This window comes from Lissotriton vulgaris, chromosome 6 (assembly GCF_964263255.1).
Source record: "Lissotriton vulgaris chromosome 6, aLisVul1.2, whole genome shotgun sequence".
In the NCBI taxonomy this organism is placed as follows: domain Eukaryota; kingdom Metazoa; phylum Chordata; class Amphibia; order Caudata; family Salamandridae; genus Lissotriton; species Lissotriton vulgaris.
The window spans coordinates 1,610,253,265-1,610,325,353 of record NC_141694.1 but is presented as its reverse complement, the minus strand read 5'-3'; positions in this window follow the sequence as shown (position 1 = coordinate 1,610,325,353).

Sequence of the window (72,089 nt, the reverse complement as noted above, 5' to 3'; positions counted from 1 at the left end):
TCTGTTTCCCTGGGAGGAGAAGATCTTGGACATCTTATATTTTGAGGGCTTAACAGGAATATCTGGGGGAGTGGAGTCTGGTAAGTTACGCCTCACTAACTGTCACAATACCTCAAATGTCCTGTCGGCTCTCAACTCAGCATTTACCATTGTGTTGTGTACCTAGTTTCCCAACATGCAATCCTCAAAGTATCAGAGATGTGGGTTTGTCTGTGTCAATGTGTATTGTTGCTGATAAGATCTCATGTATCAATATCCATTACTTGCCACATGTCAGGATGGTGTCTGTAAGTATATTTCTATAAAAATATCATCCCATGATATGTCTCAATATGTAAATGTATGGTCCAGCCCACCTGCATTTTCACAACAGAGATGTAAGACTATCCAATTTGCAAGTGTTTTGAGGTAGAGGTTGAAATGACTACCATGAGGCCCTGAAACCAAGATGCAGGTGTGATTTTTCTTATTCTCACTTGTCTGACATGTTACAACTGATGGCCATTCCTCATGGAGTTAACCATTTCTCAAGTGTTCTGAAGTAGAGATTGAAATGACTACAACTACCATGAGGCCCTGTTTTGGTAACAGAAAACAAGATGTAATTGTGATTTTGCCCATTCTCACTTGTCTGACATGTTACAGCTGATGTTCATTTCTCTTGACTGAGCAATCTACATACAGTGTTCAACTCAGAGACATTTCCACTTACTTAACTTTATGTTGTTCTGCTCACCTCAACCGAAACTATGGCTGGCATGAGTAGCAACATACCAAGTGTGTGGCTCAAATATTTGTTATGCATGAAGGTAACTCAGCTGTTTAGAAGTGGCAGGTGACCCATTGAATTTGAACGGCTCACAAGATGACTAATGCTAAATATACAACCAAGTTATGTGATCACCTGTTTTGTACACAACTATGCCTTGGAATGGTCAAGTACATGTGTTACCTCTGCACTGTGTTTGCCTTTAAAGTTTGTCTGATGCCATGTTCATACCTTATTCCAAAATGTAACATCTCAGGACATCTAATGAGCTGCTTAATTCAATTACATGTATTGAATGTCTCCAAATGTCTTGTTGGAAAAGTTCAATACCACGAAAATATATCACAATACTAATCTCTATCTATTGTGTTTTTTCTAAGTCTCTACTTTGTGTCACAAAACATTTGGATGTAGATACCACGCTTCCACCAATAACAATGTTCTCTATTTTACAACTGGTTGATCTGGCACAGCACCTTGGCAGAGCTTGGCCAGTGAGGAGACTTCCCCTCCACCCTCGGATGAAGCCCTCAGGATGACAACACTCCTGGAGATGTGGACGTGGAATACTTTGCTGGTCCATCTGGCTAGCCTTGGCAGACAGCAACAGCGAGTCTCCATGTGTATTCACCAACACCTCCCACCCCAGCTCCAACACCTCAGTCAACCCCTGTCCCCACAACCTGTGTACCTAGCACAGTTACTAACATCATGTGTCCCATAGTACTCTATCCTGAGATTACAATCACCAGCTCAGCCAGAGAGGATTCAGGACCCAGTGGGAGAGAGCACTCTGTGTTAAGGCACATGCTCATGGGGTTAGGAGTCCTAGGAGGGGTTTTATGGGCCCCTGAGCGAGGCCACTGGGGCCACTCAACCCAAGGCTACCATCGACCAAGTCTTGGGAGTCTTTCATGAGTCCCATGATATGATGGGCCAGGTATTGATGGAAATCTGGGAGATGAAGCAGCTGCAGAGGGACATACACCAGGAGTTGGTCAACCACAACACCAACAAAGGCTTGATAATTGGGGTGCTGAAGGACATTAACACAACCCTGTGCAGGGCTTTTCCATCACCATCTACCTCTTCCTGTGGTCTAACTGCATCTGGCACATCTACATCTGTGGCAGCTACAGTAAGGGAATCCCTGCCATAGGAAGACACACCTGAACACACCTCTGTCCCTGCAGCAGTGGATCACCCTGTGTTTGCAAGCAGGAATGTCCATGCAAAAAAGACACCTACCACCACCATCAATAAACATCATCCCTAATTTGCTCCGGTGTGTGTAACACATTCACTCTGTGGACTTAATCTGGATTTATTTGCTTTTCTGATGCGAATAATTTTTTGGACTTAAACTTAAAACTATTTGGCATCTACAACTATGGTTTCATTCATCATGACTTACTACTTCACTTTTGATTCTGTTTGGTTTTGGACAATGTATCTCTTCATCTTTACCACTTCCATAAATGCACAGGTCAGGAATTCATTGTCTGCTGTAGTATATCTTACATCTAGCAATGTATACATGTACTTCAATCTGAACTTTACAATAGCAAAGAAATCAACTTGTGTATGCATGGATATGTTGCATGATCACAATGTTTAGCTTCGGATCACTACCATGTCACACAAACACATACATCTTATCTTATAACATTTTTATTCCATTGATCCAAGTGTAGGCTGGCATTATGCCAGAATCTTACTTAATCATACATGACTCAAACATTCTATGTCAGTGATCACATTTTCAGGTGCAGAACATAACAACATGAAAGGAAGTGGGTGCATCAGACAATTTCCTATTTAATAGGTAAAATAAAATTGGTCTATGTCATCAGCTGGAGACATATCGCTTGGCTCACAAATGGAATCCCACATCGCAAACACCAATATACAGACATATGACAGTACAGCATATTCTAATAACAGAATCATTCCAATCCAGTGTTGCCGCATCTGGTGGAAGGTCACAAACTAATGTCAGTGGTGTGGCACAAGCACTTTGGCCGACAATGAGGAAACACATTGTGAGAAAGTGGCTCTATATATACTGGACCAGAATAAGGTACAGTGTGTATAGAGTCCACAAACTCCAGAGGTATAACAGAGGTTAAAGCCAGGTGTGACCTTACTCTCTAAAGTGGTAGCTTGGTCGAGCAGTAAGGCAGTACCAGAGGACAGTATAAAGCATTTGTTGTACACACTCAGTCAGCAAAAGGTTTCACAAACTCAAGGACTGAACTCTAGGCCAATTGTTTTTATATCAAAAGATATAGTTGGTTTTTTTTAGAACCAACAGGTATAAAAATTTACTTTTCTCGATATGAGTACTCTCATATAATTACTTTGCAAAGAAGCAATAAACTTTGTAAACACAATAGGTACAATGGTTGCAGTAGGGAACACAATTCTAAACACAAATTGACATTGAGCTCAATGGGTTTTCTACATAAATGAAGCTAGTTACTTTATCGATTACTTTTGTAGTCCCAGGACTGGATCATAGAGTCAGTTTTGGGGTCGAAACTGGAAACAGTTTAGCAAAAACGATTTGGCTACTGCTATGATTTTTAAAAAGTATAACGCTATTTCAAACGTACACAGAAACTTTTCAATGAAAATCTGGCATTGTTATCCAATGGGAGGAAAATCAATTTGCAGTTAAAGTACGTTCTCGTTATTTTAGTAATCCAGGACTGGGCTCCTAAGTCTAGCACTGGGGTCTCTACTTAAAACAGGTAAAGAGTTACGTTTCAGTAGTAGGTACGATTTTTAAGGATTATTTGTAATTTTCAAAAGTAGACACAGAAGAAATTTCACAGAAAAACAGTCAATGGTTTCCTATGGACGAAATTTAGATTACTAGTAACCACGGTTGTCATTACTTTTGCAGTTCAGTACCGGGCTTAAAGGTACAGCACTGGCTTCTCTCCTGATTACAGGTGAGTACTTCGGATTTCGATATTCGGCTGATTTTAGATGAATATTCTAACATTTCAAAACTTCACACTTAAAAGAATTTTCACAGAAAAACAGTCAATGGTTTTCTATGGCAGAAATTTTGATTACTAGCAAACACGGTTGTGATTACTTTTGTGGTTCAGTACTGGGCTACAAGGTATAGTACTGGCTTCTCTCCTGATCACAGGTGAGTAATTCGAAATTCGTTATTCGGCTGATTTTAGATGAATATTTTAAAGTTTCAAAACTTCACAGAAGATTTTTCGATTCTAACCAGTCAATGTTATCCTATGGCAGGAAAGTGAGTCATTGGTTTTCAGGTGAGTACTCGACTGGTGAAGTTAAGGTTCTGGGCATAGACTCAGGGGTCCCCCAGGGTCAGGTGAGTACAGTTGGTTCAGCCCCAGCAGCACAGGGGCGGCCGGGTGCAGAGGTGGTTAGGCCCAATGATATCCACTGAGGGGAAGGGGGCCTCCGGTTGGTGGCTGCTGGCTAGCAGGCCACGCAGCTGTGGGAGCTGGGCTCCTGGTCACTTGCTCTGGGCAAATGGGGAAGTAGGATAGGGTACAGGTTGCACGGCCAGGGGCACTCGGGCGGCTGGGTGCAGGGTGCTTTTGAGCCGTCGGGCGCTCAATGTTATCCAATGAGGATCTTGAAAAGGGAACAAAGGCTGCAGGCTCGGGATAGTGGATCTTCTGGAGCAACCAACACTTCGAGGGGTAAGTTGGGATCTTGGAGGATAGGTAGGCACCCAGGAGTTGTGCACAGGGGGCCGTGGGGCGCCGGGTGCAGGGGTGTCGTTTGAGGTCGGGAAATCTTACCCCCTGCTGGTGGCGGTCAGAGGGGTCCTTTGTCCTGAGGCTGCAGGCGTAGTTGGGGTCGTTAAGGAAGGTCCTTAGGCACTGGATTCCAGGTCAGAAACGCCGGGGGGACGTCCTTGTGGTCTTGATTCACCCCAGCACAGGTCAGGCTTGAATTTGAATTTAAAAGGACTTATAAAGCGCACGTACACTGAATTAGTTTCATGGCGCTGGAGAAGTCACTGAGTGAGAGCAAGAAGAGAGCTAGGAGCCGAAAGCCTGCTGGAATAGGAAAGTTGTTAGTGACCTCCGGAACTCCATATAGGAAGAGGAGAGTCTTAAAGATAGAGGGAGGTCATTCCAGAGGGAGGGTGCAAGTACAGCAAACTTCTGCCCCCCTGACCGTTTCTTTTTAAAGCGAGGCGTAGTTAGCAAGGCCAGGCTGGAGGAACGAAGGTCCCTAGAGGGAACATAGGAAGAGATTGCCGAGTTGATAAAAGCAGGGGCCGTGCCTGCTCTTGCTTGAAAAGTCAAACACCCCAGCTTGAACCTGGCCCGTTGTTTTATAGGCAGCCAGTGTAGGTTGGCGGGTGCAGTGGCTGATCCCAGGGCTTGTTACTTGCTTTGAGCAGTACCACTGCTCGTGGGAGACCCAGGTAGTCAGAGTCACTGACTTGAGGTTGCTGGCCTCTGTAGACATAGCAGGAGCAGGTTCGAGGGTCGACGGGCCGGTAGGGCTGGGGCCAAATCAGTTGGTGTCTTCCTCTGTTTAGCAGCTGCACGGCAGGCCTTCATGCTTCTTGTTCTTCTTGTTTCGGTATCTGGATCTAAGGAAGGAAGGTTCAGGGAGCCCCTAAATATGGATTTAGGGGCGTTACAGGTAGAGCAAGAACAGGGACCAATATGTCCCTGTTCTGGGGTGGGTGCACCCCCTAGCCTGCTCCTCTCCTGTAGGAGGGGGGACAGGAGCCTGGCTGTGATTGGGCAGGGCTCCTCATCTTCAAGATGGCCGGAGTCCGGGGTCTTGCTTCACCTTGTCTCCCCACCTGGCACAGGCTGGCACCCCCCTTCCTGACATAGTTTTTCCCGCCAGTCTTCCCGCCAGAGTGGGGGTCAGGACTTGTGGTGGTCTGGAGAAGCTCACAGAGGTGGTATGCCTTTGAAGCTTCCCCCTGCCCATCCTGGGGGAGGAGACCTAGCACCTCGCCCAGGATGTGCATTGTTGCAAGCCCAGGAGAGTGGGAGGCTCTCCACCCAGGGGTCCAGCAACATGTCTGCTGTGTGGCAGCCTCTGCAGCCGCTCAGACAAGACGTGGATTGTAGGTTAGGTTTCAGAGGGCATCTCTAAGATGCCCTCTGTAGTGCATTTTACATTAAATCCCACGCTGGCATCAGTGTGGGTTTAATGTGCTGAGAAGTGTGATATCAAACTTGTCCGTGTTCAGTGTAGTCATTATGGTGCTGTGGAGTTCGTAATGACAACCTCACAGCACCATATACTCTTGTATTTGTATTTGTATTTAATTTATTTATAAAGCGCTAACAATCATCCTAGGTAGGATATCACGGCGCTGAGGTTTGGTGCTGAGGGGTACGGTGACCGCATTGATTACTGATTATTCTGGTTTAGGGAAGAGTAGTGTCTTTAATTGTTTCCTAAATGATAAGAGACATTCTGTCAGTCTGAGATTGGGAGGTAGATCATTCCACTTGGTTGCAGCTAGATGAGAGAAAGCCCGCTCTCCCATCCTGACAGTCTTCACGTGGGTGGTGTTTGCTCTTCCTGAAGTTCTGGATCGAAGGTTCCTCGATGGTCTATGGAATTTGACTTTATTGTGTAGAATGGTAGGGCCTGTATTGTAAAGTACCTTGTGTGTGATACACAGTAATTTGAAGTTGGCTCTTTGTCGCATTGGGAGCCAATGTAGTTCTCGCATGCAACTTTTGGCCGAATCATATCTCTTCTTATTGCATACAGCCTTTGCCGCGGCATTTTGCACTATCTGCAGTTTAGAGAAAAGATAGTCTTAATGGCATCACTGTACTTACAGTGCCCAGGAATGGCCCTGGGTACTGTAGGGGAACAGGGTTCATGCACCTGTGCCCACACCACTGGCATAGGGCACCCAGCTAGAGGGGTGGATGATGTATGCCAGGGCAGTGGGGTTGTGGGCATGGCACACAGGGATGTGTGCCATGTCGACTCTGTTTAGTTCTGCACCTAGACACTTAGCCTGCTAAGGCAGTGTGTGGGTGTCAAGGTACAGGGCCCCTAAGGGTGGCACAAAAAGTGCTGCAACCCTTAGGGGTCTTCTCTGGTCACAATGCCCTGGGTATCAAGGGTACCGTTTACTAGGGGCTGATATGTGGCCAGAGATGCCAATTGGGTGTAGGCTTTAGTATAGTTTGTAGGGAAGGAATACAGGCCCTGGGTACCTGATTGGCAGGAACCCAGGCAACACCTAGGAAAGTGCATCAGGTATCAGGCAAAAGTGGGGGGGTACTGCAACAGGAATTCACTTTCTCACACACATCAACAGCAACATACAGTTAATACACAATGAGAAATTAGCCAATGTGAAGAGAGACTAGCATGATTTGGCCCCACAACAACATTTCGTTGAAGCACATGACGGCACACCTATTGCATTAGGACCACCACACGACAAGGAACAAGTCCAATAGATTCCTCATTACCCCAATCCAATTGCTGTGCAAGCTGTCTTAGAACAGGTGTGTGACAGACATTCTCAGGAACATCCCATGTCCCCTCCGTACTTCCAAACAGCATAATTTTCCTGCTAATGTCACAACTCTGAAATGTCCAAATGAAGATGTCATGGTGAAGGTACCTAAAACAGACCAAAACAAAGAGATTAGCTATTAAACCATACATTATGCACAATTCACATTGTCAACCTCTGGAGAACATAGTCCATTAAAAAATCAAAGCTAAACAAACCAACACTAACAAAATGACCATGTGTCAAAGCCTTCCTCCACAAACACCTTTCACCAGGATTTCCCAGAGCTTTACCTTCCTAATATTTTCCATAAATATACTCCGCACATCATCACAACAAGAGTTACTGTAACAGTCAAAGTCATGACATTTCACACCATACTTACACTCATGATAAGAAGTTGTCGCTAAGGTCTTGATGCAAGTCAGCTCCTTCCTCTTCACAACTATCATCATCATTTGGCATTTCAGGATCCTCACCCGGTGGCACTTTGCGGGCTTCATCCTCTGGGAGATAATAGATGCTCCAACACCGGGCGATGCTGAGGAGCATGCAGCAGGCCCCAGTGATTTGACACGGGTGAGTAGAGAAGGGTTCCCGCACTCTTGTCCAGACTTTTGAATCTGGCCTTCAGGAGCGCAAAAGCCTGCACAACTAGATGCCATGTTCTTACATGGGAGTCATTGTAGTGGAATTCCCCTGGTGTCGTTGAATTTCTCAGTGGTGCCAACAGCCATGGATGGTTGGGATACACTGAGTCTCCTAGATGGAAGACAGGCATAAGTGCAAAAATAAGTTACACACTTTCTGATTCTACTACCTGATATTACCCACACAATGTTATGACAGATTATACTTGCCAATAAGCCAGGCCCTCTCCATTAGTAGCTGTGACATCAGTTGGGGTATGGTGCTGTTCCGCAGTATGAAGTAATCATGGGCTGATCCTGGGAACCAGGCACAGACTTTTGAGATATACAATCCGCTAAGCAGACAACTTGCACATTGACAGAATGGAAGCGCTTCCTGTTACTGTAAACTAGTTAACTGGTTTGCAGTGGATCTAAGGCAGTATGGGTGCCATCAATGGCTACAACCACATGTGAAAGGTGAGCAAATCCATAGAAGTTAGACCGTTGGCTAAATTCTCACATCTGAGGAACTGGATGTAACTGTCAATGTGTCTCATCATTGCTGAATGCACATCTTTTGTACCACCACTGAACGTTGGTTGTGACATACCAACAGATATAGCCCCAGTGTGTTGAAAGGAACCTGTGGCCAGAAAATGCAATACTGACATAAGTTTGGTTGGTGAGATCAATGTGGGATTAGTGTTTTGAGGAAGGAGGTCAGGCTCCAACTGATGACATGATTCCTGTATTGTTTGCCTATCAAAATGTAACTTCTTGATGACATCCCTTTCTTCTACAGTCTGAAGGTCTGGAAATGGGTGGTGCACTGGGGGCTGTCATCCCTTCCCTCGCCCATGGTACCTATGTGTTGAGTGATAACTATTTTAAACATCGGTTACTGTGTCCAAAGTAACATATATGAAGAGTAAGCCAAAAGTCAAGTGAAAAAATTTAACTGGTTCACAAAGCATTACACATTAGTCACATAAAAATTGTCTACTGTACAACAACCACCTATAATCCCCATTGTAGTCTTCACATATGTCCATAACATAAACATCCTAAAATGTATGATGATCACTTTAATATTCTATTTTGTAATCAAAATGCCGTTACCAGGGGTGTACAGTGCACCGCTGTAATACAGCATTTATGCACAGCAAAGAACTTCACAAATGTTAGGAAATTACAGGGCAGTGGAGTAGTACCTATGTTAACATGTTGCATCTCATTTGTAGTGGTGGTGACGCACTTAACAGTTACCAATACTGTACTTTCAACTGCTAAAATGGTGAATGCTTGACCTCACAAATTGGACATTCAGAACCTGCCGGCGGCGGTGGAAGCTGACCACGCAATAGGCAGTATAATTAACGGTGGACACAGCCATAGCCTAATATTGGTGATTGGGACGGTAGTGGCCCAATGGTTCTGTCCGTCTTCGATGTTGAGCACGTACGTGGCGTACATGTACAACGTGGTCTGAAAAATAACTCACTTGTCTCCTGGCACTGCTGCTATCAACACCTCCTCCACTTTAGCTGCTGTTTGCCACCTCTGGGAGGAATCATGTCAGGCAGGTGAGCTAGAGCAACTGGTTGAAGAGGTCTTTCCCCTGTATGACCAGCTCTATGGCTAACCAGAGGAACAGGTATCTATCTTACATACATATTTTACTTACTTTAACTCCATCCTTTCCATTTCCACAGGCTACAATGGGCCTTTGATTCCCAGAGTAAATTCATATTACTGTTGTAACATTTTGTGGTCCCGACATAGGACAATCATGTAATGTATTGTCAAGCACTGTACTTTGTGTACTTAACATCACTATTGTGATGTGTCATGTATGGTAAGCTCTAGATTCTACTTTGAGTACATGTACATATCCATGCATGTATAAATTAAATGGTATATATGATTTGTTTACAAATCAGATCATGGTAAATGGGCAAACAAATGTATAGCCTTTGCAGCATGAGCTGTATATGTATACTGTAAAAAGCAGTTGAGGATGATGTTAGCTATGTGTACCGTAGGTCACTTATTGGATGACCACAAGATGTACTTTTATGTACCTAAGTGGTAGATATGTGATGTTCATGTGGGATCAGTATGCTCAGCCTGCAGAGAGCAAGCCCAGAGACTGAGTTATGCCTAGGCTGGGGCATAGTTACTGTGGCAATACAACTGATGCAGAGAGTAATCTTCCTGTAGACCTGCAGATCCGTTGATGTTCCTAAAATAAGTTTTCAGAACAAATAGTAGCCCAGATTGCTTTTGCATCGGCTACATTTAAAATGGTGACTGAAGCAACCCCCTGTCCTGATACTTCTTTCCATTAACCCACATTGTCAATGTGTGTCATTTACTTATGCCAGGCCCCATACTCCCACAAGTCTGTTGTTACTTTTCCATAAGTAATGCTTGCACTGTACAGACCTATTGCACGTGTGAAATGTTGACAGTGCATATAGTTGGTTACTTGAGAAGAAATGTTGAAATGTGAATCACCTGCTTTGTTACATTCAACCAATCAAACGAGAAAAACAATGGTATGTTGATGTCATCCCTGTAACAGTGCCACATATGGCAAAAGGTTTGTGCAGCAGTACATACCACACACACTCAATCAGACGTAGTATGATATCCCATTAAGTAGTCCACATCACACTATATGTAGAATGGCCCTGGGCTACATGTTGTTAGTGGGCTGGCTTAGTCAATGTAGGACATGACCAGGGATAAGGATAGTCAGCAGATGACTACAAAAGTGTGTGTTCATGTCTTTGAATTGATCAGCATGTGAGAACTACACATGCTGTGTGTTAACTATTGGTTTATGCTCGTGCTAAATGTATACAACCTGTGTCTCAACAAAAGAGATATCCAAAAACTGGATGCGATAATCTGTTTATTCATCACTTGTATCGATACAGGTATATGCCCATCAGAAGTGGGCCATTTGGAAAGCCAACGCCCGGATGGTCTATGGCTGGCAAAATGTCCACTTCAGGAAAAGGCTGGGGCTCTGGACCCAGAAGTTTGCAGAGGTCCAGCTGGGGAAGTCCTCTGAACGTGGACGGAGCATGCGCCACATCCTGACCCCCCTAATGGCCCACATACTGGTGGTTGCCTACCCAGAGCTAGATGAGCTGTTGAGGGCCCAACAGCCCCTACAAGTGGGTAAGTCCTGACCACAACTCTACATTTTACATTACCATTTTCCCATCAACATTGAGGGTTTCTCATGTTGAATACACTAGAAGAGTTGTTCAATGTGTAGGTCCGGTAGTAGGTGCACTACCAGTTTACTGTCTTGAGCAGACACATGGCTGAGCAAAGTAATTAATCACCTAGTGTTCTTGGATGCTCTGGGTGGCATTTGTACCAAACAGGCCACCTTTCTTCATTGTTGCGCAAACAAATGATGAACAAATACTGAACAAATCAAACATTTACCCTGAGTCATAGATTTGGGTTAAATCCATTGTTTTGTTGCTCGTCACGCCATTCCAACTTTGACCCAGCAATATTCAAATCAGTCTTGACCCTGCTCACCATGGGAGCAGTCCATCCCAAACTGCCAAGCTAGGTCCTCCATGTACAGGAGAACAACCATCCTGGGACTGGTTTCCCGGTATCACCCCTCATCAGCCAGGCAAGCTTGAATCCAGTGGTCCAGCGAGTATGGATCAACGTCTGGGCATTACCATCCCACTTAGGGCGAAAATTATTGCACAAACAAATGATCATTTGTTTGCATAGCACTTGTCTTTATTGTGTCAGCAGTGATGCTCCCTCACTACTGTGTCTCATGTGATGGTAGCCGTAATACATGTGAAAGGGCATACAGTGCACGTTATATGCAGTGATTGGATAACACTTCCCTTTGGTTAGTTGGGATACAACAGAAACATGAGTGTGTGAACATCACTGGTTTTTCAGCACTAGTGCCTACATGGCATGTGTACCGTTCACTGTTGTAATATCATCTTCACTTCTGCTTCATACCTGATCTAAGTGTCTTCATAGGTTGATGTCTGATTCCATCACAAATGTGTGTATGGGCCAATCTGTATTTGGAAATAGTCATTTGTGATAATTATATTGTTCACGTGTTATAACAGTCAGGACTGTGTACACATTGGTGGTGGGTGACACATACCCTAAGCCATTATTCTATGTCATTGGTTAGATTCAAATGATGACGCTATGAAGGACATGACAGGTAGACTTACAGTAATTTGTCACTATTGGAATTTCCATGGCATAGATGTGGGAGTACTCAGCTATTTGAACTGCACATGTTGATTTGGCAAGGTTCATTTACTGACTGGTGACATGCAGAAATGTAGGTATCAAATGTAAGTGTCTATAATGGAATGTGTTTTTGTGGGACAAAAAGATGCTGTGATGTGCTTTCCCATTAGGACAAAAGTGAAACCAGCTCTTCATTTAATGGAAATTCCCTGAGCCTCAACAACCTTCAATGGTCTATTGCCTTTTAGGTATGCAATGTGAGAATGATGTTGTTGCCAGTACCATGCTGGATTAGGATGTCCCTAGGCCTATGTGAATCATTATGCTGTGGATAATTGTAGACAAATCTCCCAGATATTTGGGCCAGATTGTCTCCAGTTTACTTTTCTGTGCTACATGAGATACATAGAAAGGCTAGTTAAGTACAACTTTCAGGAGAATACTCTGGCAGTGGACTAATGATCATGTTTCTATTAGGAAGTGTCAACAGTGTGAAATGAGCATTTCCGTGTCACATTCTTCCTGCAACTGCACATATTGCTATAACATAGCTGTATTACTTGACCATCAATTCATCATGATGCAGTGTTAGGTATCTAACATTTGCTGATTGCAAGGCCTTGTGTTGAATCTGTAGGTATGTGTTTGTCAATGCCATCCTACTTGATGACATCAGGTCACTATGGTATACTAGAAGGGACAAAGTATACAAGGTGATCAAGTATCTTACTAGATACATGAAAATGAAGTTGAGACGTCACTCATTCAGTTGGAGCTGTATGTGGTTATGACTTCACTGTGATCAACTGTTTACAGGTCATGTAGCATGCATGCATGTGCTCATGCTAATGTTGAATCCACTATGGTGGACTTTCTAGCTGGAGTCTTCTGTGCACTTTATTGATGTTCTGTGGTCAAAGCTCTTGGTCCAGGGTGTTCTGGCACATGCAGAGTCTAGCACATGCAATAAACCTATTTTAAATCTCATTTCAGCATCATCCCAGGCAAGGGAAGGAGACATGGCCAACATCGTTGGCAGGGCCAGTTTGGAATGCTGCCGAGCTGGGGGCTGATTCATTTCACGGAGACCTGCGTGTGCTGAACGAAATTCATTTTGCTTTAATCATTTCACAGCACATGCAGGCCTCCATGAACAAAATCAGCCCCCACCACAGTGAAATCAGCCTGCAGCTCGGCCGGATTCCAAAATGCCCGGTAGTCAGTCGGGTCCTGATCGTTGGGGAAGCAGGTGGCTACAGTGGCTCCGCTCGTGACACAACAGACACCAAGAAAGCCAGTAGCCCAGAGAGTGAGGGGAGTGCCTCAGAGGATGCACATTGCACACTCAACGTCATCATCTTCAGAGTCAACCTCCAGTGGACACTCCCTAGTGGTGGTGGTATACTCAGGACCGGTACCCACACTATACTTGTCCGCCAACCCCTTTCCATCTCCACCCTCCCTGTTGCTCCCCACCAAGTCGGGCTGGCCCGCTCCCCTAAGAGGGGAGCTGTCGCCTTCACTCCATGCACCTCTACCCCTACCCCTGTACCCTGCAACCCTGATTGGGGAGGCTATTGACTTCCAGAGACTCATCTCTGTAGGGCAGACAGCACTACTGAATGCCATCCAGGGGCAAGGCAGCCATCTGCAACAGTCGGTGACCTACCTGGAACACATCCACAGTGCTTGGTCTGCCCTACAGAGATCTTTTCAGGCTCTGGCCTCCTCCCTCATGGCAGCCTTCCACCCATTCCAAACTTCCACCCCATGTCATGCTTCTCCCCCATCCGAATTCCATATGCCTATGTCTGTCCCAAGCACAGTCACACATTTGTGTGCACACACTTAACAGCCCCAAGCAGCACACACAAATAGAAACAACACAGAAGCATCTAACCACTCACCTGACCCTCACCCCCTCACCACCACAGCATACCCCAGACACCACACCCGCAACCACAGAGCCATCCACCACCCTCAGCATCCCCACAGAGATCACATTCACACCCACATATTCATCCACTACACCAGCTTTACCCCAGACACCACACCCATACCCCCAGACGTATTCATAACACCCAGCATAGCCAGCACGTCCACATTGAACACCACCGAAAAATGCAGGCCCACACTCAACCACACAACAGACACCTAAAAAACACAAACAAGGTACATCAGACACACAGACACCTGCATCAACAACATACACATCCACATCTGACACTTTTACTCCATCTACCCTAACCCCTACTGCCTCAGGACATACTGTCCATTTCTCCCTGAAAGTGTGTTATTTACCCTTGCGTTAACCCATGTCAACCCTGACCCCCTCCACATCTCAATCCACCCTAACAAAACTGATACCCGTCCCTAAATCCAAGTGTACCCCAGAGAAGGAGACCAAATCCCCTCCCAAAACCAAGGACACAGCTACCAAAGTCAGGACCACCCCTCACAAAACCCAATCCACCCCTCCCAATAGCAACCCCACCCCTCTCAAGTAACATAATTGAGGTGCCTGGAGGGCCCACTAGATGCCCCTTTCCAGGGAGGTCCCCCTGGCAGAGTCATGAATAGCACGTTTAGTGGCACAAGAGTGTGCTGAACCATACAATGTGTCCATGGACTGGGCATTGGCCTTTGGTTTCCTCCATGTGTTTATTTTGGAGAAATAACAAACTTTGTTGGATTTAGAACATATTAGTCCTGCCATTACTTTTCTAACTGTTTGATGTTATTGGATACTTTGGGATATGTGACTACAGTTGTGTTTCTTTCACCCTGATTCCTGATCTATCTGAAGTGGTTAATATGATCTGACCTTGGAACCAGTGCTGGAGTCACACAGGAAAGGGGAAATGTTCAATGGATGGATATGTGGGATGAATTCCAATTGGGGCTGACATTGCCTTGGATGGTATTTCATATGGTAAGTATTTCAGCCTGGCTTGGTCAATGTCAACATCATTTTGCTTGCACTTCTCCCTGTGTTGTAGGTTGGATATGTTAAGAGTGCAAGCTGGTTATTTATTTATCTTCACATGGAGGGTGTTAAATTGTCATACCTTTTTAGACTTTTTTTATGGATTTGCACAGTTTCATGTGTGTACATTACACCTACTTAATCTAATTGTGAGACAAATACTGTTACTGCTGTGTTTGCTTTTATGACTTGCACTTAAACATTTCCCACGTCTTCCTGGCACTTGGTTATACTATTGGTTGTCCTGATATATTTCAAGCCACAGGTCCTGTGTACATAGAGGTTTGGAAACATTTGCAAAGTGGGCTGTGGCCCGGGTTCTAGGCCTTTCAGGGGTCCCCCTGGTAGAGGCAAACCTATTCTGCAGAAAGTCTTTACATTGTGCCATTTGAATGCATCTCACACTGATTATTTTGAATCCCATTTACCTGAGATTTCCTTTGAATGTGTGTGAATCCATTACAGAGATTTAGCAGAGAAGATGTGTTTCAGTTTCATGACACATCCATACAGATGTAGCTTTGATATCATAACAGGACCTAGCATGTGAGCAATGTGAGAGTGTCACAGAGATACAGAGATTATTAGCTGTGATATTGATGAGTAAATTCTGTTGTGTGGCACAATTTAATGCGCACATCACTATTCGTGATTAATAGATGTAAACATATGTCAACTTTTTAAAAGTGTTTCTGTACACTGTCAGTGACCTGGCCAAAGAGGGCATCATAGAGCTGTAATTGGATCATACATTCAGAACTATTCCGAACAGGGGCACGCAAAATATGTTTGGTCCAGGGACCCTAAACTCCTTGACATGTCCATGGTGGGGCATCTATTTGCTGAGAAGTCAATAGAAACAGGTAAGAGTGGTGCTTACCATTGGTTGTGTCCACGACGGTTTCGGATTCTGATGTCATCGAGCTGAAACAGCAGCAGCAGGACATGTAGGATAGGCTCCATGGTGGCACAGGACATGTGAAGCTGAGCACAGGTGAGTTTCAGACTTCTATCCCTCCCTTTCCGCCAGCTCAGATGTGTACGTTTGACCGCCACAGTCATGTTGGCGGGAAGGCACATCGCGATTGAGCCGGCGGCAACACTGGTGGTCTACCCTCCAACAGACACATGTCCCTATCCCGACGCAGTTGAGATTTCCTGGCGGCAGCCGGGCAGCGATTTTTCGTCTATGAAACCGCATGCATGATAATAGGGTGGTCGGACCACCAACTGGGCGGTGATTCTTACGCCATTTCGACCGTGGTACCATGCCTAACTCGTAATCAGGTCCTTAATTGGCACTCCCCTTCATTTCAGCTTTATGCCTAGAGCTTGGACACTATAGTAGCTGTGCGCTCTACAAATCCCTTCATTCATTCAATTCAATCATTCAATAATCCCCTTAATAATAATCCCACAAGAATTTCTCAGGAGAAACCTGGAAAATAAATAAAGATTTTTTAACTCTGACCAAGAACTTAAAAATGGATGGGATTTTTTTAAATATAGAAATTGTCAATTAATTCATGGACAGAACAAGTATTAGGGGTTCTGTTGAATATTTGAGCATGCTGTGGTGCATTGTGGATTAAAGCTAAATGTCCTTTGTTGGTAAATGTATTTATTCATGTTGTCCGTTCTGGCAAATAAATATTCTACTTTCTCAGATCAGTGGAAAATAAGAATCCTTGAAATGATGTTAGGGTTTAAAATGTTATGCTAATTAGCTATTAGCTGTCGTTTTCTCGATACTGCTCGCCGCGTGATTAACCTTTTAATTTCTGGCACTTCTGAACCACAGTTTGCCTATTATTTGACAATTAATTTTCTGTTATGACATGTAATTTCTGCTTCTTTTTTGCTTTGTAAATTACAAATGTTTTAATTTACTGCAAAGTTTTACATTTAACTTGCACGTATACTTTTGAACATCTTTTTAAAAGAGCACTTCTATCAATGCCTCTGACACTATATAAGGCCAATTTGCAATGATGCAAAAAACAGGCAAAATTATTTACATCATTTGCTGCTACTACAATATGAAATGCGAGAGTTTTGCACTCAGGGAAAAAAAGAACATGGATTGTAGAACCTCATGCAACAAATGTATTGCGTATATATATTATTGGGAGCGAGTAGTGGAGATTTTTACAATCAAACACCAATGCATGCGTGCATTTTATTCAAATGAATAAGCAGAGTGATTTTATAGATTTTTCTGTGTGTGTAAGTTAAAACAAAACAGCTTAAGTTTGCTTAAACATGAGAGAGCGCAATTTGAATAAAACGTATATCCGAGTCATATTTACAAGCATATCGTATAAACGTAGGAATGAAATGTATATCGAACGTGAAGTTGACGCTTATAGCATAAGGTTAACAGATGTGACCAAAGTAATATAGGAAATGTAACTGTATTTACTCTTGAAAATGCATTAGATTTAGAAGGCCCGTATACGTAGTGGGCTAATGTAGAAATGTGTAGAAATGCTCACGAACAGAAGAACGTGCAAAGTAGAATTCATGTACGTGTGTAACTTTAAATGCAGAATCGGCGAGAAATGCAACATGGAGAAATGTGCAGAGAGCATATATATATAACGATGTAACAAATGAGAATATAACGTTATATTCTACGTAATTTGTATTCTATGTAAAATGTATTCACTTTTAAGCAAGGGATTTGCTAAATGCGATCATATATAAATGTATGTTAAAGGTTATACTGTGTAGAAGAAGTTTGTAGGAATGTTAGAAGAGTTTTAGGTCATTTGTGATTATAACCTGACTGACCAAGGGTTCGCAGGAGTGTAGTCCGCTGTATGTAATTTAGTGGGCTCACAGGAGTCGTGAATAGCCTTCACTTGTATGTGCGAGCCAAAGAGTCTAGTTCTTGTTAGATTTAAGGTGACAAATGTCGGACGAAGTTTATTGCCTAAACATGAGAGGAGACGCTTGGAATTTGAGTCTTGTTTTGAAATGACCATTCACAGGACCAAGAAAGGTTACATATATAGTCATAAAGAGTAAAGTTCTGATAAGGTGATAGATTTTGCTCCGAAAGTGTCAAAGGTAAAGTCGAATGAAGTCACCAGCAAGAAGACGAAGATGGCGTCTAAGGAGAAAGGTCAACTTAACGGACGACGCGAAGAGACGAAGCCATGGAAAGAGCTAGAAAATGACATCATGGGGAAAGTCCGTGGTGGGCGTCGAAGGGGCGTTCCACCCACACTGTGATTGTGTATTTTAGGGACAGCACCCCGGGGAGAAGAGAGCGAAGGCGAAGGCGAGAGCTCAGCGAATTGCTCAGAGCGAAGTTAGGAAGAGCAGATGACTTGAGAAGATGCGCTGAGAGAGATCAGAGGACAAGAGAGCAGTAGGCCGAGGACCCTTAGAGATCGGATGGGTAGGCAGAGAGGGTACTGCTTCTTAAACTTAAGTTACCTTTAGAGGCTAAGAGAGTTTGAACTTCTTAGGGAGTCAAACTGCTGACACCTTTTTAGGGTACTAGAAACTTGCGAAGTAGGGATGTCACCTAGTATAGAGTAGGGACAGATTTAACTTGTATTTCTTTCTTTTGTAGATGACGCAACGGAACCACATCATATCTATGCTTTTAATTTGTTGATTCTGGAGCTGACTTTAATTGTATTCGTTTATAGATTAAGGTTCTTTAGGGAATACATGTTCCTTCTAGTTCCTGTATATTTGCTGAATTTTATCCTGAGAAGATTGTATTTGCAACTTTTCTTAATTTTATATTAAACCTTTTAAACTTTATCAGTCGTAAGTGGTTCTTTAGAGTTGCGTCAGTCTATGGGGTTTATCTAACCTATGCAGGGGTTGTCTTTTACTCAATGACAGATAACAACCGATCCAAAATTGACGAATGAGATAAGTTATCAAATTGATCATAAAAGATATTAAAATCTCATTCCCCGCAGTTGGTAGCAGAGGATGGTTTTCTTCTTGAGGAAGACAACCTAGGTCAGGTTTAGATTACCCCAAGGTCCCTAGTCATCGACGACCAGAAGAAGAATCCCTACCGAAGACGGTGCTGACGGTGCGTCGAGAGAAAAGCAGCAGAGTCGGTCGAGAGTGAGTATAAGGGTCATGCGTTGCCAGATTGCGGTGTTTTATGTTGTACCTGTGTTGTAATGTCAAGCGGAGTTGAATGCCTGTAGTGTGATTGAGGGAAGGTTGTGAGCGCGCGCAACCGGATAAAATCTTATGTCCAGAGAGGGCTTAAGTGGTTCGGGTGTATCGAACACCCAGAGTAATTTGTCTACCATTTAAAGGGGGTCATGAGGTACCATTGATCGCCCGCAGACCGATGATAGGGGGAGCGTTTGAGTGAGTGTATGAGTAACGGACGCTGGTCGTACGTTTACTGTGTGTAAGTAACCTATCAGTTAAGGTGAGCATCTGACCGTAAGAGGAAGACGTTTCGCCAGTTGAGGTAGCAATTACAGTTAGACTGTGGCCGTACAGTCAGAGAAAAGTGATCGCTTGGACGGAAGTAGTCATTTTTCGGTGTATGAATGAAACGCATGTAAGACCGCGAGACGAGTTGAGAAACGAAGGAAACTGCTGCAGAGGGGACAAGTGACGTCAGCGTAGAGTCGCGCTGAGATTGGTCGGTTAGCGTAGAACAGCGTTGGGATAGGCTGATTAGTGAGAGTCGCACAGGGATTGGTAGTTGTCATCGGGACATAAACATAAGGAAGAGAATTAATAAGGAAAAATTGTAGATTATCAAAAATGAAGTGCTTTAAGAGTTTAAGGGCAATCTTTAAGAGAAATAGAAGAAACTTATATGCTGGAGAAGAAGCTCCACCAGAAGGCACACCAGCTTATCATATGGCAGTGAATGTAGGCTTACACTCGATAATGTGGATCTCCGAGTGGAATAGGCTAACAGAAGGGAATAAGGAACTGACGTTTCCGAGATTCGGAACGTTTAAGCTAGAAGTGTTGAACCAACTAAAAGCAGTAATGCTTGCAGCGAGACCTCTACCGAGGCCAACACAGTTCGAAGCACTTAGTGCATGGTTTAGAGCAGCACACGAAAGAAATTTAAAGAGGCGCCAAGAAAGAGTGAGACGATCAGTAAAGGCAGTGCAGGATGCGAAATGGGATGAGGAAGCTAAGAAGTGGAGAGTGCAAAAGATAGAAGCAGACAAACTGTTCACCATGATAGAAGCTACGGGAGAAAAGAAACCTCTAGAGGAAGATGAGGATAGCGAGACAGAGGAGGATCTGATAGAGAGGCTATTAACAGATAGACCGCCTCCGTACAACAGCGAAGTCGCAAGTCCCGTACTACAGCAAGAGGGCGGAGCTAGATGGGGAGAATATAAATCGATCCCAGTAACAGAGTGGGATACCAAGAAAGGTGAGGAAGTACTTCAATCTAGTTCCGAACAGAGAGTAGTAGGAAGATTCGTGGTCCAGAAGGTGCCAGAAACACAGCATGCAAGGTCGTACCAAATGCCAGACGCTTTGCAAGTACCTGTTACCATAGGCCCTATAGTGTCAATCTATAACCCAGAGGGGGTCCAGCAGGAGGAGCAGGCAAGATGGGACAGGGAAAGGGCAGAGATGGAGAATAGGAATAATATGATAAATCCTCAGAGGCAGATACTAGCACCAGTGAGTCGGAGTACCCCATTAGATTCCGCAACGGGTCCCTGGATAGAACAAGGGGGTCAAAGAGGATCAATGGATTTGAGGGGACCGAAACCAAAATCCTATAAGGAATTAAGGGAATATCTGAAAGAATGGGATACTGCCGAAGAGGCTCGGAATAAAAGTTTAGAAACAGGAGCAGAGTGGAGAGACCAGGATAACAAGATCCTCTCTCATTGTGGAGCTGGCGAAAGCAGCCCGGAGTGGGAGAGAGAGAGTCAAGGAAGCAGGAGAGATACTTGCCCTACTACTAGTAGCAATAGGCAAACGTGCAACGACAGGAGTGCAGGGTGTGGGGAAGTGCCTCGCGTCACCTTTAGTGAGGGAGAACGAAGGACGCAGGAGTACCGAAACACTTTCAGATGCACACACCATACTCCGGATGAAAATGTGCAACATTGGAATCACGGGAACATGGAGAGTCGTGAAACGTCTCGACATGCCTCCAGTGATTACGGACGGAATCACGGGAACATGGAGAGTCGCGAAGGGTCTCGCCATGCGTCCGGTGATCAAGAACGAAGTCATGAGAATATAGGGAGTCGCGAAACGTCTCGCCATACATCCGGTGATCACGAACGAGATCGTGGGAGCATGGAGGGCCATGAAGGTCCTTATCGTTTGTTGAGTGACACTAGACAGCAAGCGAGTTACAGTGGATTAGAACAGCACGGAGGATCCTATCTCGTATCTGGAGAAACCGAGCCAAAAAGACGGAATGTAGTGATGGGGAAGGGAGCAATGTTCCACCACACCCCAAGGGAAGATGGGAAAGCTTGGGATCTAGAGAGATGGGAACAAAAAGATGGAAGAAAAATTCCTCATAACTCACCTGTGCTTAGGCGTAGGGCGCATAGTGGAGGTGAGAGGGATGTAAGAGAACAACCTAGGACTGACGTACTGAGAGCTGAAATAAAAGCAAGACGCATAGATGTAATGAGTTTAAAATCAGACTTGGATGAAATAATTGACGGCACAGTGGCAATAGAAAGGTTAGAGCTGTACGATCCAGACGAAATACTGTTTTTATCTAAGGATGTTACTCGAAAAGCAAGGGCAGCTCATGAAAAGTTATCCGAATTAGCAGAAAAGTATATGATAGACATGTCACGAACAAAAGCCTTACAGGCCAACCATAGGCTGAATTGCACGGATCGGGATCTAGATGAACGTAGAACGATTGGGCTAAGAGTACACATAAGGGAACTAATCATGTGTATTAGAATATGGAGAGATCTGGATAGATGGGAGGAAAAATGGTCCAAGAAGGGATCTGTCAGACGGAGTACACTTGTGAAGTCCCAGGATACAGACCTAATGCGAATGGAAGCTTTCCCTTTGCGAGAAATCGCGAACGGAAACTACGTTCATGTACCCTGGAGTAGGGGGGATTTAGCGGCATTCACTAATTCTTTCCCGAAGCTTAGAGAGAACCCCGTGGAGTGGTACAAGCAGGTAGAGAGATTCGTGAAAATCTCTAAGGTACTGTGGATCGATTTGAACACTTTGTTCGATATCGTGGTACCCGGAGATTTGTGGACGGCATGCAAACTTAGTATTGAATGGCCCACTTGTGAGCCTCCGAGAGATACCCAGACAAACGGTCCATCAGATAGAGTTATGGAAAAATACGAGAGAGTAATAACATGGCTAAAAGAGAAAGTGCTGGTGCAGGACATAGACTGGGTTAAGATAGATCGAACAACTCAGGAGCCTAAAGAGACCGTTCACGAGTACTATGAGAGGTGACTAAAAGCATTTAAACAGTACAGTGGGTTGGACGTAATGGATCCTAAAGACATAGGACAGTTTGTGTCGAAGTTTGTTCTCGGATTGAGACCAGACATAAGCCTGATGATTCAACAACATTTAATCTGCTGGCAGAACAAACCTTTGGATGAGATTCTGAGGTATGCAAGGTACTGTAGCGATGAGATAGATTCGAAGGCAAAGAAGCTCAAGGAAAAGCTGATGTTAGTACAGATGCAATCAGCTGGAAAGGGTGGACAGCGGCAACAGGGAACAGGAACGCCAGCAAAGAAACAGAATAATCAGAACAGAGATGAGGAAGAAAGACCGAGACCGAAAATAGATATCGCAACACTGAAAAGGACAACCAGGTGTCATCAGTGTAATGAGGTGGGACATTGGAGACGCGAGTGTCCGTATAATATTGAGACAGGGGAATTAGAACAGGAGGAGGAAGAGGTACAGAACAACGTGGTTAAGGGAGCGACAGTCCCGAAGGGAAAGTTTATCAAAGGGGGGACTCAGACTCCTCGAGCCCCGTTTCCTCAACCGCCTCGCATTGCAAATGGAGGGAAAACCTATAGACAAATGCCATTGTTCGTAGGAGGAGAAGAATGCTACTACGTTGATCCTCTTACAGGGCAACGAGTGAATAGGGAAGAAGACTGTACTTTAGGAGCAGCCCTGGAAGTAGATCAGAGAGGACCATACATAGAGGCTGAAGTAGCTGGATGTCCTACGACCTTTTTGGTGGATACGGGGGCCACTAGATCCACGTTGAGATCAGCGGTAGTCCCAGGTCTGCCGATATCAGGAGAGATGATTCAGGTGGTAGGAGTCGCAAACAAGAGGATGACGAATCCTCTGACAGAACCAGTGTCAGTGAAGATAGGGAATTACAGTGACGAACATCAGTTTGTGATCTGTGATTCTAGCCCGGTGTGTTTGCTAGGAAGAGATCTGTTGTGTAAACTGAATTGCACAATACATTGCACACCTGACGGAGTAGAAGTGCAGACCAACGATGAAGATGCCGATTTTAAGGTTGTAATCTCGCAGGAATGCGTGGAACTATATCCTACCTTAACAGTGGAGGAACTTCCACAGGATTTGAGGGAGAAAGTGTCAGCTGAGGTGTGGGATTTTACTGGAGAAGAAATAGGATTGATCAAAGGGGTAGAACAAGTAAAGATCATGGTAAGACCCAATGCCGAGTATCAAAGAACACCACAATACAAGTTGACACCGGAGACGATTGCAGGAATAAAGCCTGTGATCGAATCCATGATTAAACAGGGAATACTGAAGGAGATCGTGGGTAGTCCATGTAACTCCCCGATTATGGGTTTGCAGAAGCCTAGTGGAAAATACAGAATAGTGCAGGATCTTCGAAAGATTAATAATATTGTTGTCTCATGTTGTCCAGTGGTACCGAATCCATCAGTGATATTGTTTCAGATACCGTTCCAAGCTGAATGGTTTACAGTGATAGATTTGTGCCAGGCTTTCTTTTCGATTCCTTTAGATGAAGATAGCCAGTATCTTTTCGCTTTTAAGCTGGAAGATCGCGTTTTAACATGGTGTCGTATCCCTCAGGGGTATACAGAAAGCCCATCGATTTTTAACCAGCTACTGAAGAAAAATCTTGAAAGTCTAGTACTGCCCAAGAATTCGGTTCTGGTCCAGTACATAGACGACCTCCTAGTTGCGTCAGAAACTGAGGAAGCTTGCAGAGTAGACACCATCACCTTACTAAATCATTTGGCCGAGAATGGGCATAAGGTGTCTCCAAGTAAATTGCAATATTGTCTTACCGAAGTGCAATACTTGGGCCACAGGATTGAAAAGGGAAAACGGAAGGTGTCTCCAGACAGAATAGAGGCGATTATGAAAATGAACGCGCCTAAAACACAGAGAGAAGTCAGGATGTTTCTAGGCATGGTCGGTTATTGTCGACAGTGGATAGCCAACTTCTCACTGAAGGCAAAGCCGCTATTACAACTGACGCACAAAGGAGTGAGTGATCCGGTACCATGGGACAAAGATTGTTTGATGGCGTTTTTACAGCTGAGGGAGGACTTATGTCGCGCCCCGGCTTTAGGAATGCCTGATTACACAAAACCATTTTTGCTTTACTGCTGCGAAAGAGAAGGATGCGCTTTAGCAGTATTGGCCCAGATACATGGAGATGCGCGTAGGCCAGTTGCGTATTTTTCGGCTACATTAGATCCAGTAGCCGCAGCGTTGCCCGGATGTCTCAAATCCGTTGCTGCAACGGGTGTCAGCATTGAACGTTCTGAAAGCGTGGTAATGGGACATCAGTTAGTGGTGTATGTACCGCATTCTGTGGAATTGTTAATGACCAGGACTAAGACTCAGCATCTGACGAATAGCAGGCTCACACGCTACGAGCAAGTCATATTGGCTGCCGAGAATGTGACCCTGAAAAGATGCTCCGTCTTGAATCCTGCAACTTTGATGCCACTTCCAAATGATGTGGATGATGAAATTTGTACAGATCACGACTGCCTTGATGTGACTGAACTATGCACCAAACCGAGACCAGATATCGTAGATGAGCCATTGACTGACCCCGATGAAATTTTCTTTGTCGATGGTTCATGCGGAAGAGACGATATTGGTCAGCTGAGAGCAGCTTATGCAGTTTGTACAATCACCAGAGTTGTAGAAGCCGCTTGCCTGGAAGGAGTACACTCCGCTCAGGTAGCTGAAATTATTGCTTTGACGCGTGCCTGTTTAGCAGGTAACAAAATTCGAGTCACCATATACACCGATAACCAGTATGGTTTCGGGGTAGTTCACGATTACGGGCAGTTATGGTCTCAAAGAGGTTACATGACCTCCTCGGGTTCTCCCATTAGGAATGGAGAATTCGTGAGACTCTTGTTAGAGGCATTGCAAGGCCCGACAGCTATTGCAGTTGTCAAATGTGCAGCGCATACGAAAAATGTAGACTTTGTGTCACAAGGTAACCGCTATGCGGATGAGGTAGCGCGTTACTGCGCGGAACAAGGATATTCTCACACTGATGTGAAAGTGGGGGGAATCCAAGAAAGAACTGAATTGACAATGTTGTTAGACACTGTAGATACGTGGGATGAGCTAAAGAGTGTTCAGGAGAATGCACCAGATGAGGAGAAAAAGGGCTGGGAAACAGCTGGGTGTATAAAGAGCGAAATGAATTTCTGGATTTCTGCAGATGGGAGAGCAGTTTTACCAAATGAACTTGTTAGTCCAATGGCAAGGAAATTGCATGGATCAGCACACATAGGTAGAGATGCCATGGTGAGAGTATTCAGACAAACGTGGTTTAACCCTAAGTTTAGAGTAGCGGCAGAAGCAGTATGTCAGCGATGTGCGATCTGTCAGCAACTAAACGTAGGAAAGAGAACACCAGTCACATTGAGTCACATTGGGAGGTCTGGGGGGCCTTTCAATAGGATGCAGCTTGATTTCATAGAAATGCCTAAATGCAACAGACTCAGATACGTTTTAGTGATTGTCTGTATATTTTCTAGATGGGTTGAGGCTTACCCTACACGTAGGTGCGATACACTTACAGTAGCAAAACTATTACTTAGAGAGTTAATACCGAGGTTTGGGGTGCCATCCTCTTTGGAATCGGACAGAGGAACTCATTTCAACAGCGAAATAGTGAAGATGCTATGCTCAGCTTTGAGTATCGATCAGAAGTTACATTGCAGTTATCGACCAGAAGCTTCAGGGATTGTAGAGCAAATCAACGGCACAATCAAGTCCAGACTTGCCAAAGTTTGTTCATCAACATCCCTGAGTTGGCCAGACGCACTACCAGTGGTTCTTATGAGCATACGTAGCACACCAGATAGAAAAACAGGTCTCTCTCCACATGAAGTGCTAATGGGGAGAGCTATGAGATTGCCATCGGTTCCGACTGCAGCGTTATTGAACATCACAGACGACTTGATCTTGGACTACTGCAAGGGACTATCTGATGCCATTAATTCTGTGTCCCTCCAGGTCCAGGCTGCAGAGGTTCCATCAGCACAAGACTTGTGCCATGATCTGAGTCCGGGGGACTGGGTCTTGGTGAAAAAGCATGTCAGGAAGAACTGCTTAGACGTGCGCTGGCGAGGACCATTTCAAGTCATACTTGTCACGAACACTGCAGTGAAGTGTGGAGGCCTGCCAAATTGGATACATGCTTCACACACTCGAAGAGTGCCAACACCTCTAGAAGAAACAGCTCCTCTCTCGGATGAGAATCCAGCGGAAAACGGAGAAGCCATAGAGGGGGAAAGCCAAGCTATAGAGGTGATTGAAGAGGCTGAGACTGTGGCGGAACAGGTCGACGAAGGTCAGGATACCAGTGAGACCGAAGTTGCCTCAGGAGAAGAAAGTAACTGGGAGATCGAATCAGATACTGAACAAGCTGAGAGTGATCAAGAGACAAGTCCAAGAACAAGGAGCAGGAGGACAAGGAGTGACGAAGCTAGTTGGCCAGAGAGAAGGAGAAGGCCAAGCTTAAAGGCACAACAGGAGAAAATTCTTGTCCCAATCTCTGAAGAGTCAGATCAAGAGGAAGAAACTACAGACTCAGGAACTGAGAGTCCAAGAAGATCGAGAAGGGTACGTGTGCCCTGCAGAAGGTACGCCACCCCAGAGTGGACTTATCTAGCAGATGTCTTGGGGACAGAAATCTGGGAGAGTGAAGGAAGTGAAAGTAATCGATCACGATCCATTTGTGGCAGTGGAGATATGGATGTTGACTCCTGGACTCGAGACTGAGGGATTACTGACTTTCACACTTCCCATACCCCCATACTTGAGTCGGATCAAAGATCTAGTGCTAAATCGATTACAGTTTCCGACTTTTGGTCATCAAATTCCGGAAGAAGAAGAAAAAGTCATTCGTTTTGAACTATTGGAACTTGTTGTGAAAGCTGCAGGTACGAGAATAATTGTTGATGTATAAAGACTTTGTATATAAGTTATAAAGAAGAAGATAACCTAGCGCCGAGTGGAAAGAAGAATAAAATTAGGGATTACATTTAGAGGACGGAGAAGGGTTAGGGTTGTCTGTTGTTAAAAATAAAGAGACATTGTTGCGAAAAAGAGACTTTGTTGATAAAGAGCACTTTACAAACTGAGAAAAAATAAAGCAAATAAAGCAAAGATTGGAAAAGAAAAGAAAAAACTTTTTCGCAAAAGAAGGAGTTAAGCTGTTTGGTAACATGGAGAACGGCAACCCAAACCGAAAAGCTAAATGCATAATAGGTACACTTATGGCAGTAGTAATTTTTCTCATAATTACAGTAGTGACCATATCATACATAATAGGACATGAAAGTGATAAAGCAACAGCGGATGTAAAGCCTGTAACGACTTTGAAACCTGCTCTTGATGGGAAGAAGGAGGAGAGCAATGTTATCCGTGAAAAAGCGTTACTGGCAGATGAAGCTCGTAGATTACATGTAGACGAGTCACAGGGAAACTTTAGGTCAAATGCATATGCCAAATTATTATATGAATATATCGATGCCATGGAGGCCAAAGATTGCTACGTTTGTATGCAATTGCCGGCTTCTGTAGATGAGGGCATCCGATATCATCATCTCCCACTGACTTATGGGATAACATGTAGTTTACTGCTTAGTATATTTTATGGTAGAGAAGGGTTTGAGTACTACTTTTCGAATTATGATTCGGTACTGCCTGAAGTTCCGAATTATAAACAAATGAATAAGTGGGACTATTACAAAAAGGAGGATAGACTAGCCAAATTCTTCCTTCCTTGGGATACATTAGATACATCATACGCACGCAGAAATAATCTGACTTGCAAAGTGTCAGAGATTGAGAAAAAGTTCATAGGACAAGTAGATGACCGATACAGAAGGCAGAAGATTCTAAAAATGTCAGGACAGTGGAAAACTGATTGGACCGAAGAAGAGAAGGCACATAAAAAGAAAGGGAGCAATGGTCCAATAGCTTTGGATAGAATGCAGAAAGGGAAGTTATGTTTAACTCGAAGCAAGACATATTATGAGAATGTATTTGTAGGTGAAGTTAATTGCGAACATGCTTTTAGATTAGAGTACTACACGAAAGATTTCATGAAGGAGATGCAAGTGATTCCTAATGTATATTTTGTATGCGGAAGAAATGCCTATGTAAGACTGCCTGACAATTGGTACGGTTCGTGTTACTTGGCAATTGTCTTCCCCAAAATATATCATGCAAAGGATTTAGCGATCATAGAAGGAAAGCCTTCGATAAGGATGAAAAGAGAAGTAGGAGATGCAGAAGTAGTAGGAGACGTATTTGGAGCGATGTTTTCTATGTTAGGTTTAATACTTAACGATGTTAAGATCAGGAGACTAGCTACAGTCGTAGATAGATTGTCTGCAAGTACTGCAAGGTCATTAATGTTAATAGAAGGCGAAATGCAATCGATTAGAGCAATGGTTCTTCAGAATCGACTTGCTCTTGATGTGCTATTAGCAAAAGAAGGCGGAGTTTGCAAGGCTTTGAAGGTCCAGGAATGTTGTACTTATATTCCTGATAATTCAAAACCACTTGAGAAGGTCATAAGAAACATTACACAGATTCATCAAGAAATCGAAGATTTGACAAAAATAAATGTTTGGGAAAAAGTAGGTCATGGAGTAGGAAAGGTTGGAAGTTGGTTTGCCAACCTTGGTAAAAGCATTGTATGGTATATACTGAAACCTGTATTAATAATATTAATTTGTATAATCACATTGTTAGGATTTGTGAAACTATATAAATGGTATAGGACGAACCGGTTACAAAGATCTATGAGAGAACAAGAAAGGAGATTAGCTGCTTTACAAGATCAACAGTATAAAAGTTTGAGAGCACTTGAAATGATGAAAAGAGGAAATGATGTAACTAGTTCTGTTTAAAGGTGCTATTCAAATTGCATTTAGTGATGACTCCTAAAAGTCATCAAAGGGGGGAACTGAGAGAGCGCAATTTGAATAAAACGTATATCCGAGTCATATTTACAAGCATATCGTATAAACGTAGGAATGAAATGTATATCGAACGTGAAGTTGACGCTTATAGCATAAGGTTAACAGATGTGACCAAAGTAATATTGGAAATGTAACTGTATTTACTCTTGAAAATGCATTAGATTTAGAAGGCCCGTATACGTAGTGGGCTAATGTAGAAATGTGTAGAAATGCTCACGAACAGAAGAACGTGCAAAGTAGAATTCATGTACGTGTGTAACTTTAAATGCAGAATCGGCGAGAAATGCAACATGGAGAAATGTGCAGAGAGCATATATATATAACGATGTAACAAATGAGAATATAACGTTATATTCTACGTAATTTGTATTCTATGTAAAATGTATTCACTTTTAAGCAAGGGATTTGCTAAATGCGATCATATATAAATGTATGTTAAAGGTTATACTGTGTAGAAGAAGTTTGTAGGAATGTTAGAAGAGTTTTAGGTCATTTGTGATTATAACCTGACTGACCAAGGGTTCGCAGGAGTGTAGTCCGCTGTATGTAATTTAGTGGGCTCACAGGAGTCGTGAATAGCCTTCACTTGTATGTGCGAGCCAAAGAGTCTAGTTCTTGTTAGATTTAAGGTGACAAATGTCGGACGAAGTTTATTGCCTAAACATGAGAGGAGACGCTTGGAATTTGAGTCTTGTTTTGAAATGACCATTCACAGGACCAAGAAAGGTTACATATATAGTCATAAAGAGTAAAATTCTGATAAGGTGATAGATTTTGCTCCGAAAGTGTCAAAGGTAAAGTCGAATGAAGTCACCAGCAAGAAGACGAAGATGGCGTCTAAGGAGAAAGGTCAACTTAACGGACGACGCGAAGAGACGAAGCCATGGAAAGAGCTAGAAAATGACATCATGGGGAAAGTCCGTGGTGGGCGTCGAAGGGGCGTTCCACCCACACTGTGATTGTGTATTTTAGGGACAGCACCCCGGGGAGAAGAGAGCGAAGGCGAAGGCGAGAGCTCAGCGAATTGCTCAGAGCGAAGTTAGGAAGAGCAGATGACTTGAGCAGATGGGCTGAGAGAGATCAGAGCGCAAGAGAGCAGTAGGCCGAGGACCCTTAGAGATCGGATGGGTAGGCAGAGAGGGTACTGCTTCTTAAACTTAAGTTACCTTTAGAGGCTAAGAGAGTTTGAACTTCTTAGGGAGTCAAACTGCTGACACCTTTTTAGGGTACTAGAAACTTGCGAAGTAGGGATGTCACCTAGTATAGAGTAGGGACAGATTTAACTTGTATTTCTTTCTTTTGTAGATGACGCAACGGAACCACATCATATCTATGCTTTTAATTTGTTGATTCTGGAGCTGACTTTAATTGTATTCGTTTATAGATTAAGGTTCTTTAGGGAATACATGTTCCTTCTAGTTCCTGTATATTTGCTGAATTTTATCCTGAGAAGATTGTATTTGCAACTTTTCTTAATTTTATATTAAACCTTTTAAACTTTATCAGTCGTAAGTGGTTCTTTAGAGTTGCGTCAGTCTATGGGGTTTATCTAACCTATGCAGGGGTTGTCTTTTACTCAATGACAGATAACAACCGATCCAAAATTGACGAATGAGATAAGTTATCAAATTGATCATAAAAGATATTAAAATCTCATTCCCCGCAAACACAGAGGGTCATAATTTCAAGCCCTTATCGCCACCAGAACGTCACTTTTTTTGACGTTGCTGTGGCGATACGGGCTTCTCCTTATTTACAAGGCAGCGTTAAGCTCCTATCGCCACCAGATAGTCAAATTTTTTGACGTTGCTGTGGCGATACAGGCTTCACCTTATTTACAAGGCAGCTTTAAGCCACTTAATGTGGCTTAACGCTGTCTTGTAAATAAGGCACCCTTTCACCCTATACTTAGCATGAAAGGGGTGGGCAATGGGTGTAGAGGTGGGCGTTCCGCAGCAACACCCATTATTTTTGACACTGCCCCATGCTTAAAAGGATGGAGTAACGACTGGCCTGCGTCAAAATTAAGGCCAGGGAAAACCTGGTTTTAACAGTGCGCAAGGTGGAGAAATGCTTTATTTTTTCTAGTTTTTGCTGTTTTACGTGTGCAACAGGTTTAAGAAAGTGCTCCTTAATACCCACAAAGAGACTATCATGCAATTTAGTTACAGCACAAAGGTCTTTACCGGATCTATTTGCTTGAAACAGGTCCTGTATGTCTTTATCAACCTCTTTGCTGATGTTATCCATGGCCTTTTGGTTGGACATGACATGCGACCATTTAAGCCGGCGCATGTCATTTGTGGGGACACTATCAGGAAGACAATACTCAACCATATCTAGCCCTGGTTGTTCTAACGCCCACCATTGGTGCCTTACACACAAGGGGTTGTGATTTCTTTCTATTCGCACCTTGACCACCATGTCCAATATCGAGTGCCAAAGCTTCATGCTACAAAGGACATAATCAATCCTACTTTTGTGGCGACCGTTATCAAATGTGTTCGCCCCTGCCATATCACTCAGAGTTCTCCCATTTAGGGCCCTTAATCCCTTTTCGTAACAGATCGCATTAATCTGGATGACGGTCTCTGTCCATCTTGCTACAGGTTTAAGATCCAATTTTGGCACCCCCCATTGTCTATCCTCCTCTTCTCCGAGGTACCAGTCATGAGCAACCAGGGGTTCAAAGGTTAGGTTTAGATCTCCTGCAATGACGAAACTGTTCTTTGCTGAATGGTATTCCAAGAGGGAGTCCAAGGTTGCTATAGCATGGGACTTCCCTCCCCTAGACCCCCTGACATACACGTTGTAAATGTCCAAAAAACCCAAGGGGCCCAGGTCTAGTCTAATGAGCTGAATGTCATTACTCTTGGTGGCTAGCTCCTTAATGGTGAAAAATAGATTTTGGCAGCCCCAAATGGCTAAGCCACCCATTGGACGCCCTTTGGCCCCTTTGATTGCTGGAACATAAAAATTCAAATAGCCCTGGGCGAAGTGTGGTTCACGTGACCAGGTCTCCTGGAAGACACATACGTCAAAATCATTGATGAATATAAGCCATTCCGGTGATTGTAATCTGGGGCCCAAATCTGCAACATTCCACGAAATTAAATTGCCACCCCCAGAGCATCTATCATTAAGTGGTGGAGTATTTACATCACTTATCGGATCTGTACTGGACTGCCTCTTTTGCCCAAAATTAAGACATAGGTTTGAGTGAGTTGTAGAATAGACCTCACCCACCATATTACAAGGGGTACTCACACTGTCGAGTTGATCCTTGCCACTATCAATACTTCTGCAGCTCTTGTCAGTTATAATGGTGCCAGCCTCTCCCCAATTATGGTTACCAACTGCATCATTGAGGGATGTTACAATTGACTCTCAAGGGAGTCAATCTATGTTCTCCAGCCCAGAACCATCCGACCTGCTCCACTTACTTTGTATAGGGACCAAAGGGACCTGGAATGAGGGGCAGAGCTTCCTTAACTGGATACTCGAAAGTGCTGGTGGGCTACTTCTAAATTCAAGGGCGAACAAGTTTTCGGCCAATAGCTCTGTATGTAGCGTTAACTCGATGGAGTCATATTCCTACGAAGGGAAACTTAACCTTCTTGCCTTATTACTGAGTGAGATCCTAAGACATGTCGCAACCAGTGGATTGCTTTATTAATTATAATTAATTAATTGTGGGTTTGTAATGCGCTAGAATCGACTCCCGAAGGAGTATCTCTGCGCAGTAGACCGCTGGGAACCCGTCCTGGCTTTCCCTGTGACATGGTCCCTACTGGGTATCTCCAAGGCATCCCCGAGGTATGTGGGGGGCCGTTGTGGAGATGAGGCAAGCTAATGCCCAGAGCAGCTAAGTGTGATCCCTGGTTAGAGTAGGCACCGAGATGAGAATCATCGAGTCCACTGACCCTGGTCCACGACCCTGCCGCGTCGGGAATTGAACCCTGGTTCCGGGCCGACCTCTGCTCTTGGGTCTGCCGCCTCTAACCAGTGAGCCACACCACTCCACATTACTGGTTAAGGAATCGGCACTCTCACTATTGCTACTTCGCCCTGGAGCTAACTTAGGGACATTAGTCATGTAAATTTTGTTTGGGCTGTGTGCGCCACTCGTATGCATAACCCCCCCTTCATGTGTGTGGATTAATTTTTGTTGCCATACTACCTGGCACCCTGTCTGTACCACTACCCCTGGCACCAACAAACCGGAGTTCTTGATCTGATTTCAAATTCGAACACGTTGGCCTAATAATTGGGTTTGCTAAAGCTGATTTACCTTGGATTTTCTGGGGTGCCGGGGATCTACTTACCCTGGCTACTTCGGCCAGTAAAGAAATGATTTTGCCCCCGCCGTCCCCTGACGGTCCCGTGACCATCTTGTTTTCTATACGGGGTTTCAAAGGGAAAGAATTACCATTAATTGTGCTAATATTAGGCAAAGTGCGTGACCCCCCATCCAGTGCAGGTCCAACCATAGCAGTTAAGTTTATAATCAAAAGTTTTATAGACTTGATTTGGTCTCTTAAAAGTGAAACTAAATTTGTTTGATCGCTAATATCTTGTGGGGCAATTTTATCCTTATTGCTATTAAGGTCCAAAGCGTGACTTGATAGAGAGTTTTGCACAAGGGCAAAGCCTGGTCTAGTGGTTTGGGCAGTTTCAGAACAGAGCCCTCTTTATGTACATTCGCTAGAATGGAAAACCTATTAGAGAAATGTATTAGTGAATCAGACACAGGTGAATTGTTACTATTTGCTATGGTGGGATTATCAATAGACTTAACAATACCCTTATGCTCAATGATCCTACCTATTGGGGAAACTGGCCCCTTTCCATCTGAGTTACTTCCCTCTGGCGCTTTTTGTTTTGTACGGAACATAGCAGGGATAGCAGGAGATGAATTAACCTCAGAGTCTGTCCCCGAGCCTCCCTTGTTCTGCCGGATGGAACCACCCCCCGTTTGTGCACTTTGTCCAACAACCAGAATCTTCTTGCATTCTTCGACAAGAGGTTCAATACGGTCAAGGATGCAATTAGAAGCAGCATGTCTAGGCATCTTTTTAGCTTTCTTCCACTTCCTCTGTTTGGATGGGTGAGCAGACTCTGCCCCTTCCATTGACTTGCGTTTGCCCATGACTGCGAAACTCCTCACTTGCCAGTGCGAAAGGGCGTCTCATAGTAACAATTGGCACAATTTGTCCTCTAATAGTGAATGATGGACGCCAGGGGGATTTACAAGGGGAATCTTCAACAAGCAGACAGTACCTTTATTCAGCTTTCTTCTCTGACAAGCCCGCACTTCGGTTTAGATACTCCTTGAATGTCCGTGTAGCAGAATTTAGGGGGGTAGCCCTGCCCTGGCTCTTTCTGGCACTGACGGGCAAAGACGGGCCTGCACTTGGCCTGGGCTTCGCCCGAGCGAGCCCGCGCGCGTCCCGCATCGCGGGGGCTCACCAGGGCTTTAGTAGGCAGTGCTGGACCTCCTCTCGCGGCAGATCCTGTGCGGCCGCACTGCCTCAAGGGGGTTGTAGTGCCCCGGCAGTACACGGTCAGCGGGAAGGAGGATGGCAAAGACTTGGGCACTGCGAGGGCTTCGCCCCGGGATCACTTGGCGGCACAAAGGTGAGGTGTAAAATAAGGGTAGGGCTAAGACCTTTTTAAGATTTGCCCGGCGCTAACCGCCTTTGTACCATTCAAATTACCAAGCAATGAGGCAGGCGCCGGAGACCAGAAGGCAGGAAACAGGAGTTTTATTCCGACGGAGCAGAACACATCAGATCAGACAACAAGATATCGTCTCGAGGTGCTCTAACAGCCTCTCGGAGGCCTGGCCTCTTATACACTGTTTTATGGCATGTGACCTTCCTTTATTACAATCAGATCATTGTGAACAACAAGGAAAAAGACATCCCCGTAATCCTCGTGTCAATCCCACCCCACATGCCTCTACAATAGAGATCCTCAACCTGCTGATAAGAGGAGGGGGTCATCGCGCAGCTGAGTGTTCTGCCGATTCTTAGGATGTGTGCGCCTGATCATATCCCGGGGGGGTGGGGAGGTCTTGATCAATAGAGGGTCCTTTGAAGAAGAGTGACTTCATACAATAAGGGGCAGTAAAAGATATCTCCCGGCTTAGGCGATGGCCTCGGACCTGTGTGGACAGCTGGACACGGGGGAAGGGGTCATCAAAGGAGTGGTATTCATGCCGCGTGGACAATCGAGCGCGGAGGGAAGGTTCATCAACAGAGGGGCATTCATGGGAGGAGAGGAGATGCTGGTCAGGCGCAGGCGTGACTCCCAAGGACAGGGTCATGCAGAAGGGTTATGCTCATGAGAGGGAGGGAGGGGGAGCCAGGGTGCGCGGAGGATGCCTGCTGGGTCAGAGGGGCGCGCTGGCGGTCGATCGTGGACAGGGAGACCATGAGACCTAAAATGGTTGTCGTGCACGTTGTACATGGGTGACAAGCTGGCGCAGATGATGTTCAGTTCGTAAACTAAAAATTCCACAGTCCTCCCTTTTAACATGTCTCGCCAACTTGTCAGTTCGGATTTATCCCCATAAGGCCACGTATTTCTACTTCATAGAGGGGACTCATGTGCTCAGTTCGGAAGTCCAAAGTCTTTGGGCACATACAGTTAGAAACGAAGCTGCACAAGGAGGGTAGACATTGAACACCCAAGCAACACCCACATAATATTACAACAGGTATCAGTATGAAGGAAAGCAACTTCCAACCCCAGCCCTTCAAAGTGTCCCAAAACCAGCTCCCAAGCGACCATCCTTCTTGTTCTTGGTGAACCTCCGAGGAAAGTCTGTGGAGGTGCTCAATTGCTTTGTAGACTGAAGGCGAGTTGTCTGGCACGTAGGTGCAGCAGCTGGATCCGATGATGCGGCATGCTCCTCCTCGGTCGGCTAGGACCACGTCTAGGACAAGGCGGTTTTGTAGGGTCACGAGGCGGACCGCCTGAAGCTCAGCTGTGTTGTTAGCGAGGATACCAGCCGTGATGTTGATCGTTGTTTCTACTGCCTGGGTCAGGTGTCGGATAGCGCGGCTATTTGCCATTGGGCCCCACAGAGGAACAAGTCCCTTTGCTGCATCTAGGAACTGCGCTACAGTGGAGTCGGCTTGTCCAATGTCATCTGCACGCCTCTGCCGGTGATGGTTGGCAGGGGCTACATACGTGGGGGGGAGAACGAAGGCAATGTAACAGACACCCTTCCAACCTTTCGGGAGCCAGGTGTAAGCTTTGGTGCCACACACAAAGTACATGTTTGGAGAAGCAACAAAGGAAGGGGGGTCGGCTGAGTCCAATGTTCTAATGATTCGGCAGGAACTGCGACCCACCGGCTGTGATCCCTGGCCTTCGAGACACACAAGACCTGTAGCATTGATAACAGACAGAGCCACAGTCAGAGTGGCGGTGGTTTGTTTTTGCAGATGAGAGAAGGTGGATCTAGCTGGATTGTGGAGCACCTGTACTTCGACTCGTTCTTTAGCTGGAATGTCTTTAAGGAAGGTGGCGCCTGTGAGCGCAGGACACAGAGGAGCAGAGGTCTTTCCGGTTTTGTTCAGCCAGAACCCAGAGTAGAAGTGCGACACCATCTGGCTGGAAGTGGCGTTGTCCTTGTGGCTCTCTTGCATGAGGATCAACCAGGCGAGGCAAGAGCCGTGAACTGAGAATGGAGAAGGGATGAAGGGGATGGAGTGTCCAGTGGCATGCGGGAGCAACCCGCAGATCCAGCAATTCGTAGCATTCGCAGCAAGGTTGTGTTGGTGCAACAGTTGCACGAAAGAATTGTTCCAGAATTCCCTGCGCCTTTCTCGGAGCTGAGGCGACAGAGAGATTAGGTGATGCTCTTTCAGGGGTGTTGGTTGTGCAGCAGGTAGCAAAGCCTCATGAGCCGGTGTGCTTTCCTCCAGAATCCAGAAGGAGGTCATGAGGAGGAGGCAGAAGAGGAAGACAATAAAGAGGGCGATTGTCTTTGATTTGTGCAAGTTGTCAGTCTTTGGGTTTCTATAGTGGGTATTTCCTGTTGCTTCCATCATCTTCTTATCTGGCGCTTCCATCATCTTCTTATCTGGCGCTTCCATCACCTTCAAGGGGCTCGGTAGCGGGCAGAACCACAGACTTCGTTTAGCTTCTCTCCCGGCAACCCTTGGTTGTGCTTAGGTCACCGTTCTGAGATTCAACTTAGTCCGTGGCCTACTTAGCCGAGGCTCCCTCCTTTCGACGCAGGAAATACCCTTCTCTGGATGGCACAGTGGGGTCAGAGAATTTTGCAAGTTCGAGTGCCTCAGTATCGGGATAACAGTTCAATATCGGTCGGTCTTTGCTCAGGAGCTCTTCTTGGGTGCTGACGCTTTCTGTCGTGGCCAGGTTTGCAGAGACCTTCCGGCAGTGATGTGCGTGCAGCCAGTGCCTCTTCCCCTCCACTCGAAGCGCCGTCCGTGTGGTAATCAGCACTTGCCAGGGGCCCGTCCACCGGGGTTCCAGACTCTTGGTCCGCTGGAAATTTCGTATTAGCACGAAATCTCCCGGTTGGATGTCGTGGCCGGGGCCCCTGGAAGCATCGGGGATGGCCTGCTGCACCTGTTGATGAATGACAAACAACGTTTTAGTTAACTTGCACAAATAATCAGATAGTAGGACGTCCGGGACGTCATGAATGGAGGTCGGTTTGGGAGCAGTCCAGAGATTCATCGGTCGCCCGAATACGACCTCGTAGGGGGTCAGATGGTGCTTGGTGGGAGTGGAGCGCATCGATAGCAGGGCCAGAGGGAGAGCGTCTGGCCATTTAAGTCCGGTGGTTGCCACTATTTTTGATAATTTCAACTTCAGTGTGGCATTATGGCGTTCCACCAGACCGGCGGATTGGGGGTGGAAGACCGTATGAAACCTTTGCTTCACCCCCAACCCCTTTAAGATTAATTGGATAACCTCAGCTATGAAGTGGGGGCCATTGTCGCTCCATAAAATTCGACAAAGGCCATAGCGAGGAAAGAATTCTTTCAGTAGTACTTTGGCAGTAGTCATGGCAGTGTTGTCACGGGTTGGATAGGCCTCTACCCATTTGCTGAAGGCACATACGATGACTAGTACATACTTCAGGCTTTGGCATCTCTCTAGTTGGATGTAGTCCATCTGAAGGACCTCAAAGGGGTGGTTGGGGGTCCCAAACCCTCCCCGGGGTACCACAGTTCCTTTCCCGGGGTTGTGTTGCAGACAGATAAGGCACTGCTGAACTAGGCGTCTGGCTGAGTCGGGGATTTTGTCGTTGTGCCAGACTTTGGAAATTAGTTCGATCATGGGTGCAGATCCTATGTGTGCGGGGGAATGTGCCATCGTCAGTATGGGGATCAGATATGAGTCGGGCAGCAACCATTTGTTTGCATCCTTCGTTCGCCAGCAGCCCTCTTCGTCCTTCAAACCCACCCCTGCCCACTTAGTCAGTTCGTGAGGGGTGCTGGCCGACTGGATGTCTCTGATCATTACCCTTGCGTCACTCCATTTCTCTGCTTGTGACCTGGTCACATATATGCGTGTCACTGTCCTATTTTCAGCTGTGGTTCGTGCAGTGATGTCGGCCAATGCATTCCCTTGTCCGACTAAGTCTGTCACCCTTTTGTGTGCCTGACATTTGACCACTGCTAATCGTTTGGGGAGGAGAACTGCTTCAATCAGGGCGGAGACTAGATCTCCGTGGAGGATTGGGGTGCCGTGGGACGTCAGGAATCACCTCTCCCTCCACAGGAGTCCAAAATGGTGAACCACCCCGAAGGCATACTGGCTGTCTGTGTATATGTTCGCGGTGGTCCCCGTGGCTATGATGCAGGCTCGTGTGAGGGCTATCAGCTCTGCTGCCTGGGCAGATCGTTGTGTGATGCGGGCTGTCTCAACTACTGTTCGGGCTGTCGTTACTGCATAGGCAGCTGAAGTGGTGCCATCTGGGAGTTTGATGCATGAGCCGTCTACCCATAGCTCTCCATCGGGGTCAGTGAAAGCAGTGTCTCGGAGGTCAACCCTACTCCTAGTTTGTTCGTCCGTGAGGGTCACACAGTCGTGTATGGGAGGAACGTCGGGGTCATTTTCAGGCAGGGGCAACAATGTGGCAGGATTCAAAGTCGTGCATCTCTTTAGTGTGATGTGGGGTGCAAGTAGCGTCAGTTCGTACCCTGTCAGTCGAGCGCTAGTCAGGTGTTGAGTCTTGGTTTGGTTCAGGAGAGTGTCGACAGCATGGGGTACTAGCACAGTGAGGGAGTTGGAAAGTACGATTCCCTCGCTCTGACGGATAGAGACAGCAGCGGCAGCTACTGCTCGAAGGCAGGCAGGTAAAGCTCTGGCTACAGGATCAAGAGTGGCGGAGAAGTAGGCACAAGGGCGCTGCTTAGGACCAATTGATTGTGTTAGGACAGACAATGCACACCCCTCCCTTTCGTGGGTGAAGAGGGAGAAGGGTTTGGAGTAATCCGGGGTTCCTAGGACAGGCGCTGAACAGAGGGCATCTCGCAATTCCTTAAAGGATGCTTGACACTCAGGGGTCCAAGGGAGCGGGAAGGAGGCATCTTTGGTTAATAGGGCAAGTAGGGGTTTTACAATGAGGCTGAAGTTAGGTAACCACTGTCTGCAAAAAGAGGTTAGGCCAGCCAAAGAGCGGACTTGCTTTTGTGTTTTTGGGACGGGGGTGTCTAGGATGGTTTGGATCCGGTCGGGTGTGAGTTTCCTCCCTTCTTTGGACAGGAGATGGCCTAGGTAAGTCACTTGTGGCTGGCAGAACTGTAACTTCTTTTTGGAGACTTTATGGCCATTCTCTGCAAGAAAGTGTAGGAGTTGGACAGTGGCTGTGATTGCAAGTGGGGTGGTGTCGGCCGCCAAAAGAATATCATCGACATATTGGATCAACACCACTCCATCTGGTAGCTGGAAGGCATCCAGCTGTCTTTTGAGGGCCTGGCTGTAAATGCTGGGGCTTTCAGTGTACCCTTGGGGAGCTCTACAAAATCGGTACGAGCGGGATTTTAAAGTGAAGCCCAAGAGATAACGGCTGTCTGGATGGATGGGGATAGAGAAAAACGCGTTCTTAAGGTCGATAACAGTGAAGGTGGTGGCAGTGGACGGGATGAGGGTCAGAATGGTGGTGATATCGGAGACTACAGGATACTGGGGTACAACCATTTTGTTAATCTCTCGCAAGTCGATGATGAAGCGGTATGCTTTCTCATCTCCTTCGCCTTGCTTCTTAACAATAGGTAGGATTGGGCTGTTGCAGACGTTGCTAACCACCTCTTCAACCACTCCTGCATCTACCAGAGACTGAATGATCGCTACCAGTGCCTTCTCGCCCTCTGGGGATATCCGATATTGTGGGAGTTTCGGGAGCATAGCGTCCTGTCTTACAGTTATATGAATAGGGTCAATCATCATTCGTCCCACATAAGAGTCATTTTTGGCCCACAGGTACGGAGGCAGGGTGTCAAGCAAGGACAGGTCAGCGTCAGTTATGGAGCACATGTGTCGTGGGGGGCAGGATCTGGGCATGCCTGGGTTGTCGTACAGGATGACTCGGATTCCATCTGGGGAACACCTAATGGTAGCTCGAAAATGTTTCAGTAAGTCAATGCCCATAATGGCGTCTGGGGAGTTGGAGGAGAGCAGAAATGTCGCGTCAGTGGTGTTGCTTTCTAGGTCAAAGGTGATAGGTACGGACAGGGGGTTAGTGGAGGGCTTCCCATCGAAACCTATCGATGTAATGTGCGAGCCAGACAAGGGTGCCCTTGGAATCAGTCGTTTTGATAACACACTACGTGTCGCCCCAGTGTCTACCAAAAATGGAGACTCTCTACCCAGGACCTTTGCGGTGACATAAGGACCCTGCTGGTCAACACAGAGCTCGACTGGATCCCTCCCTTGCCCCTGGCAGTCCTATGCAAAATCGGGGGCATTCTCACCATCGGACAGTTGATATTGGTTCGGTCGGGGGCGGTCAAATGTGTTCAATCTCCCTGATCTGTCATTGTTGGTGTCGTTTGTGTGCCCTCGTCCTTGTCCTCTGTTTCTCTGACCACCTGCCACATCCCTGGGGTCCCTATTTCTATTCATCTCTAGCAGAACCGGACACTCAGATTTCCAGTGGCCGAATCCTTTGCAGAAGGCACATTGGTCATTGCTAATGTCTCTACGTCCAGTGTGTGGTGTTGGGGAGTGATCTTTAGGAGGTAGATTTCTGGGGGTGGTCGATTGGTAGTTCCCCCTTGGGTGTTCCCGTCCTACCGCTATACCTTGTATCTGGGCTATCATTACCCTTTCCTTTAAATCTTTCTTCTTTTTCTCGGACGCCCTATCATTCTCATTCTTTTGGTGCTCGTAATACTGTGCCATCTGAAGGATAGCTGCGGGTTTGGAGGCCCCCCAACTACTCTCACTCGTCTGCAGTTTTTGGGAGACCTCTTGTGTTAGGCCCTTTACATAATTTTGTACGAACAGGTGCTGTCCGGTTGCGGTGGTCATGTCTTGGCCACTGTAGTCGGAGAACACTGTCTCGAATCGGGAGAAGTATTCTGACACATCTTCCTGGGGTTTCTGTCGACAAGCCGTGACTATCGACCAGTCTACCTTTCTTTCTGGGATCAGTGTCTTTAACTTCTGGACTAGTTTATCTGGGAGTTCCAGTATGTCCTTTACTGGTTTCCTTCCTGGTTCTCGCTGTCTATCTAGTTTACCGAGTTGGTCCCAGGTATGCCCAAACAGATCCGTGTGGTCAGCCTTCCGGATTTGCTTCCACACGTCAGCTGGCAGGCATAACCCGAAGAACAAGTCAATGTCCGCTAAAGTCATTATCGTCGAACCCAAGGCTGTGCCTAATTCGGTATAGAATGCTGTCGGGTTCTTTCTCAAATCGGGCAGAGTTTGCTTAAAGGTTAGGATATCTTGTCGGTCCCATGGTTGGTAAACCCAATTGTACACAACTCTCCCTTTTGCATCTGCATGATTAATATCATCGCTGGTTCCCTGGCCACGTGGCGGGATCCAGTAAGGAGCCGCTTCTCTGATGGGCATCATAGTGTTGGCTACTTCTACTGAGGTCGTTTCAGGGACTGTAACCTTGGTTTCTGGTTTTTGTTCCGTGAGGTGGCGGAAGACCTCAAGCGTCTGCATGAAGAGATCCGTCGCCTCACATTCAGTCCCATCTCCGACATCAATCTTCCTATACAGTGTGGTCAGTTTAGCGGGGCCCTTACTTTGATACCTATCTTCATATGCGTTCAGGGTGTGGTAGCCAAATCGCAAAATGAAATGCCGTCTGTGGCTATCGGCATGCGAGTTATACATGCTCATAGTGTACTCTTCGCTCTCCCTTCGTTCCACTAGTGTCTTTGCTATTTTGTCAATCCCATCCCGTTCATCTTTGCTCAACCTATTTGATCTGGCTGGTGGGTGCTCGCTAGCCTCGGGGGCATCTGTTGGTGCTGCTAATGTGGCTGGTGCGGAGGCCGTGAGGGCTGGTGCACTAGCACTAAGGTCACTTTCGCTCGCACTCGAGGCTTGCAAGCTTTGTTGGCAGGGGGCATATGGAGGGGGCATGTAGATGATTGGGGGACCTAGCAGTAACTCATCGTTCGCCCGTTGTTTGGAGGGCAATTCAGGGTAGAGCGCAGAGGGGGTCCTAACAGGACATTGACCTGTCGATCCTAATTCTTGGTTTTGTGCGGCTTCCTTTCTTTCTTTTATTTCTTCTTCTAGTTGCTTAGCGGCTAAGTGGGCTGCCCTTCGTAATTCTTTCCCTATTTTTGCTTCTTCTCTTTTCTTTCGTTGTTCCGTTTCTTTGCGCCACATGCCAATACTGTCGAGCATAGTGGGCGTGGTCTTATTTTTCTGGAGCGCTATTTCCAATGTTTTTATTTTATTTTCATCGAAGGAACCTATCAGTGGCCACTGACTTTCAGGGTTCTTCTTTGTATATTTATGCCATAACTTAGTATAAGCTATAGCGACTAGTCCATGCTTAGTGAACATGTCCTTATTAGGGGTGCCCTCCAGTGGAGCCGGATGGTTCATCTCTAATAAGCGGTCCGGGCTGTACAGGCTACCAATCAGTGGGGAGAAGATAGGCATGACGGGTTACAACGGGGACAAAGGTCTGCACTACCTATCTTATCACGGCGGGCAAAGACTAGACAGAATATTTCTATTCTCCGTTGTTTGCCGGCGGTGAATACCTCAAAAGAACCAATACCTAACAATCAGTGCTCGGTTCAATCAAACAATCAGTGGGGAGAATAAGCGGGTACGAAAAATCTGCGTTACCCACTCTTTCTCTACCTGCAAAGAGAGACCTTGTTCTTCCCTGTTTGCAGACAAAGAATCTCCAGACAAAACAGTGGGGGAGGAAGATAGGCACGACGGATTACAATGGGGACAAAAGTCTGCGTTACCTATCCTTCACTGTTTGCAAAGAGAGAGCCTGTTGTTTTCTCCGTTTGCAGACGGTGAATCTCCAGAGGGTTCAACAAAGCGTAATACTAGTATTATCCAAACCAAACAATCTTTTTCTCAGTTTGTCGTGTCTACACAACCTTACCCCGGACCGCATGGACGGTTTCCTGTCTTCTGAATCCAGCGCCCGATCGTCCTCTCTTCTTCGTGATGTTCGTGGCACTCCTGATGGTTCCCAGTCAGGACCGTAGATCACTCGAGAGAGGTCTGTTCGGAACTAGTGAAGGTCGGATGATCGGCTGTCAGACGAGGGTCTATCGGACACGAGCTCTCCCGATCGTTGCAGTCGTTCACTCTGTCGTTGGGACCTCTCCCACTGGATCCACGTGTCGCTGATGGGCCCCACGCTTTGGGACGCCAATTGTAAAATAAGGGTAGGGCTAAGACCTTTTTAAGATTTGCCCGGCGCTAACCGCCTTTGTACCATTCAAATTACCAAGCAATGAGGCAGGCGCCGGAGACCAGAAGGCAGGAAACAGGAGTTTTATTCCGACGGAGCAGAACACATCAGATCAGACAACAAGGTATCGTCTCGAGGTGCTCTAACAGCCTCTCGGAGGCCTGGCCTCTTATACACTGTTTTATGGCATGTGACCTTCCTTTATTACAATCAGATCATTGTGAACAACAAGGAAAAAGACATCCCCGTATTCCTCGTGTCAATCCCACCCCACATGCCTCTACAATAGAGATCCTCAACCTGCTGATAAGAGGAGGGGGTCATCGCGCAGCTGAGTGTTCTGCCGATTCTTAGGATGTGTGCGCCTGATCATATCCCGGGGGGGTGGGGAGGTCTTGATCAATAGAGGGTCCTTTGAAGAAGAGTGACTTCATACAATAAGGGGCAGTAAAAGATATCTCCCGGCTTAGGCGATGGCCTCGGACCTGTGTGGACAGCTGGACACGGGGGAAGGGGTCATCAAAGGAGTGGTATTCATGCCGCGTGGACAATCGAGCGCGGAGGGAAGGTTTATCAACAGAGGGGCATTCATGGGAGGAGAGGAGATGCTGGTCAGGCGCAGGCGTGACTCCCAAGGACAGGGTCATGCAGAAGGGTTATGCTCATGAGAGGGAGGGAGGGGGAGCCAGGGTGCGCGGAGGATGCCTGCTGGGTCAGAGGGGCGCGCTGGCGGTCGATCGTGGACAGGGAGACCATGAGACCTAAAATGGTTGTCGTGCACGTTGTACATGGGTGACAAGCTGGCGCAGATGATGTTCAGTTCGTAAACTAAAAATTCCACAGAGGAGGCAAATTATATTACCAAAGGAGGCAGGAATCCGATAAAAATGTTCAGAGGTCAAGGACTTTACATTTTTTTTTAATTTAGGAAAGTACATTTAGAAATAATACATATACAATGTGCCTAATAAATCGAATGTTCCTGTCAGGTTTAAGCTTTGCACGAAATAAAATAAAGGGCACAGATGAGCAGAAGGATATACATCTTATATATGTATTAATAAGAGAATATTACCAGATAACAAATTAAAAGCAGATATTTCACATTTCCCCAGTCGACCTACAGTTTTCAGGGGTATCCGTTTTGCCCTTAGCCTTCCTTATATATCCCGGCATACATCACATGAATTTTCAAAGAGCTTTATACTTAGCTCACGAACCTGACCTTAGAGCGTATCTTCTTTCCAATTCTCGGACTCTATGCATTTTACTAAGCCAGTGGTGGAATGTTGGTGGATTTCACTGCAAAAAATCTGAAGTATTAATGATCTGGCAACTAAGTCCAAAATAAATAAGCATTCCGCCTGTAAAGTGCTAGTTGTTATATTCAGGCAGTATCCAAAGGTTGCAATATAGATGTCAATAGCTACCCCCGTCCCTAGGTTGTGCCTACAATGTTTCTCGATCTCATCTCAGAATTGTTTAATCCTTGAACACTCCCAGACAATATAAATCCAGCTACTCCCGCCTTCCTCTAGACAGCGAAAGCCTTTATCTTGTAACTGGGGGTATATACTGTGGTACAAGGCTGGGGTCCTATATAACAGTCATTTGGTTTAGAATTGCATTTTCCTATAATTGTCACCTCTTAATAGAGTTGTGTCACATTTATCAATTCTATTCCAAGCTGACCTTGAATTCTAAAGGCCCTATTTAGTTTGCCATTTATCTCGAGCCTTTTCATACACTCTATTCTCCTTTTGCTTTCTAAGAATTAGTAACCAGCCGCTAATAGATCTACATGTGGGTATTTCTAGGACGGCCTCTGTGAGGTCCAACTTTGCAGAAAGTGAAATGGGATCTATATTTTTTAGGAGGTTTTTGATTTAAAGGAATGATCATTTAAGAGTGTCTTTAAATCAGCTTAAGCTACGTTCAATGTAAATGTACAGGAATTTATATAGAGCAAATCACCGAGAGGTGTCTAAGCGCTTGCTTAGGGAACCCGTCCTGGTATTCCCCTGTGAGATAACCCCGGAAGGGTATCCGCAAGGTGAAAGACAGGCATCCCGCCGCGACGGGCCGTTGTGGAGATTAAGCAAGCTATTGCCCAGAGTCGCAGAGTGTGAACCCGTGAATCGAGTAGGCACCGGAGCGAGAATTGTCGAGTCCATGGACATTTTAGGACTCAAGACCCCACTAAGCCAGGGATTGAACCCTGGTCCCGGGCTGACCTCTGCTTCCAGGTCTGCCTCCTCTAACCAGTGAGCCACACTTCTGTGTCTTTAAATCAGCTTAAGCTACGTTCAATCACTGTCCAATTTTTCCAGACGTAAATATTAATAAAATTTGCAGCCATTAAATATCCATTCTTTTCCCATTTTATTAGAATATTAGAGTCGACTAAACACTGTTCCCAATGTACAGGTCTACTAAGCATGTGGCTCCACTTATAAAAGGTATATCATAATACTTAAACATCTGTGCTTTTGTTTTAACGCTACTGTAGAACCTTATACATACTTTTGGGGGATTTTTTTACTAGCCTCATTAAATTCGGAATCTTGTATTCATTCAAAGAATTTTATCATAAAAAAAATTGTATATACATAGTAGAACAGATTTGCTGAGAAATCTGTGTGTATTATGTGCAACATTTGTGAGGTAATATTCTCTTAAATTGAGGAGGGCCATACTGCCTTCCTTGGATAAGTTATATTAAGTGACTAGTGCCAATCTCGGAGGCTTGTTGGCCCATCTAAAAGATAAAACAGCCCTTTTATTTCTTTACAACAATGACATTTATAGTGCATATGGAATTGCTGAAAATAAAAAGTTACAGGGGGGTACAATTGACATGCGTATTAGTCCTACACGCCCAATTATTGAGAGGGGTAATTGGTTCCATTTTGTGAATAGTGGCTTGATCTTTTGTATTAATGTAACGTAATTTAAAGCATATAGATTATTCACATTTTCAGAGATAAAAATACCTAAATATCTCTTTCGTCTTGTGTTAATTAAAAGCTGAAATTCCGGTATTTGGCGGGCCTGTGAGGGGGGCGTGGTAAACCCCGAGCATGGCGGCCGCCGCCTAGAGGAGGTCCGCAGCGGGACCTGGAGAATCCTACAATATAACCAGGATCTGGGGACCATTAAATAAAAATCTCCCCCTCTTTTATGTGTAGCAATTAGGGCGGCTCGCTTTGTGAATTACGGCCCCAAAGAGCTAATCCTGACAACATTAACCCAGCCGAGACTGCGCCGCCACACTGTCAATATCTCGGCCCCAGAGACCATGTTGAAAGTCTATCATCGGTCCCAACATCAGAAGCTACCCATGACGTAAACTGACTTTCCAGCGACGATGGGGATCCCATCTTGCGGGAATTAGCAGAGGAAATGGGCTGGTGGCAGAAGCGGCGACCTGGTCTGCAGGAAGCCGTCATTCCTCTCCCCTCCGAGCGGCCGCTTCGGGTGAACTACATCGGTGACGGCCATGCGGCCCACCAGAGAATCAGTGATCCTGTTGGGAAGCAAGGTAGGAGCCCTGCAGGCCTAAGATGGTGCTGCTGTGTCGGGACTGTGCAGAATCAAGCGAGAGCAATGGTGAGGAGCTCCCCGGATGGCCCGGATTGACGAAAGAAGCCGATGGATGCCCATGAAGAGTCCGGTGAGTTGGCTTCCCTCCTGATGCAACAAAGTGCGGCAGCCGTTTCCTGGTCCTTTCCTGAATCTGAGGCCCACGCCTCTGTAGAAATAGTTGCCCTCCCCCCCCCTAAGTGTGGTGCCCCGCTTGGGCAACAAGAGTACTGAACCTTGGCTGCCTCTCAGAGCAGTGGGAACATGGACTATAAGCCCAAAACCGCAGACTTTACTATATACTGAACTGATGTGGTCTGGCTTCTGCAGTCGGTGACTTCTTTCTATACTAAAAGGCCACACTGGACCAACTAGACCCAGGAGTCGCCAGGGACCCTAGGACCCTTAGTCTTCACCACGTTGAGTGCCCCTTCTCTCTTCCCTGTCATCGTAAGTCAGACCTAATTGGCTTGCGGACTGAACTTGGGGAAACTGTTTGGGATACCCCCTCTCATCAGCGGGGGTCCCCGAGGGTCCTTTCCCTCCTGCCCCCGCGCTCTCAGTCTCCAGGGGCGGCCCGCTCACAAACTACTAAACACTGAGCAGCACCTAAGTGCCGGGCCACGAATCACCTAGCGGGCACTAGTGAATTTATTTCTTTATTTATTTATTTATTATAGAGTTTTGTATAGCGCGAACAAGACCCGTGGGTATCAGAGCGCTTCACATACAGAACAGGTTACAGGTAAACAGTGTAAGCTCAATAATAAACAACACATTGATATGAGGTAGAAAGTTATAGGCTTTGGGTGCATATGGATCTATATACATTCCAAATGTGCATTACGCATTACGAGGTAGGTTAAGGTAAAACCTATGTCATTTTCAAATACGCCAACATATAAAAGGAAAGACTTATCTGGTTTAAAGCAATGTGATAGGATATATAGTGATGTGGATATATACGATCGCCTTTCCTAGAGGTAGCATATTTATACAGCTTAGTCTCAGTGGAGTCATCAGTCTCATGTTGTCTCAGAAGTTCAGTAGTCGGACTGCACTTATGATCAAAACGAGCCTAAGTGGAGAATTTCTTCATCATGAAGCTCTTAACTTCCCATTTAAAAGTTGCAGTGTTTTGGATCTTCCTGATCCTTGGAGGAAGTGAGTTCCAGATTCTGGGGGCAGCTCCTGAGAACGCTCTGTCATAGGTTTTTTTCTTTCGGAAGAAGGCTGGCCTCAGCAGCAGCTCCTAGCTGGTCTGTTACCTCCTGATAACTCAATTTTCTTGGCTAGGTATCTTGGTGTGTTGTAGTGGAGCGCTTTATGGGTGATACATGCTATCTTTAGTTGGATTGTGGTAAATATTTAATTACCGTCCTAATTTCTATGCAGGTAAGTACTTATAAAAAAATAACTCAATCGGAAAGAAAGACGCAGAGTCCGTGGTGTTAGAGTTCTTAGGGGTTTTATTCCTTAAAAAGGAATGGTTCTCGAACCGGATATCGGGTTCCTGACACCACTGGGGTTCAGGAAGGGATAGAGCATACTTTATTGACAATACATAACTTTTATACTTAAAGCACATAATGGAAACCAATACAGAAGGCGTAACAGCTGAGAGAAACAAGATAAGAACACACACGTGTTAGCAATACGTAATCAGAAGGCGTGAACTAGGGCGTGCACAGAGGTGTGTGCTAGAAACGTCACATGAAAGTGTCACAAGTGGGTGGGTACGTAGCAGAAATCTTGCAATGTCAGCAGAAATCTGAGGTCTGGATGCGCGCGCAGCTGCATGACGTGTGATTGACGTGAAGCTGGAGGGTGCAGGGGACTTGACATTTACACTAGAGAAAAGAGACAGAAGTCTGGCATGTCAGATCAACTCGTTCCTATATCATATCTGATATCTGATGTTTGGGAACCATATTATCTAGAAGGAAAGGTCTCTTGGGCAGAGACTATCCTATAATGACTATGAATGCGTGCATATGTGCCTACGTGTCTGAGTGTAAAACGAGGGGGCCCTGGGCCTACCATGGTAACGGGAGCGGAGCTATGAATTACTTGTATGGAGACAGAAAGGCCGGGCCCTTTACTCTGCAGCTGAGGGGTTGTTTATCTATTCTGCTGGACTGGAATGTGTTTTCGGGAAGCTGAGCTTGACTATGCTGATAACGTGAAGGTAAAATACTGTCTTTGGCAGGCAAGCAGGCCGAGCCAGGCTCCGCTCGCCTCGCAGGAAGTAGGACAGAGTTCACGGGGGGGCATCCCACGTTGCAGTTTCTGGAGGCAGAGATGACTTTGAAAGGAGGCTCGATGACAGAAAACAGGGCCTAGCTCGCACAGAGCCAAAAATACGTGAAAGTGCACCATACAAAGACGGTGGCAAGGCATACTTAGGAACGGAATATCCGACCCATTCAGGGTGGATCTGAAAGAGGACATGTTAACGTTAAACGCAAATGTATTTGCGTTTTCATAGCTGGCACAGGAGGGAAGTTACATGCACTTTAAGCTCGTACATGGAGACGGTGGGGTACACGTTAGGGAACATTTCTTGACCATAAAATTTATATTTCCTCATTCCCTCCTTGTTCCCTACGGACCCTTCATGATATATCAATCTTCATTAATCCATTTATTTGTGTAGTTAGTATCATCTGCTCATCCTTTTTCACATGGGATTTAGAACGTTGACTTGAATGGGGAGTGCAGGATGTGGCGCACAAGCCGCAAATCGCTGGCCCACATTGTAAACATGGACAGCAACTGAATACTATAAGTAGTATTGTTCCAAGGAGTGACAGTATTTTCCATCCCCAAGCTGAAATAGTATTCCAGAGCCAACCGGACCAAGTCCAAGTGCCTGGATTCTGATGTATCTGACTAGCTATCTTATGGAGACGGGTAATAGCCTTATATACGGACGGAGCATTATCTGGAATGAAAACACATCAAGCTGACCCGAGGACCTTACAGGCTCCTCCTCGATCGGCTAGTATGACGTCAATAACAAGACGATTTTGAAGAACGACAAGTCTCATAGCAGACTGTTCTTCGGTCAAGTTACCTAGGGCGGAAGTAGTCTCTTTCACTACTGCTTCGAGAGTTCTGGTCAAGTGACGGATAGACTTACTATTAAAAATAGCTCCTAAATAGGGAAAGAAACCTTTATTGAAATCTGTGTACTGTTCCCATGCTGTCTCAGTGTAGTCGACAATTGGGAGATCTCTTTTTGGTCTGTGAACTAGACGGGAATTTCTATGATAATCAGGTGGAGCTAGGAAAACAGGTGGCAGTAAGAATCCAATGTAACAGGTCCCATCCCAATCTAGAGGCAAACGTATATATGCTGTCTGACCACAAATGAAATAGGAATGACGTGTAGCTTTGAATGTGGACTTGCCCTTATCACTAAATTCGACCACAGTAGTACATTTACTATGACCCAGGTGTACGGAACCATTCTTTCTGACACATAATTCACCTTTGACTGGTAGTACTGACATAGTGGGCAAGTCTGGCTCGGTTTCGGATTCAACATTCAGAATCATGAGGTTAAGAGTAAAATTTTCTAATCCATATACTTCATTTTCTAGATCAGTCCCTGTCCTTTTGGGAAGTCCCTCTTTGTCAGGATAACATATTCTATGCAAAATTGTGTTCAAGTTTCCCCATACCCACTTACCCTGATAAACTACGGAATTTGAATCTAAGGAATTAATCAAACTAAACCAGGCTCCACATGAACCATTGTGTGTGAACGGGTACGGGAAGAGGGGCAGAACTCCCCTGTATTTCTGGTAGGGAGGGAGTCGGCCACATATCCAACAATTAGTAGCGTTGCTGGTCTGATGAGAGTGATGTAACATACTAATGAATGTATTGTTGCGCAGCGCAAGTCGGTAAGACAGCTCGTGAGTGGGTAACTCACTAAAAGAATGCTCGTGTTAAATCTCACGGCGGAGGTTAGGCGCGAACACTGCCTTGAGACGCGATCTCAACTGAACGTAAAACTACATTTCCCATGTTTCCAGGTGTCTGCGCGCGCGACGCCCGGGTTATGACGTCACACGCGCAGAGAACATTACCGGCGAGGAAACAGAAGCGCCCGCCGTTGATTCTGGTTCCGATCCTGATTGTGGTAAGATCGAGAGTTTCCAGCGTATCCTTTTGCGAGTGTACTCAGTACCGGCTGGTGAGTGCAAGAGAAGCGTTCCGCTTCTGTCTAGGGGTGGCGTCGGCTGGCGCTTCCCATTTCAGTGGAGTCCTCGGCTGAGGCTCTAGCGTTTCACTGGCTAGTGAGACGCCAGTTTCCAGGCAGTCTGTACAGTGTTAGCTGTTTTGTGGATTTTCGTGGGAACACTGTTTCTGAGAACTGCCATTCCTTGCTCTGGGTTTCACCTGATTTCAGACTTCCAGGGCTATTGTTCTTGCAGATATCCCCCGTGCATTTGCCTTGTTCCTGAGTGGGTAATATGGACTTATCTGCATAGAGACATTATATTCTCCAAGGTGCATCTATTTCTGTGGTTCTACAACCAAACGGAAGACATAGTTGGTTGTGCTTTGCTTATGAGTCTCTATCGCTTCAGGACCCAGGACCTTTATAGTATTCCTTGTGTACAGCATCGTGTATTGTCAGGTGAAGTAACCGGGCAATACAAATTCGAGAGTGAAGACAATAACTGTTGTCTCCTTTTATTTCTTTCTAACAACAGGGGCTTATGTGCTTCGCCTGGCAGGCTATATTCCATACTGACCCCTGTTGAAGCCCCATTTTGCATTTACGTTGGTAGGTAGTACTGTGTAAGTTGCAATGTGTATGTACCATGAGGTTTGATGAAGTGAAGATACTGACCATAGGTTCTTGTATTCTAGACTTACCATCCTATTCAACCTCTTTTGATTGCCAGGCAAAGCCTCCCACTTAATCCTACCAGGTATAATTAATTCAATACACACAAGGGTGGGGCTACATGTTTCTGCTAAGTGAATTGCATATTTAGTCTGTGCTTGTCTCATGGTGCCTTGTTCTCGTTTCAGCTTCCCTTCCCCGCTGTTCCCTCCCTTACCTTCCTGATTATCCCTCGCTCGATCATTCCTGTGCGTCTGTGCTCATTCAGACCCAGGGGCTGTCGAGAGGTGGACCCTATAGAGCATCGTGAGATCCTGAGGACCGTTGGACCTGACAGAATCAACGGCCCAAGACTTTCAGTCCTCCCGATTTCACGATACAATGTCCACAATGGATGATATATTAGCAGCCCTGGCGCTGGTTCAAACAGAATTGCAAGCATCCAGGACAGAGACAGCTGCCCTGCAGGCTCAAGTAGATAGGTTAAGTCGTAACCCTTTCAGTGCTGGTACTCAGCAGACCTCCTCTGTCGTAGTGGAAGTTCCCGCCCCAATCCCCCTAGCCCCTCCAGAACGTTTCCATGGGGACAGTGGCAAGGTACAGGTGTTCCTTACACAGGTATTACTGCATTTTTCCTGCAAGCCCAAGGTATTCAATACCAATCACTCCAGAGTTGCTTATCTCATCTCATATTTAGCAGGGGATGCTGCACAGTGGGCAGTACCATTGGTGAAGAGGGATGATCCTTTGTTAAGGGACTGGGAGGCTTTTAGGGCGGATTTTGAAAAAACTTTCAATCGCAGGTCAGCTACATTAACAGCAGACAGGGAGTTGCTAGGACTGAAACAGGGTAATAGAGATTTGATAACCTATCTCAACGATTTTAGAAGGCTTATCGCAGAAACAGATTGGCCGGAAGAAAAGAGACATGCCATTTTTTATAATGGCCTCACCGAGGAAATGAAGGATGTCCTGGCCCAGATTGATCCGCAGCCCAGTACCTGTGAAGACATGATCAGCTTAGTCCTGAGGTTAGATCATCGTCTAAGTGATCGTAAGGGTGACAATCGTAGAAAGGATAGGTTACCCCCAAGATACGAGAATCCCAGGGGGTCGGAGGGAGCAAGCCAATCTACACCTGAACCCATGGAAATAGGAGCAGTGAGGTCTCCTTTAACTACGGAGGAAAGGGAATATAGAAGGAAGAAAGGCTTATGTTTGTATTGCGGTAGGAAGGGACACTTCATTAGGGAATGCCCTAACAGAAACAAAACAAGAACAGTGTACAAAAAGGTGTCGGTGGTGGCAGCTGAAAAGGAGTCGGGAAACGAGAAGGCTTGAAGGTGGAGGAAGGGAGTCCTTCAAGTACGTTCATCATCCCTTCATTGGACGGAGTTGAGAGACAAGATGGCCTGCAATTTTTCGTGGATGTGAGGCTGGAGGTACAAAAGAAGGTATTAACAATAAAAGCAATGTTGGATTCGGGAGCCACGGGGTGCTTCATGGATCATGCCAAGGCCATCGGGTTAGGTCTAACTCTCGTAGAAAAGGAGATTCCCGAAGCAGTATATGCTGTGGATGGCCGAAAGTTGGATTCAGGTCCTATTCGATTGCAAACCAGAGAGCTGGGTATGACAATGTTTACTGAACATCAGGAAAGACTGTCTTTTAATATCATTCATGCACCTCAGTATGGAATGATTTTGGGTCTTCCATGGTTGCGTAGACACAACCCTACCATAGATTGGGAAAATCAAACCATACACTTCACGTCTGAATACTGTCAGCAAAACTGTTACCCTGTGAAATCAGGACCTGCGTATGGTCTAGCTGGTATACATTACATCGCTACCGCGGCTGAACAAGATGTAGAACTACCGTTTGAATATCGCGAACTGGCGGAGGTATTCAGCGAAAAGAAGGTGGAAACATTACCCCCACACCGGTCGTACGACTGCCAAATAGATTTGATTCCAGGTGCTAAGATCCCAGCGGGGCGAGTTTATGCACTTACTGAGCCGGAAACCCTACATCTCCGTGACTACCTAGACAAGCTCCTGAAGATCGGTTTTATCCGAGAATCCAAATCCCCCGCAGCCTCCCCGTTGTTCTTCATCCCGAAGGCTAATGGAGAACTCCGCGCTTGTGCGGACTATAGGGCTCTAAATGCCATAACGGTCAAGAATAAATATCCCCTTCCGCTCATCAATGTGTTATTAGAACAAGTTAAAGATGCAGTTGTGTTCACGAGACTGGATCTCAAGGGGGCATATCACCTGGTTCGGATGCGTTCAGGTGATGAATGGAAGACGGCCATCAAGACTCGTTTTGGACTTTACGAGTACATGGTGATGCCTTTCGGGCTCTGTAATGCGCCAGCCGCATTTCAATTTTTTCTAGACGATGTACTCAAAAGATATTTAGATCGTTTCGTTGTTGTTTATATCGACGACATCCTGATTTATTCGAACAGCACCGAACAACATGTGGAACATGTAAAGACTGTACTGAAAACATTACTGGAACATCAACTCTACTGCAAGCTCAGTAAGTGTGAATTTAATACTACATCGGTGGAGTTCCTAGGGGTGGTACTCACTCCTCATGGTCAGGAAATGTCTGAAAGAAAGGTCCTAGCGGTAAAGAACTGGCCCATACCCAAGTCTGTAAGAGACATTCAATGTTTTATAGGGTTCGCAAACTTCTATTGTCGATTCATTGAAAACTTCTCAGCAATGGCCTCCCCAATGACAAGGTTATTGAGAAAGAAGGTGCCCTTCGAGTGGACGGAGGAGGACCAGAAAGGTTTCGATGACCTCAAGAAGGCTTTTGTTTCTGCTCCGGTGCTGGTGCACGCGGATCCTAGTAAACCTTTTATCGTAGAAGCAGATGCTTCTGACACGGCTGTAGGAGCAGTATTGTCCCAACGTCACTCCGAAACCGGCCAGTTACATCCTGTTGCTTACCTCTCTCGTACACTGAATTCTGCGGAGCAGAATTATGTGATTGCGGAAAAGGAACTGTTGGCTATAAGAACTGCCTTCCTGGAATGGAGACATCACTTAATGGGAGCACGACATGTGGTAACTGTGTTTACCGACCATCGTAACCTGCAATACATGACTGCTGCACGTCGTTTAACACCTAGACAAATGCGTTGGATGATGCATTTTGCAGACTTCGACTTCATCGTCACATTCCGACCAGGAAAGGATAACAGAAAGGCGGACGCCTTATCAAGGCAATTCACCAAGACAGAACAAACCAACGCAAGGGAGGAGTCCTTAATCGACCCAAAAAAGGTGATTGGTGTCACCTGTACCCAGATGTTCCTCAGAAGTGTTAATAGAAACATTCAGAATGAAGCATGGAAGAAATGGTTGAGTGAACACAACGATTGGAAGATGGTCCAGGGTCTGCCGATGAGACAGAGACAGTTGCTGCTGCCACTCCATTCCTTAAGAAAACAGGTGTTCCAGTGGTGCCACAGTGCGCCGTGCGCAGGCCATAATGGAATCAGTAAAACTCTGGAGAGAATTCTACGACAGTTCTGGTGGCCTAACATTCGGAAGGACGTGGCTGAGTGGGTGGCTGAGTGTCCTATCTGTAGTCAAATGAAGGTACAACACTCTAGACAGGCTGGATTGCTACAACCCCTTCCCACTCCTGAGTTGCCTTGGGAAAACATTTCCATGGATTTTGTAGTGGGTATGCCAAAAGATCAGGGGTGCACTGCAATCCTGGTGGTAGTTGACTATTTAACCAAGATGGCTCATTTCATCTCATGTAAACAAGTTCCTTCAGCCAGCGGGTTAGCCAGACTTATTCTCACCAACATAGTACGGCTACATGGGTTACCCCGAGTGATTATATCAGATAGAGGCAGTCAGTTCACAGCACGGTTTTGGAAGACATGGTGTAAAGCCTTAGGAATAACATCTAGTACCTCCACAAGTTTCCACCCCCAGACCGATGGGCAGACTGAAAGGGTCAATCAAACACTGAAGCAGTATCTGAGATGCTATGTTGAGGTTACCAAGGAAGACTGGGTAGATAGATTATGGCTAGCTGAAATAGCTTATAACAGTGCAGTACATGGTTCCACAAAGACAGCTCCGTTTTACTGCACCTATGGTTTCCATCCTAATTTCTTGCCATTTCACCATCCTACACCAACCTCCACTGTCCCTGAGGTACAAGAAAGAATACAGAGTATACATAAGTCATGGCAGCATGTAAAAAACCAGTTAAAGCAGTCCAAAGCGAGATACAAGGCCTATGAGGACAAGCACAGACAAGCAGGGCCCATATACAAGTTGGGGGACTACGTCTGGTTGTCCACCAAAAACATACGCTTTAAGCGGTATAGTGTGTTCAATCCCAAATATATAGGCCCGTACAAAATCATCAAACTCATTAATCCTGTGGTGGTTAAATTGGCTCTGCCATCCTTCTTACGCATTCATCCTGCCTTTCATGTGTCTTTGGTGAAACCCACGAGAATGCACAGAAAACTGGTACCTGCTGAGATTGCCGTGAATAACGAAGAAGACTATGAGGTGAGAGGGATTGTGGACTCTAAGATATACCGCACCAAATTGTGGTATTTGGTGGCTTGGAAGGGTTACGGTAATGAAGAGAATTCTTGGGAACCTGCATCCAATGTCCATGCCCCCAGGTTTGTGAGGATGTTTCATCAACGCTGCCCGGCCAAACCTTGTCTCTGTCAGTGTTCTTCGGGAGAGGGATGTACTGTTAAATCTCACGGCGGAGGTTAGGCGCGAACACTGCCTTGAGACGCGATCTCAACTGAACGTAAAACTACATTTCCCATGTTTCCAGGTGTCTGCGCGCGCGACGCCCGGGTTATGACGTCACACGCGCAGAGAACATTACCGGCGAGGAAACAGAAGCGCCCGCCGTTGATTCTGGTTCCGATCCTGATTGTGGTAAGATCGAGAGTTTCCAGCGTATCCTTTTGCGAGTGTACTCAGTACCGGCTGGTGAGTGCAAGAGAAGCGTTCCGCTTCTGTCTAGGGGTGGCGTCGGCTGGCGCTTCCCATTTCAGTGGAGTCCTCGGCTGAGGCTCTAGCGTTTCACTGGCTAGTGAGACGCCAGTTTCCAGGCAGTCTGTACAGTGTTAGCTGTTTTGTGGATTTTCGTGGGAACACTGTTTCTGAGAACTGCCATTCCTTGCTCTGGGTTTCACCTGATTTCAGACTTCCAGGGCTATTGTTCTTGCAGATATCCCCCGTGCATTTGCCTTGTTCCTGAGTGGGTAATATGGACTTATCTGCATAGAGACATTATATTCTCCAAGGTGCATCTATTTCTGTGGTTCTACAACCAAACGGAAGACATAGTTGGTTGTGCTTTGCTTATGAGTCTCTATCGCTTCAGGACCCAGGACCTTTATAGTATTCCTTGTGTACAGCATCGTGTATTGTCAGGTGAAGTAACCGGGCAATACAAATTAGAGAGTGAAGACAATAACTGTTGTCTCCTTTTATTTCTTTCTAACAACAGGGGCTTATGTGCTTCGCCTGGCAGGCTATATTCCATACTGACCCCTGTTGAAGCCCCATTTTGCATTTACGTTGGTAGGTAGTACTGTGTAAGTTGCAATGTGTATGTACCATGAGGTTTGATGAAGTGAAGATACTGACCATAGGTTCTTGTATTCTAGACTTACCATCCTATTCAACCTCTTTTGATTGCCAGGCAAAGCCTCCCACTTAATCCTACCAGGTATAATTAATTCAATACACACAAGGGTGGGGCTACATGTTTCTGCTAAGTGAATTGCATATTTAGTCTGTGCTTGTCTCATGGTGCCTTGTTCTCGTTTCAGCTTCCCTTCCCCACTGTTCCCTCCCTTACCTTCCTGATTATCCCTCGCTCGATCATTCCTGTGCGTCTGTGCTCATTCAGACCCAGGGGCTGTCGAGAGGTGGACCCTATAGAGCATCGTGAGATCCTGAGGACCGTTGGACCTGACAGCTCGGCAGTGTTATTAGAAGAAGAATGTGCACGTGTAGCAATAGGAAAATAGATATGCAAAATTACACTTGTGACAATAATAGTGAGACTTAAAGAAAACATAATCCATAAGGTAACAATACAGTAACTTTTGAGAGATTTGCAATATCGTTGCTTCTTGATCTGTTTCTCTCTATCTCTCTCTCTATTGGGGTCTAGGGGATACATGTCAGAAACTATTTAACCGATTCACCTAGGGGAGGACTTAAACAATTAAACTGTCTGACTTGCTAGACCGCAACTTTAATTTATACTCTTCTTGCGGAGTTTTCTCTACCATGGGAAGTTTAGAGTCACTAGAATCTGGGCAGTCCTTTGAGGGGGTGGAAGAGTCAGTCTCTGGCAACAGTTCATTACATTTTTTAATATGACTCGTATGGATCCACCCCTTGCGGCCCTCAACCTTGATTGCAGTCCTCGTGGTCAGAAAGACGAGCTTCGGCTCCTGCCAACGGGGCTCCAGCGGACTCCTCCTGTCGAAATTGCGTATCAGGACAGTATCTCCGGGACGGACATCGTGTGGCTTCACATCAGTGTTGTCGGGAAAGGCTGCGGCAACCTGTGAACGACATGATTGGAGTGCAGACATCAAGGAGGCAAGGTAATCTGTCAGCATATTACAGTCAACATCGGTTATTTTCTTAGGCATGGGCGTCCCCCACATATTTGGTGGCCGGCCAAAGACCACCTCATACGGGGATAGTCCTGATCTCGAATGTGGGACCATCCTCATATAGAATAGTGCAACTGGCAGGGCGACTATCCAGTCGACCCCTTTCTCTTTACATATTTTAGCAAGACGGGTTTTCAGTGTCTGATTGTGCCTCTCTACAAGGCCAGCTGCCTCGGGATGTCGGACGCAATGGAATTTCCACTGATATCCTAGCAGGAGTGAACCCTGCTTCATGAGCTCGGATGAGAATGGCTGTCCGTTATCTGAGTACACGATACGAGGCAAGCCGTACCGTGGGAAGAATTCTCGAACCAGCTGCTTGGCAGTGGTCGGGGCAGTGTAATCTGGGACTGGATATGCTTCGGTCCAACGGGAAAGTGCACAAACAACTACGAGGACGTACTTGAATCCTCGACAACGTTCCATCTGGATATAATCCATCTAGAGGACTTCAAAAGGGTGATCGGGAGGATGAAATCCACCTTGCTCTACAGGGACGCTTTTACCTGGATTGAACTGACAACAGATCATGCAAGTACGCACTTTCTGTTTTGCTGCTGCTCGTAAATGTTTGTTGAACCAGAGATTCTGTAAACTGTCTAACATAGCTTTTTCTCCCAGGTGTGCTGGACTATGTGCTGTATTTATTAAGACTTGAACCATAGAGTCGGGGAGAAACCATGTAGATTTTCCCTTCGTCATCCATCCCTGATCTGTCTGGATCCCTCCTAGTTCAGTCCATTTCTTTATTTCATCTGGAGTAGCATGTGTCTGAATATCGATTACATCTAGTGTGGGATCCCTAACTGTCATACAATGTGTCGGTACTATTGTCTTTGTCACATCAGTTGTCTGGGTGTGAGTCAATGCTGTATGTTTTGCTGTTTGGTCTGCCAGGTCATTACCCTGGGAAATAGAGTCTGTAACTTTAGTATGTGCTTTACACTTCATGATGGATATGCCTGAAGGCAGATGTATTGCTTCTAGCAGTGCTTGAATGAGGGGACCGTGTTGGATCTTGGCACCGTGAGAGGTCAAGAAACCTTGTTCTTGCCATAACACTCCGAAGTCGTGTACGACTCCGAAAGCATAACGTGAATCTGTATATACGTTAACATTCCTGTTCTTGGCTAGTATACAGGCTCGGGTCAGAGCGATAAGCTCTGCTGCTTGAGCAGACAGTGTATCAATACGGTGTGTTTCTTTGACTTCAGTTTCAGTGGTCACTGCATATGCGGCCACTAATTCTCCTGTGCTTGTTCTCATACATGAACCGTCCACGTAAAGTGTCAGGTCTGGATTGGTCAGTGCAACATCTGTTAAGTCTCGTCGGGGCTTTGTTACTGCATTAATGATCTCTATACAATCATGCGGGGCTGAATCTGTCATAACCGAGGGTAACAATGTTGCAGGATTTAGAATGTTACAGCGTCTGATTTCTATGTGTGGCAGGAATAGCGTCAATTCATAACCTGTCAGTCGTGCTATAGTCAGGTGTTGAGTCTGTGTTCGGTTTAGGAGGACCTCTACAGAATGTGGAACTTGTACTGTCAGTGGATGTCCTAATACTATTGAGTCGCTTTGTCTGATTGCTAGGGCTGTCGCTGCAACTGATTTTAAGCACGCAGGCAGAGCCTGGGCCACTGGATCTAATGTACTTGAAAAATAAGCGCAAGGCTTATGTGAACCTGCTTGATCTTGTGTGAGGACAGACAACGCTGTACCATCACGTTCTGTAACAAAAAGTGTAAAAGGTTTGCTGTAACATGGTGTCGCTAAAACTGGTGCTTGGCATAAGGCTTTCTTTAATTCCTCAAAAGCCTGTGTATGTTCCTGAGTCCAAGGGAGGGCAGTCGAAGTCGCTGCCTCCTGTGTTGTCAACTGTATCAGCGGTTTAGCTAGAAATGCATACTGAGGAATCCATTGTCTGCAGTACGAGGTGAGGCCTATAAAGGCCCGCACTTCCTTTTGTGTCTTGGGTTGTGGTAACTGTGCAATTAACTGAACTCGATCAGGTGTGAGCTGTCTTCCCCACTTGGACAGCAAGTGCCCAAGGTACACCACTTGCTGAACACAGAATTGCAGCTTCGAAGGAGACACCTTGTGTCCCTTGTCAGCCAGAAAATGTAAAACTGTCAGTGATGCTTGTTCACATTCGAGTTCACTTCGTGCGGTGATCAGCAGATCATCGACGTACTGGAGTAAGGCAGTGTTAACTGGCATTTGGATACAGTCAAGTTGTCTTTTCAGTGCTTGGCTATAGATGCTGAGGCTTTCTGTGAATCCTTGAGGTGCGCGTGAAAATTTGAAGCTTCGGCCATTTAAACTGAATCCGAAGAGATATTGGCTCTCTGGATCAATGGGTACACTGAAGAAGGCGTTCTTGAGGTCGATTACAGTAAAGAACGTCGCTTCTGAATCAATAGCAGTCAATAAGGATGAGATGTCGGGAACCACAGGATACTGTGGTACAATGCATTTATTCAGTTCTCGTAAATCAATCACCAGCCGATATACTGGCGGTGCATTGGGATCAGTACGTTTAAGAATCGGAATGATAGGGGAATTACAGATATTGGAGTCGGTTTCTACGACCACTCCTTGGGCAATGAGCTCTTCAATGATTTCCAGTAAAGCCACTACAGCATCGGGTGGTAACTTGTATTGTCTGATTCGGGGTAAAACAACTCCTGGTTTGAGTGTAACACGGTATGGTGTAATGTGCATATAACCCACATCGGTTGGGCCTTGTGCCCACAGGTGTTTCGGTACATTTTTCAATCTGACATCAAACTCTCGTAATACATAGTGACCCTTAAAGTCACGTAGAAAAAGTCTAACTCCCTCCGGAGAACAACATATCACTGCTCCTAGAGCCTTCAGTGTCTTGATACCTAGCAAGTTTTCTGGACATGACTTCGTGAGTAGCAGGTCTGTAACACGTGATAATGGACCTACTGCTAGGGGAACAGGTTCTGATACTTCATTTACAATAGGTTGTCCTGAAAAACCAAGGGAAACATTCTGTGAGCCTGAGAGGGGTGCCCCTGGAACTTCGTCGTGACTGATCGTGGTGCGACTTGCCCCTGTGTCAATTAAAAACTTTCTGTCTTTTCCCAATACTTGACTATGTACATAAGGACCCTCTTGATCTACAGGAATCTCAATAAGAGGCAAGCCAACCTCCCTCTCCAGGCTGTTTCATGTGTATCGCTGATAATCGGGATAATCAGATTGGGCATACTGGTACATCTGTTGTGAAACTTGCTGCGTCGCGGCAATGGGCTGTGGCTGTGATACCGCTACGGTCTGTACTGTATGTGGTGGAGCATGCATAGGCTGTATATTCTGTGAAGTCTGTTGCTGGACCTGGTCTTGTCTAGGCTGACGTGGTCTTTCTTTAGTTTTACCTGTTGATATATTGTGTTTCAGGACTGGACATTCGTTTACGTAGTGACCTGGTTGTTTGCAATAGTTGCATGTCCCTTTAATAGGAGCTGCTGAATTACTTGTCTGGGTCACACCCTTTTTCTGACCGTCGGCTGGAACCGACTGGGCCACTAACATTTTCATTTTCGTGTCTTTCATACGTCTCTGTTCGTGATCCTGTTCTTCTCTAATTCTGTTCTGGTGATATTGTAACATTTGTAACATCTGGGATGGCGTATTTGCTTGCCATGTACTTTCGACTTTATATACACGGTTCTTAACTTGTGTCAGGGAATTCTCGACTAATTTTGTTACAAAAAGGTGTGGGTATGACTCGCTACCTGGTTTCAGGCCACTATTAATAATGAAACATTTCTCGAATCTTGAATAGAAGTCACTAGTATCTTCATCGTGTTTCTGTTTACAGGCTGAGATTGCGTCCCAGTCTTCCTTTTTAGTTGTCAATAATCTTGGCAAAACCTGTACTATTAAACCTGGTAATGCTTTAGCTTTGTCCCCAAGGCCTAGCCCTGGAGTGCGAGTTTTTTCTTCGTCCTCTATTTCAGTCCAAATAATCTTTTTATCTCCCACCTCCCATTCTTTTTCCTTGAGTTTCTCGTAAATGCCCGTGGGCAACAGTACTTTTAACAATTTCATAATATCCGTATACGTGTAATCTCCCATGAGTAACATGTCCTTAAGTTCTCGGTGAAAACCTGCAGGGTCTTTATCGTGACAGGGTACTAGTTTCTTCATTTCTAACAATTCCAACTTTGTTAAAGGTGTGTACACAAACACACGTTGTAGGGTATTATCATTATTCATAACTGGGTGTACTTCTCGTAAAGGATTCTGCCTGTCAAAATGAAACATTTTTCTTTCTGGGGGCGGAGCTGAAACATATTGTGGGCCTAAGAAAGCGTTATATCTGTGCCGTTGTTCTAGAATTATTTGAATTAACCTGGTACTTAGGCCTCTCCATCTATTCATAAGTAGTGCTTCTAATGTATCAGGTAGGGGACCTGGATCAGAATGCTGATTTCTGTACAACGTAATAAGATGCTGAATCATGTACATACCAGCTAACTTCTGCTCGTCTGGGGAAAGATTCAAAAATGTCGGTGCTACTGTATCATCATTATATGTGCTAGGATTGTCAGCCCATAGTACTGCTGACCGAGCTAGTTCTTGTTCATCCATAGAATTGAGTACATGGTACCCCATTCGTTCTTGAAGAATTTTATCGGTAACCTGAAACAGATATTCAGGAGAACTCGTTTTTGAGATGCCAGAGAGAAAAACTCTCTTGCTTTCTGGACGAATGCCTTTCTTAAGGTAATTTCCCTTACCTACATATGCTATCATTTCTTTAGCCGTGTCTGGTTCCTCTGGTTCGTCCTCCTCGGAGGAGTTATTCCTGTCGCTATCTTTTTCCTTTTCTTGTTCCTTTTCGTGTATTTCTATTACTGCTTTTCTGATTCTTTTGTACATACTTGCTATACAACTCTGTTTATCATGGTTTCCATCGGCTATATTCTGACCCCACTTGTTTAGTGCGTCCATCTCGTCCTTGTCTACTCCAGGCCTGTCTCGTTCTCTTATTAAACAATTTATGAAGAAACGTAATATACAACCTTGAGTGTCAGCTTTCTGGTGAGCCAGGGCCTCTTTAATACTGTCAGGATCTTCCCCAGTCTGGACAAAATGATATATTCTATCTAGGTGTTCAGTCATTCCTGGAAATAACACTAAGTAATCTGTAACTTTTCGTAAGCGTAGTGATGCTAACAACATTCTATCGTCTTTACCGGGTACTGGATCGTATCTGCAAATTGAAAGGGGTTCTTTAAGCATGTCGTAACTTGGTGTTCGGGGTGTACGTTGCTTTAATACGTCACTAAGGTTTAATCTGTGTGTTTGTGGCGGGGTCTGGTAACCTCCTTCGCACCTCCTGAGGCGGGGGCTTGAGCATTGTTTGTCTGTGGAGTCTGTATGTGTAACTGAACTTGTCTTTTACCAGGATCAGGCCCAAACGGATTCAGTATATTAAGCTTAGGTGTGGGAAGTGGTGGAGGAACAGGTGGAGCAGGCTGTCGAACGGGTGAACTTTGTTGCGGTACTGGCTGGGCATTGTCTGGGAGTGGGTTGCCACCACCGTCACCGTCAGTAGGCGGTACGTTGGTACGTGAATTGGTGTAAGCGGGAGCTACATCGTCTAGATAGGAAGCAAGGAATATGTCTTTGGTGGTCCTGTGACTTACTTTAGTTGGAACCAATGGTGGCGGCAGATCTTTCGGTATTTCTGGAGTGGCCTTAGGCAAACCCTCGGCCACTAAATACATGCCATTTGCAAGAGTGTTTCGCATGCGGTCTACTTGTTCTGCTTTTACTCGGATACCTTCAGTAACTAATTCGTTTTCTCGGACTTCATCCGACTCTTCTCTATGTTTTTCTGCTTTTCGGAATGCTTTTTCTGTACGTTTATGCGATTCTTTACGCCACAATTCTATGGCATCTTTCTGGGATTGTCTGGCTTTCTTTTTCCATAGCGCTTCCTTTACTCTCATGATGCACTCGGCATCCCATGTTCCTGTAGCAGGCCACCTGTTTCTCTCTTCTAGGTGCTTGGTATAATCGGCCCATAAATCTAGATACAGTATGGCATCTAAGCCATGCTTATGGTACATAAAATTTCCAGGAGTGTCCCTAGGGGGGACAGGAATTTCTTCCTCTAGTATCCCTTTCCTAGTTCCTATCTGTCTTAATTTATTGAAAAACTGCATCTTGTTACTTGGTACTGGATACTCGATACTTGTTACTTACTCTGAACACAGCTAGTTATACAAAAACACAGTAATGTACATCAAACAGTCACTCATACCACGACATTAATCACATGAAACATTTTGAACACATATGAACTACCCTTGATGCTAGATGTACTGCTAAACAGTACAGATACACTGCCAAGAACAGTGCAAGAACTTGAATGCCTGATGTACTGCTAAACAGTACAGATACACTGTCTAAAACAGTGCAGACCGTGTTTGTGTACCCAAACCCGTCTTTACCGGATACATAATAATGCACCCGTCTAGATGCGTCCCCAGCAACGGTACTCACCGGGAAGCACGGAACAGAAGGCCTCGGAAAACTCGACTGGACTGGACCGGACTGGACTCGACTCGACTCGATACGTGAATACTTCGGAACTGGTGGGCCTCTTGACACCTCGGACCTTGCTTCTTTCGGCTAGGCTCTGGTCGGGATCCTCCGCACTCCTCACCGCCTCGTCTGGGTGCTGATCGCAGTCTCCGTCACCTCCGTAGGCCTGAGGGAGATACAGGAAATCCTGCGGGTACGCGTAGTTGTCCGTCTTGACTATGGCAGGGGGCAAAGGTTGCAACGCACCAACCGGCGCGTGGGGTGGGGGAGGGGTCCCTATTCGGGCGCCAAATTAATGTGGTAAATATTTAATTACCGTCCTAATTTCTATGCAGGTAAGTACTTATAAAAAAATAACTCAATCGGAAAGAAAGACGCAGAGTCCGTGGTGTTGGAGTTCTTAGGGGTTTTATTCCTTAAAAAGAAATGGTTCTCGAACCGGATATCGGGTTCCTGACACCACTGGGGTTCAGGAAGGGATAGAGCATACTTTATTGACAATACATAACTTTTATACTTAAAGCACATAATGGAAACCAATACAGAAGGCGTAACAGCTGAGAGAAACAAGATAAGAACACACACGTGTTAGCAATACGTAATCAGAAGGCGTGAACTAGGGCGTGCACAGAGGTGTGTGCTAGAAACGTCACATGAAAGTGTCACAAGTGGGTGGGTACGTAGCAGAAATCTTGCAATGTCAGCAGAAATCTGAGGTCTGGATGCGCGCGCAGCTGCATGACGTGTGATTGATGTGAAGCTGGAGGGTGCAGGGGACTTGACATTTACACTAGAGAAAAGAGACAGAAGTCTGGCATGTCAGATCAACTCGTTCCTATATCATATCTGATATCTGATGTTTGGGAACCATATTATCTAGAAGGAAAGGTCTCTTGGGCAGAGGCTATCCTATACTGACTATGAATGCGTGCATATGTGCCTACGTGTCTGAGTGTAAAACGAGGGGGCCCTGGGCCTACCATGGTAACGGGAGCGGAGCTATGAATTACTTGTATGGAGACAGAAAGGCCGGGCCCTTTACTCTGCAGCTGAGGGGTTGTTTATCTATTCTGCTGGACTGGAATGTGTTTTCGGGAAGCTGAGCTTGACTATGCTGATAACGTGAAGGTAAAATACTGTCTTTGGCAGGCAAGCAGGCCGAGCCAGGCTCCGCTCGCCTCGCAGGAAGTAGGACAGAGTTCACGGGGGGGGCATCCCACGTTGCAGTTTCTGGAGGCAGAGATGACTTTGAAAGGAGGCTCGATGACAGAAAACAGGGCCTAGCTCGCACAGAGCCAGAAATACGTGAAAGTGCACCATACAAAGACGGTGGCAAGGCATACTTAGGAACGGAATATCCGACCCATTCAGGGTGGATCTGAAAGAGGACATGTTAACGTTAAACGCAAATGTATTTGCGTTTTCATAGCTGGCACAGGAGGGAAGTTACATGCACTTTAAGCTCGTACATGGAGACGGTGGGGTACACGTTAGGGAACATTTCTTGACCATAAAATTTATATTTCCTCAGGATTCTGGCTTCAAAGGGTAGCCAGTTTAATGCTTTCAGGTGCGGGGATATGTGGTCGAATTTTCTCGATCCCGTGGTGAGTCTTGTCGCCGCGTTCAGGCAAGCTTTTAGTGGTGCTGTCGACATGTTTGGTAATCCGGCTAAGGTATTGCAGCCATATTCAATCCGAGAGATGACTAGGGATTGGATTGCCAGTTTAAGATCGGCTTCTGAGATGAATGGTTTCAATTTTCTTAGGTAATTCAGAATGGAAGCGGGCACTTTTAGCCATTGAGTTAATATGGGTTTTCATGTCAAGGTTTTCGTCTAAAGTGATTCCTAGTGATTTAGCTGAGTTGACTAGGGTGGGGGTGCAGTTTAACGCCGTCACCAGCTTGGTCCATTCTTTTATTTCTGCCTGGCTCCTTGTTGGTGAGATTAATAGGAACTCTGTTTTATTGGCATTTAGCTTCAGATGATTGGCCTTTAACCATTCCAATGCTATTTTTAAGGTCTCGTTCATTAGTTCAATGTCTTCAAGGGAGGCGATCTTTATGTATATCTGCGTGTCATCCGCATACATGTGGTAGGATATCTGTGAGTTTCGGAGAATTTCTGTAAGGGGTTCAACATACAGGTTGAACCCCTTACAGTACTCGCTGACTACTTCACCATGGGACACACAAAAGGCAAGACACCAGAAATACCATCCACAAGTTCTCAGGTGCAGGAGGAGTCGCTGGCAGCCTCCCACGTGCTCTTATTAAGCTGCATCCTGCCAACTAATATGGACCCTATTCCAGACAAACTGGATCTAATCCTACAGGAAATTCGAGACTCACGGAAGTCTATAGAACACCAAGTCAGATCCCTTACTACAGGCCTCATCCTTCTTAAGGCAGATCCCGAAAAGCTCTCCAACACATTAAAAAAAAAATCAAACAGACTTTGTCAGACTTATTGCGTCAACACAAGGAACACTCAGATTGCATATCACAAAAGCTGCGACACTGGCAAATCTCCACGACAGGGCTGAAGATACCGAGGGGAGGGCAAGACAAAACAACGTCCGCATTATAGGCCTACCAGAGCATGCAGAAGGCCCAAACGCCACCCTTTCAGTGGAACAATGGCTCCGGAATCAGATAGCCCCGGAGGGATTGTCGGACTTCTTTTGTGTAGATAGAGCGCACAGGTAAACCAACGCCGGGTGCAGCACGCGCCCAATGATAGCCCGTATCATGAACGATGGGAACCGTGATATCCTACTGCAAAAAGCAAGAGAGAAAGCACCTATACAGAATGAAAACAATTGTATCTCTCTCTACCTAGATTACACGGTCCTGGTCCAAAAACAATAAACCCCTTATCAGCCTCTTAAAAGAAGCTACAAACCCTGGATCTTATATATGCTTTACTGTTTCCGGCCCGCCTGAAAATCATCTACGAACAAAAGTCACACTTTTTTGATAGCCCAGAGTAGGCAAATGACTGGCTGGAAATCAACCTCTCCTCCCAAGCGCTGGTGAGACTTAACCAGGCAACTAGCCGAGCCCCAAAAAATGCAATAGGACAAAGAACTAGCCGAGACCGATCGACTCATAGACCTACTGCCAAAAACCCCTCACTGGAGCAGGCTCTGCATGGGCAGGAATCAGCACGGGCAATGGTGGCTGTCATTTAAGACTCGAACCCCCAGGGCCCTAAAATCGGCCCCCCCAGGGCCCTCGTGATCTTTCAAATACTGAAATAGACAACGATTTTGCAAGCATCGTCGACAGTTATGACCCCCAAACAGAAATCGATTGGTCAATCTACATCAGAAGCACGAAAGAAAAGACATTACGAGCTAAAGGAACAGACGAGCAACAGGAAGCAAGATTAGAAGCTGTTTGAATAGAAACTGCTCAAACCCGTTCTTCTCAAACGAATGAGCAACGAGAATCAAGATTGGAAGCCGATCAAGTACGCACTGCTCAAGCCCGTTCTTCTCAAATGAACAAGCAACGAGAATCAAGATTGGAAACAGATCGATTACGCACTGCACAAGCCCGCTCGAATAAAACAGGAGAGCAACGAGAATCAAGATTGGAAAACGATCAATTACGCACTGCTCAAGCCCACTCGAATGAAACAGGAGAGCAACCAGAATCAAGATTGGAAGCCGATCGAGTACGCACTGCTCAAGCCACACTTTGAAATGTTTTCCATATTAAAATGAATACGTTTCAATGGCACAATGTAAATTGAATGTTATCATAACGAGTTTCCTTGAATTTCCTTTCTTCTGAGATCGCAGCTAAGCGCAACAGGTAAGCTAGTTACTTATATATCTAACTTTCTCTCCTCCCCCAGTTCCCTTTGCACATTATTCAAATTAAGGGTCCTATTATGGCTGTATCTTCGCTCTAGACGATGTATTATGTAACACATAGGTACCACCCTCCCCTGCAGCACATGCATTTAAAAAACAAATGGAAGTTCAGATTGTTTTACATAACATTTGGACCAGCATAGTTTATGTGCTAGTCCGAGTATGGGAGTTACAGTTATTGGTTTTTTTTGTTGGGTATCTGGCTCACCTGACACCAAATCACACATATTATTTATTATACAGCTCTAGGGTTGCCGTACCATAGAAAAAACCCACACATGGCCACACTCGGCAAATGTACTGTAATTACTTGGAATGTCAGGGGGATGGGATCTGTGCATAAACTCCACAGGATTTGTGCACAATTGAAAGACAAAAGGTGCAGATCGCCTTGATCCAGGAATCCCATCTCGCTGAATACAAGGCAGTTAAACTCTGCAAGAAATAGAGAGGCCAAATATTTACTGCATCATACTCTGCATTTGCAAGGGGGATATTTATTTGAGTAAGGCATGGAGTCCAGTTTGTGTCCTTTGAACATTGCACAGACACTCAGGGAAGGTACATGCTTGTTCATGGCATGTTGTACAGCATTCATATAGTTCTTGGCAGCATACATGCTCCAAATTATGAACAAGGCAAATTTCTCATGAATCTAAATGATGTGTTGGCAGACTGGATGAACTTCCCATGGGTACTGGGCGGGGACTATAATTCCATACTGGATGTCCATTTAGATCGCTCTCATCTGCCTCTCGGAGGGACTGCCTCAATAAAACAAGCGGAATCCTTATAGACCTGGGCTGAAGGCTGGACACTAAAAGATGTATGGAGGTTTAAAAATCCTAACCACCGTGAATACTCATTTTTCTACCCACCCCACCACTTGCATACCACACTTGACACAATATTTTGCTCCCTACCCATTACACCCCAAGACGTGCATGCTACATATTTGGGTAAAACCCTGTCTGATCACAATCCACTCAAGATTACCCTAGCTTGAGGAAGAATTCCTACCCCTGTCCCCACATGGAGGCTGTAGCCACAGTTGCTGGAAGACGCGGTCTTCCGTGACACACTAGGGTCAACCATTACGAACTACTTCATGGAGAATGCCAACTCTGCCTCATCCATCCTTATAGAGTGGGATGCATTCAAGACAGTTATCTGAGGTACTGCTATCTGTGCCACGGTGGGAGTGCGACATGAGGTTCACAAAAACCTAACAGCACAAGGGGCCTCTGTAAACACACTAGAACAAGAGGAGAACAACAAACCCACCCAACAGGACACACTGCACGAATGGCGAATATGACACACGGAACTCCTAGAACAACTTCGATTAATAGACTATCAGGCATACACCCAACATAAACACGCAGCAGCGGATAAATCTGGAACATTATTGGCACGTCTGATACAAGAGACACCTCCCCAATCCCCATACACAAAGTAGCCTGGCCAAATGGTACCATAGTGTACACCCAGGAAGAAATAAACGTAGCCTTTAGTGATTATTATGAAGCATTATACAGTGCCCCTAATGTAGCAATAACAGAGACCTTAGCAACATTTTTGTAAGGATTAGCCTACCCCAAGTTAACAGAGGCCACTCAAGAGGAGCTAGACGGCCCCATTACACGGGCCGGGATTAACAAGGCTATCCACGAACTCCCCCACAATACAACCACAGGATTGGATGGTATCCCAGCAGAATTCTACACCACCTTTGCAGACAAATTAACACCACACCTCGAAAGTATGTACCAATCAGCTCATGAGTACCATTCTCATCTACTCTCTACTATGCAAGCAATAGGCACGTCCCTCCTCAAACAAGGCAGAGATCCACATGATATGTCAGGCTACCATCCTCTCTCGCTCTTACCCACAGAATACAAAATCCAAAGTAAAATCCTTGCCCGTCGTCT